Source organism: Cornus florida, unplaced genomic scaffold, assembly GCF_030987335.1.
Source record: "Cornus florida cultivar Cherokee Brave unplaced genomic scaffold, ASM3098733v1 CherokeeBrave_3.0.0_Hap2_Chr08, whole genome shotgun sequence".
NCBI lineage: Eukaryota > Viridiplantae > Streptophyta > Magnoliopsida > Cornales > Cornaceae > Cornus > Cornus florida.
In genome coordinates, this window is record NW_026775578.1 from 6,716,965 (window position 1) to 6,786,912 (window position 69,948).

A 69,948-nucleotide genomic window follows, 5' to 3' on the forward strand; every position below is an offset into this window, starting at 1 on the left:
GATAGAGCACGAGTCAGGCTGCCGTATATGGTGTGTGATGGTAAAAGTCGTGTAAACAACAGGATGTACCTTGACAATTGCTGCAGTAATGATGTTTCAACTGAGAATGTATTATTGATGACGTTTTCAACGAGCCTGTATTATGAATATAAGGACGATAAACATGTGCAGTACACTAGTCAGTAGCGCTTTTGTACGAGAAGTGTAAACAGAGTTGGAATGAATCTCATGTCGTGTTGGGTGTCTCAAATGCATGTGAGCTTGAGCCCATCCGAGCACCATTCCAGTTTTTTTTTTTTTTTTTTTGAAGCACCATTCCAGTTGATTAGGTGTTTTTCCTGTGTCTACCCTATCAAACTTCAAACCATTTAATTATTATATGCTTAGTATTCAAAATCCGTCACCCATTGAGCCTGGATTTCATTGCAATTACCATCTTTAGTGGGATTTCTATTACTCGGTTTCTTTCCACAGGGTTTTCTTTCTAATTTTTTATTGTATGAATGATGGAGATGACCGTGGCGTGTTGAAGTTGAATGACCTTGAATATGCATAATGAACCGATGATATTTCTGGAATTCGAAGCATGAATATAACAAATGTTATGGAAGAGTGATTTAAGACCAAAAATTGGAAGGAAAAAAAAAAATAAAATAAATAAAAAAAAACCTTCTATTCTCGTTGCTTTTCCTAACAGCTAATCTTGTTCACACTCGCAATTATATGGTGATCTCTCAAACTCATTGGAGTCAGTTGGGTAAAAAAATTAGATTAGACGGTTTCTAGTAGCTCTCTCTAGATTGGTCTAAGGGGTTAGACGGTTGAGTTATATTCATATTTATCAAATTTCTAATACATACTTACAACTTTTCGTATACATCATATTTATTATTTAATAAATTTGACTTTTACGTTCACTTGGTTGAAATTTGAATATTTAAAAAAAAAATAATGAAAACTACTCAGGAAACGGACAAAGAACAGAATAAGAACTATATGATACAATACATAATACAAAAAGAACAACTAAAAAAGGAATTCTTATTTTGGTTAAAAGGTAAATTTGTGAATCTTTCTCTTTGATACGAACAATCCTCAGCTTTTGACAAGATTTGGGGCCGAAGAAAAACAAATGATATACCGGGAAGAACAAAATAGCGAAGAAGACTTACGAAAGTTAAAATAATTTTTTTTCTGTTGCAGAAAAGAAGAAGAAGCAAAAAAAGTATTTTAATTTCAGTCAAAATGTAAAGTTGAATTGTACATTAATATACTATGTATAATATATTATATAAAGTATATATTATAGTGTAATGCTAGTATGAGTTCTCCCTCATAAGATTTCTCGTGAACTCTTATCTTTTTTTTTTTCTTTTTTTTCGGTCATGTTTATATATAAATATTGAGACAGTTAAAATTTCATTCAAAAATTCATTAACAATAAATCACACGAGTCGGTCAAAGTTAATAATGTAATTTAGACAAAAAGAAAGAAAAGAAAAAGAATATATAATTCTCGTTTAGTCATTTTTCGAGTACTTGAGTTCATGTGTCAATATTTGTACATAATCGTGACAAAGAAAGAGATTTACTATATATTGTATAATGTAGGTAAGTGGTATTCATACATATGCTGAAACAAAGTGTAACGGAGTAAATTTTTTTCTTGGCTTGCTGATTTGGCGATACTAGATATTGTCAGGGGAGATGATTTGGGGTGGCAATTCGTGTTCGTGGGTATTCTACTAAATAGTAAACTTAAACCCGATCCATTTAATAATCGTGTCAAGAACTCTCAACACTAATCCAATTTGTTTATAAATTAGGTTGACGTGTCTTATTTATCAAAACGAGACATTTAATATTCAATCAAATAATAAATACTAGAAAAAATTTGTCATAATTAACTCAAATATTCAAAATAAGAAGAAAAATTACAAGCTAGTCAAAGTTTTTGTTAAAACAACTTAACTAAATTTAAATATATATCATATTACATATGTCATATTCATAATTATGACATATTAAATTAAATGTGTATAAACACACGCCGACAAATAGTATTATAATTTGCCACCCTAGAGATGACAGTAATTGGAACCCTTAGATGTCCAGGAGAGAGTAACTGGAAATGGGGTTTTTTTTCTTTTTTGAATGGTTAAAAAACTATAGTTCAAAACGTGGCGACGTGTGGTTTGTTAATAATTTGCTGAGGTTTTAGCCCCTCTCTCTCCTCCCTCTGCCAAAAAGGTTTTAGGGTTTTTCTCTCTCTTCCTTTTATTTTAATGTTTTTATTTCTTCTTCTGTTTCGCTCCCTTGACATCAAAAGCAATGGATAGATACCAGAAGGTCGAGAAACCGAAGCCAGAAATACCCATAAACGAGAACGAAATCAGAATCACCTCACAGGGTCTGGTCAGGAACTACATCAGTTATGCTACCAGTCTTCTTCAGGTACTTTTTATTTTTTTGGGTTGTATTTTATTCTTTTATGGGGTTTAGTATTTATTTATTTATGTCGTGATTTGTTTGATTTATTGGGTTGTCGTCATCATTCTCTTTGATTCTATCAATGTATTGTATGATATCTATAGGATGTTCTCTTTGTTGGTTTTTATTAATTTATATAACAATTTTGTGGCATATGTTGAAATTATATAGCATGGATACATTGTATTATACTTTGATTTTTGGGTAACATTTTTTTCTCTCTTTTGTGGGTTTTGATTGATTTATAGGATCATTCTTTGGAAACAGTGATACTGTTGTAAAAGATGATTATACTTCTATTTATGGGATAGGTTGGGTTTAGTATTTATTTATTTATGTCGTGATTTGTTTGATTTCTTGGGTTGTCGTCATCATTCTCTTCGATTCTATCAATGTCTTGTATGACATCCATACGATGTTCTCTTTATTGGTTTTAATTAATTTATATAACAATTTTTTGGCATATGTTGAAATTGTATAGCATAGATACATTGTATTGTACTTTGATTTTTGGGTAACATTTTTTTTCTCTCTTTTGTGGGTTTTGATTGATTTATAGGATCTTTCTTTGGAAACAGTGCTACTGTTGTAAAAGATGATTATACTTCTATTTATGGGATAGGTTTTGCACTTTATTTTGACTTATCTAAAAAAAAAAAAGGTTTTGCACTTTATTTTGATGGGGTTTGGGTGGTGACACCATGAAACTCAATTTAGATTAATTCCGTGTTCAGCTTTGTTAGTTACTGTATTTGGATGACTGATTTATGTGTGTGTGTGATACCAACCAGTTGCCTTGTTTCTTTGTCGAGATTGTTGTTAAATCATTCTCGATTTATCCTCATGTAATTGTTTAGTTTATGGTGTTTCTCTTTTAAGAGGTTTTAGTGAATCTTTTTAGTCATTGATTGACAATTGTGTATATACCATGCACCCTTCTCCCCTTCTGCTTGCTTTTCTATTCTTCTTATATATGCTTTTGTCGTGTTTGTCTTGGTAAATTTTAGAGGTGCAATTCTGAGTAATTGACTCTCTTTGTGGTGTCATTAAGCTTACCATATCTATATATGTGCTAACTAGTTGTCTTAAAATCATTGAGAAAATATATAAGCATGAACAATTCAAAACATGTGAAATAAGACACGCAATTGATCTCTTTTTGACAATCAAAATGAGAAAAGTGATGATGTAGATAAAGATATTATGAAATTAGTACGGATAAGATACTTATTTGTACTGATTCTTTTTCTATTTACTTGTGGGCATTGAGGAGAAACACTACCATGATGTTTGCATTACTTATACCTCACTGATTCCATTTCTATCACAGCCATCACCGGAATCATCAGGACTGAAATGACTTCCTTCACACGACTGCAAAGAGAGAGAGAGTGAAAAAAATGCTACCCAAAAATCAAAGTACTATACAATGTATCTAATATCTATGTTATATAATTTCAACGGATTCCAAGAAATCGTTCTATAAATTAATTAAAAACCATCAAAGAGAAAAGCGTGTAGTACTAAAGAAATTTATAGATGGAATGAAAGGGAAGAGAGGAGGGGAAACCTTTCCCTCACAGCTTGTCATATTATTTCATCCCAAAAGTGAATGGAAAGGAAGAAAGGGCTGTCCCTATTGTTCTTTTTATGTTGTTTTTCCTCAGCATATTTGTAAATTCACTCAAATCCTTTTATTGTCCTTTTCTTTGTGCTCCACCAATCAGAATGGAAGGAAAGGCTCCTTCCTTTCCCTCAGATAGCTCTTCCACCCCTTCTACCCTCCAAACCGAATCTTCAAGCTGGGGGGGGGGGGGGGGGGGGGGGGTTGTGGTGCTTTCAGAATGAATGTGAAAGCACTCCAACATATACAAGTAGACATGATCCAATGATTGGTCTTGTGAATGAAAACTCAATCGTAGCTGATCGATCAATTCCCATGAGCGTGTGAGGCATCAAATCCTATGAAATCATGAACCAAGAATATGGTATGAAAGTGCTTCAACCAAATTGTGAAAGAAGTGGCCCGAAACGTCTAGTAGTTCTAGTTTTGGGGCTACGAAGGCACATCTTGTTGAAGATGCTGGATGGTCGTCTAAGCTGGATGCTGGGGGGGGAGCGCTCACTCCAACATATACAAGTAGACATGATCCAATGATTGGTCTTGCGAATGAAAACTCAATCGTAGCTGATCGATCAATTCCCATGAACGTGTGAGGCATCAAATCCTATGAAATCATGAACCAAGAATATGGTATGAAAGTGCTTCAACCAAATTGTGAAAGAAGTGGCCCGAAACATCCGGTAGTTCTAGTTTTGGGGCTACGAAGGCACATCTTGTTGAAGATGCTGGATGGTCGTGTAAGCTGGATACTAAATATGGCGAGTCTTTTCTCGAAGGCTTCATAAGGGACATTTTGATCATGCCTGAATGGCGGGGGGGGGGGGGGGGGGGGGGGGGGGGGGAGACTGGCAAATTGATCCACATTCCTTCCCTTGTGTGCCAACACGCTCTTGTCAGGTAAACATTCTCTGAGTGGAGCGGGATATAACTGGAACACTTGTGCTCTATCTTACCTGTTCAATCCGTACCAGAGGGAATTGATGGTGGTAAGTCGGGATGGCGTGGCCTAAAGTCAAGGCTCTAAGACCATTTTATTAATATGCTCACCAATAGAATGGAGAATCTTCCAGCGCCAATAACCATTTCATATAAGATCAGCAACTTTAGCATGAAGATGGGCCCCTAATTTTGAATGAAGTCTAACCCTTTCACCATGTCCATAGGCCCACTAGTGTCTTTCTTTGGGAGGAGAATGTTCGAATTCCAAAACGAACTTCGACTTGCGTGTGTTTAAGCATTTAGCTCCTTGAAAAAAGAATACCCATTACGACCGAACTCCACACATGACTCTCATTGATAAACCGTTGGGGGGGAAGGGCCTACGTTTCCAGCTTGGGTGATTTCCCATAGGATAGTTCGCGAACAGTATAAACAGACCCTTTTTGCCCTAATTCAAAGTAAGAAAAGCAATAGCTATTTCATTGTAAATTATCCTTTTCATGCCTAAATTGCCCTCAAGAATATGCATGCTATTCTCTCCCTATCCTAAAAAATTGATTTCACAGATAAGTCACACAATTTTTTTTTCCTATATACTGTTAATGCACCTACCCTCCTTCCAACTAGTAAGGCCTCAACTTGATCATTGATCTAATCATTGAAGCTTCTGCTTAATTTCTATTTTTTTTTTTTGTAGACTGTTGGTAGGCTATTATGTAGAATTATGTGCTTATTATTGAAAATTTGTTTTGTCAACGTTTTGGCTTGATGAGTATAATATGAATTTTTCCAAAATCTGATGAATTTCAACTAGGTTTTTCCCCATATTATTGCTGTGTTCCAGAAACATGTTGATTTGACAATTATTTAAGTTGATTTAAGGAAAGAAGGGAATGAGAATAACCTACACTTGAATCGGTGTTTCCTCAAAGGTGTTTTTACTTAATGAATGATTAAGTTGTCTATAGGAATATAACTTGTAAGATTATTTCAACTTTCTTCTTTACTTGCTTCTTGAGATATGGTTGTTTCTGGCATTGGAACTCTGACATGTGAATGCTTCAACTGATGCTTCCTTGTGTTTTTCTCCTTTCCCATGATTGTATCATTTAGCCTCTACATTTGAAAGTGAGGAAGCAGATGCCTACAGATTCTGAACACTACTTAAATCAAGGAAATAGATTGATCTTGAATTCATAAACTAATGGTTCATTGCTTGTACTAAATGCATATAGTACTTGATTATGAATATTTGCAAAATAATTAAATGTTCAAAATTTACATGATTATGGCTTATAGTCATTGCACAGTTGAAATGGTATTTAATTTTGTTAATTCATGTTTGTACTGAAATGATATGTGGGTATTAATTTACTTTTTTAGTTAATATGCAAAATATTCCATTTTAAAAATATTTTTTTTACTTTTTTTTTTTATTTTTCCTTCAACTGTACATTGAATCATTGATTTACTTTGTTCATAAAAAAATTGAAATGATATATTTACATTGATTTAGCTAATCCGTTGAACTGAGATGTTGAAGAATTCCTGCATTTTATGTTGACTAGTTTTTGTTGAATGTTTTATTTTCACCCATATTTATTATACATTTATATCACATACCTTTAGAAGATCTTGGTAGTTGGTGCTTAATGCCTTGAGCCTTTAACAACTTTGCTAAGGAGTATCACCTGGTGGCAATAGTCGCCTACAAACTGATACGGTTTGTACAATGTGAGTCAGCTCCGGTGATTGTTTCATCAAATGTTACTTCAAGGATCCACTTTAACAACTTTGCTAAGGAGTATCACCTGTTGGCAATGTCACCTACAAACTGATACGGTTTGCACAATGTGAGTCAGCTCCAGTGATTGTTTCATCAAATGTTACTTCAAGGATCCAGCTAAATGAATAGCGCCTTTAGATGTTTTTCCCCCTCTTTTTTAATTTTCTATTTTATTTTTATTTTTTGTATTATCTGAATATTATGCCTAGGTTTATTTTATTTTATTTTAAATTTAGTAAATATATATATGGATTTTTATATGAATATTTTGTGTTTGTGTTTCTGGGGTGTGGCTATATTTTGTTTTGTGTTTCTGTTGTGTTGCTATATTACGTGTTTGTGTTTCTGGTGTGTTGCTATATTTTGTGTTTGTGGTTCTGGTGTGCTGCTTTATATTTGTCAGGAACATATGTTAGATATATATTTATATAATCAAATTTATGATCCTTTTTTTAGGAGAAACTTGGAAGAGAGATAGTCTTGAAAGCAATGGGACAGGCAATAAGCAAGACAGTTGCCATTGCAGAGATTATAAAGGTTGGACATCCTTTTCATTTCCTCCCTTTTTAACTTTTGGATGGTTCATGTGCAAAAGTAGCTCAATGTTTTTATCATGATTTCTGAAACAGAGGAGAATCCCCCAGTTGCATCAAGATACAGCCATTACTTCAGTGAGTATAACTGATGTATGGGAACCCATTGAGGAGGGCCTTTTGCCGTAAGCTTCTAGTCTTGTTTACCACCTCCAACTTAATGCTTATACAGAACTGTCTTCTAATCCTTGGATATTATTGTCTGCTACAGTGTGGAACAGACTCGCCATGTCTCAATGATTTCTATCACCTTGTCGACAGAGGAGCTAAACAAGAACTCACCAGGGTATATTTCCTGTCATCTAAATTGTGTTTTAAGATGCTATTTAGGAAGCCAAGAAATGAGACCATTCGGAGACAAAGTCACTGCTCTATTAATGCAGAAAAGATTGCCTTCAATAAACTTTGGATGTCCCTGAGTAACGACTGCCTTTTGTGAACCTTCAAGTCGATTTCTGTTGTACTCTCCTGCAGAATTATTGTGACTATCGGCCCTAATTCATTGTTTCGCAAGAATCTATGCCAAAAATGTGTTAAATGTCCGACCACCGAGAGTGCTTTTGGGCATGTTCTTTTCGGTCCTAATTGGAATTTTTTCCCATAGGTACCAAGCTCCATCTTATCCGGAGCAAACAAAGCCACAGTACTATTATAAACAACAGCAACAACCAAGACAAGCACGTGCTCCTTATAATGCCGTTAATGAAGGTGATGTCTGCAAGGAGGAAAATGAAACTGATTGTTGAACTTATATTTATTGTTTTTACTAACACATGTTGCGTTTAAACTTAAGATTCATATGGCCGAGGCCATGGCCGTGGCCGGGGCAGAGGGAGAGGACGGGGCTGGAACAGGGGTGGATATAATAACTATCAAGGTGTTAGTTCTAAGACTGCATTTTGTCATGCAAACGATTAATTCCATTTTCATGTATAACTCTAATAGCATCCCTGATTTTTTTCTGTTTCTTTTTTGACAGAAAATAATGGGTATTCTAACTGGGGCCGAGGTGGTGGGCGTGGCAGAGGTTGGGGCTATCGTGGTTAGTATGCTTTGTTATCTAGATACTCAAATAAATTTTCTTGTTTGACATTTACCGTGGGAACCTTGAAGTTTGTCTCAATTTTTAGGATATTTGTGAACTTGGATAATTCAGGAAGTACATATAGATATTCGCACCAGGCATTTCATATGTGCATATTCTTGTTTTTATTGTGTGATTGATTTCGCAATTAGCAATGATGCCACCCGTGCATGTTTAGATAAATATTCGGTTTAATTGAAAATTATGATCACCTACTTTTTTGATAGGTGCTGGATATGGAGGTGACAGAGGTGGAGGCAGAGGTTATAGCCGTGGCCGTGGACGGATGGGTGGCCGTCCAAGGGGTGGTGGCAACCAGGTTTAACAGTGGATTGGTTTTCTTGCCTGCTCTAGCTAAATGATTGCTGCAGATTGGTTTGGTTTTCGTGCCTGCTCTAGCTAAATGATTGTCTTGGCCTACTGGTTTTATAAATTGAAGTCTGTTTTGGAAAGCATGAAATTGTGGGCAAGCTTATGTATAGTTTGTTGCTTTTATTTAGCCGAAGAAGTAGCCAATTTTTTTATTGCCCTGTTATTTGTTTCATTCTTGTGGTCCCAATTACCTTTTATTGTATTTATCCTAAAATTTCAATTTTTGATGTTGTGGGGCCTTTTTTTTTTTTTTTTTTTTTTTCCTCTCTTTAAATAGCTTTCTACATTTTTTTGGATTGCCATTTCTTATGGATTTTCATCTAGTTATGCTGAAATTTTGGATTGTGCAAAACTGCATATGCAATTTCTCCGTCTGTTGTGGAAGCAACCAGACTCGACTTTAATCTAAATCTTTGTCAAACAACGAAAAATAAATAAATAAATAAATATATATATATATATATATATATATATATATATATTTGTACTTTACAGCAGTATTAAAATCCTAATAGTAAATTATTTTTTTCATAAATGAAGAGTTGAGAATTTGAGTAGGTATCAAAATCCTATTGTAGTTAAAAAAAAAAAAATTTAAAATTTATAATATTATTTGATTAATTTTTTTTATTAAAAATGAAATAAAGAATTAAAAAATCTATATGAGTACGTATATGTATTTTTATAAATTTATTGGAACGGGTTTATTGTATCACGCGTCTCGATTTCTATTATTCCTAAACTTGTGGCTAACACAATTAAGATCCATCGAATCGGGTCCCAGTAAGAAAGGGTTGATTTATTTTATTTTTTCGATGTGAAGAGTCTTTTCAAGCTTTTCGTTTATTTAAAGTAAAAAATAAAAATTGGTTGGTTGTAGGCCAATTGACAGGCTTACTGGGTCGGACAAGCTTGGCATGTAAGACCAGGCCTGGCCCATTAATTTTGGGTCATCCTGTGTAAAAGCAAGATGCTGCCAAGCCTAGGCAAAATTGTGGGCATTGTACTTTTTTTTCCCTTGCCCATGCTTAATGTGAGATCTTGAATTTCCAACCTAAAATTTTATTCATGAATTTTCAAAAAAATATTTTTCTATTAATTGATGTGACAATTATTGAGATAAAAATTTAAAATTAGAATTATGTTTTTATTAAAGTCCTTATTGAATTATTTATTGAAATCGCAAAAAAGGAAAACGATTAATTTTTTATAATCACAATCTGGATTTAGTCGCGTGGTATCGGTGTGAGCCTTGTGAGTTGTGAATATGGGCGGCTCTAGCAATTTAGTCATTTGCCTGGCCCCACATGAAAAGAAAGCCCCAATCAAAGTGCATATTGTACTTATAGTTATGGTAGGTTATCTTTGTAATTTAATATTCTCCATATCATTCATGTTTTTTTCAAAAATATATTTTTAATATTTATTCTAAGCAGAAAAAACTATTAAAAATGAAAATTAACTGGTGCAATAGAATGAGGTGTGTATGTGTTTCATGTTAGTTACTTTTTAAGTAGGGAGCTAGTTGTAGACTCCAAGAAAACAAAGTTAGAGATGCATGCATTGTATGAAAGAAGAGAGAATAATTGAAAAGGAAAAGATGTTCCAATAAAAAAAGGTTTTGATATAATTATAAATAGGGGTTGGTTAAGATATATGAAAAGATATGTATATAAAATTAAAATAATAAAAAATAAGGGATAAAATCTAAGGTTTTTGATAAGATTGTGGTTTTGAGTTGGGGTGGTTGTTCCACTAGGACCTTAGTGGTTCTGCCCTGTTTGACGGACCTTATTAGTTTCGCTTTACTTGACATTACCGTCTTTTTTTAATTGACAATATTAAAACATAACTTAAACTAATACCAAACTCAACATTCGTTGCTTGAATTTTTTTTCTAAAATTCTTAGTTATTTCGTCAATAAAATTGTCATATCTTAGAAATTCATTGATAATTTTGGTAAAATACTAAAATTCCCGTCTTAGACATCAAGTTATAATGAGCTAGTCCTGCGAGGAAAGTTATATTGATTTGACTAATTTATATTTTGATTAATTTGACTATGACTCTTACTTTTCAAATCTAATTTTTTCAAAATCAAAAATTATTTTTCCAACTGAACATGACTGCTTTTACATAGCACTTCTTTTACTTTTCCCCCTCTAATTTCTATGACGTTATAGTATACCGGATAGGGGGACCCATTGAATGTAGCCAATTTAACGGCCAAGTTCACTTGTACACATACAAATGTTTTTTTTTTTTTGGAAAGTTTACACATACAAATGTTGTTAAGCATGCACTAATATGTCGGTTTATGTATAATAATGTATACATATGTAACATATGAATAGATTTTTTGCTATGAGCAGCGAAGTGTACCGTGTGCATGCCTGGCTTCTATATTTGGAACCACTCGAAAACTGCGAAACATGTTTGGCTGGAAATAATTATTTACACCTAATTTTTCTTACCTTCCCCTCCCGATGGACTGTATCTGAGGTATATATAACTAAACTACACCAGCTAAATCTCCACCGCCAGTTTCAATCATATCACTCAAAAGTTGTGATATTGGAGATAAAGGTGTTTAAATCAGACGATTCCAAGGTGGTTAGTCAGGTTTTTAGTTGGGACCTACAAAAGCTTAGCTGTGATTGTTACGTAAGACCAATGGGAAGGACACGGTGGACACAAGGAAACAGTCATTCGTTTGGGTATGAGTCGCAGGCCAACACGTGTTCAAAAAGGAACGTGTCAGAGCTTTTGGTTTTGATTTGCGTTAGCGTAAACCAAGATTATGGAATCTGGACGACATGTATGTCCAGATTCAGTTTTTCCACTCTCTCATTCTATATATTAGCCCCATTCTCCGTGTCTCTCTTCCACCCTCAATTCGTGGTAATCCACCTATAGATATAACTTCTCACTGCAGCCTATTGTTATTCTGAACAAAGTGTAAAGAGAGAAGAGAAAGTGTAGAGAGAGAAAAAGTGCACACAGAGAGAGAGAGAGAGAGAGAAAGAGAGAGAGAGAATGGAAGGAATTAGTTCAATGAAGAGTTCTAGGAAAAAGGAAAAAGATCTATTTCACGTAATTCACAAAGTTCCTTCTGGCGATGGTCCTTATGTTCGAGCTAAACATGCTCAGGTGTGCCTCTCTCTCTCCAAAATTATCACTATTAGAGCAATTAATATCTTGTTTTGGTGAATACATATATATAATCATCTCATATATTATGAATTTCACAATTTAAATCTTGAAGTATGTAAAACAATTGATTTATTCAACACCTATTTAAAAACACTGATTTTTTTTTTTTTTGGGAGGCTTTTTTTGAACTTTTTGATGCGTTTCGTCGCATTCCCCTTCCTGTGTCTAGGAATTCCCTTCCCTGTACCATACTCATTTCAACCTTGAAGCTCACTTATTTTTAAGGAGCCTAAAATATTCCTTAATAGAATGATATTATAAATGTTCATAATAATAAATCATGCGTGTACAACTGTCAAATTTAAAAAATTGAGTGCTATAACATAATTTTATGTATAATTTTATAGTGAAGTTCACGAGTTAGAATTTGAAGAACCAACACAAATCACAAAGTAAACCATTAAAACTCAAATCTTCTGGTTGATTCTATCACAAAGGTCAACACGTCTCAGATCTCCATATCTCCATATTGATTCTACCATAAAACTCAACTATAGTAAAAACACCCTGTTGATGAATAAACCATCACACCTCATATCTCCAAATTTATTGATTCTAACATAATGGTTAAATGATATTATAAATGTTCATAATAATAAAACATGCATGTAGAATAGCCAAATTTAAAAATTTGAGTGCTATAACATAATTTTATATCAGTTAAGTTCACGAATTGAAACTTGAAGAACCAACATAAGTCTTAAAGTAAATCATTGAAATTCAAATCTTCAAATTGATTCTATCATAAAAGTCAACATGTCTCAAATCTCTATATTAATTCTATCATAAAGCTCAACTATAACAAAAAAAACACCCTATTGCTGAATAAACCATCACACGCTCCAAATTAATTAATTCTACCATAAGGGTCAAATGATTACCGATTACCCTACTTACAATTTTCATCCTAGAGATCTCCAAAACCAACTCTTTTAAAATTTTCACTAAGTGAAATGAAATTCCATTATTGTAGTTAGAGAAACCGGAAACTTTTCTCTTTTTCGCCATACATTGCTTGTAAGAATGACCAATTGACTTTTACTTATTTGAAAAATAGAATAAAACGATTGATTATAATTTTCTAGTTTATTGACCCTTTTTCGGTCAGCTATTGCAGAGGGTTCAATTTAAATTGTTTAACATAAAATATTAAATACAAACATTATACTCCTATCCATTTTTTGTTGAATTAAGAAGTCATTACCACATAATATATGAAGCAACATCTCGACCTATTAAAGAAATTCTCCATTCATTTGCTTCTGGAAGAATGTTCAAGACGCGGTATGTTCCAGGGTTGTTGACTCACCTTTCTTTTCTTTTTTTTTTTTTTTTTTTTTTTTTATGGATGTATAAATTAAATAAATTATTTTTTTTTGGTAAATAACAAATTATTTTCTATATTATTCTTAAACTCCTTGTTTTTTTTTTTTTCTTTTTTTTTTTTTTTTTTGGAGATTTATGAACTTTAAATAAAAAAGGAATCAAGACCAGATCCTTTCAAAGCAAATCTTTAATATATATATATATACAGCGTCAGGCATATATGCGAATGCTGATACAGTCAACATTTTCTAGTTCAAGAGACCCAGACTTGAAAATAGAGGATATAAATGTAATTTGATTTTTGGGTGGTACTCCATCGTCTACAGAGAATACGGCTGTGAAATCACAAGCTTAATCACCCATTAATCTGCACCTTTCATTTTGTGGTTGCCGTACTATTCCTAACATTATTTTGCTTTATTGTGGGCCCAACTACTCCATCAATTCACGGGACTTATATATATATTTTCTTCTGAGAAATGCATAATTGCCTCTTTCATTCAAAATTTGCGTTATATTTTGGACCTATCCATTATTATCCCATCTTTTTTCTACTGGCTCCCACAATTCTTATCCTATGATTCCCATCTTCTTCTTCTTCTTATACATGCTACTTTTTTTTTATTAAAAAAAGGTGAATTATATGCCAATTTTGGAATCCAAATTGTTATTCATGTAATCGCTCTCCTTATACATGTAACATATCTACTTTAATTAATTTCAATTATGACTTAAATCTTCAACTCTTTTTTAAAAGGTGCAAAAAATGTGACCCGCTATAGTTTAATTAATTAAAAATTCATAAAAATGGGACCAATTACACCTACTTGCAACATATATAACATATACTCGATTTTATTACATCATTGTGATATGCCATTCTCAACCGTTAATATTATATAGACAACTTTAAATGAATGAGGGTATGACACTATTATACTTATTCTTGCAAACAACTCTAGGTCCCTAGGACTATCTTAATTACCCATCAAACCCAAAATGATAGATTGATATATGTTGTACATTTAAAATAATAATAATAATAATAATAATTGATACTAAGGGATTAGCTTAATCTTATGTAATGAAGTATTCTTCAATCTTAAGGGATTGGCTCCAGTGGTGCTAGAACTATTAGAGGCCATGACTGCGGACATAATTTGAGTTTTACCCGATTTGTGTGGAGGGATTACTTTGCATGAGTTCCGTAAATTAGTCGAGGCGAAACCCCCCGACACCCCAGATATCGAAAAAAAATAAGAATATCTCACTAGTAAACATTGAGAAACCATTATATAGCATATAACTTGGTGTTTTTTTTTGTTTTTGTTTTTTTCAACTATAAATAGATTCCAAATAAGTGATTCTAGCACCGCGTACCCTCATATATCAGTTAATATTTTTTCTATTTTTTTAAAATAATAATAAATAAATTGCTTGTGATCATGAATTCAGCTAGTTCAGAAGGATCCAGAAGCAGCAATAGTACTGTTTTGGAAGGCTATAAATGCGGGAGATAGAGTGGATAGTGCCCTAAAGGACATGGCAGTTGTAATGAAGCAATTGGATAGAACTGAAGAGGCCATTGAAGCCATCAAGTCTTTTAGGGTTCTTTGTTCCAAACAAGCCCAGGAATCACTTGATAATGTCCTCATCGACTTATACAAGGTATATATGGACTATACATTCGTATTTCCTTAATTAGCTATACGTAATATCATATGCAAAGATATGTGTGTGTGTGTGTGTGTAGGCATTAATTACACTAACATATAATATTTTAATTTGTAGAAATGCGGCAAAGTAGATGAACAAATAGCATTGCTAAAGCAGAAGCTTAGGTTGATCTACCAAGGAGAGGTCTTCAATGGAAAACCCACAAAAACTGCACGCTCTCATGGCAAGAAGTTTCAAGTTTCCGTCAAACAAGAAACTTCACGAATATTGGTACGTATATATGTATTTGTTTACACAGACCATTTTTATCTTTGTTTATTCTCGTGCACTGAATTTATCATTTTTTATTTATCACAATACAAAATAATAATAATAATGATAATAATTTAGAACTCATTGATGGTAAAATTTTGGGTTAGCACATCATAGGATGTCAACACAATTATTACAACTTTTAAGTTTATAATAATAATCTTACCACATAAGATTTCAACATCTACTCTCAATTTCATTATATGGTCACATGCAAAAAAAAATTTGGGGGAAAAAACGGTCCCAAATGGTCAATTCAACATGAAGATATCATTCAGATGGTATAGATCCTTTATAGACATGACTTTTGCTTCTGATGTACATTTTTTCTCCTTTTTTTTTTTTTTTTTCTTTTTTAACCAACCACAAAACTTTGACCTAATTTCAGAGTTAAGACCTCAAACTATTAGGATAAAGTAAAATCAATAAATATAAATTGAGAATATAATGCATACAACACCCAAGAATATAACACTATAAGAAAGTAATAATATTATATTTATTGCATTCTCAAGTAATAAGATTAGAATGTATTGTATTGTCATGTAAAGAATGTCACATACAACAAAGTTTAGTTAAAACACTTATAAAGGGGAGGACATATCCGAATTTACTTTAGATATCAACGAAAACCAGAGGCACTGATTCTCTTATTTTCACCGAACCTCTCTCATTTTCACCGAATTGAAGTTGGTTTAGATCATCCTAATCTCAGTGGATACATACACACATTTTATAGTTTTTGGATTTATTTATATGAGTTGAAGTTATCAACAGATAGATTCATTAGTTTTTGGACTCATTTATAGATTCATTAGGTTTTGGACTTATTTAAAGATTCATTGATTTTTGGACTTATTTAAAGATTAGTCAATGTCATCACCCGATTGTTTCATTTGTGATCCTAAAATATATATACTAACAATTATTTTATTATATTTTGGTCACATCTATGATAATGGAGTATAAAATTATACATTGCCTACCATACAACGTGTCAAATCGTGATCATCAAAATCATATAATTCCGAATTATATAAAAATTTCTTTACCACGTCAGTTGCTTGAATGTATTGTTATCTCAACAAGTTCGTCTTGTAAACATTGCAGGGGAATTTGGGCTGGGCCTATATGCAAAAAACGAACTACATGGCCGCGGAGGTGGTGTACCGGAAAGCCCAAATGATCGACCCAGATGCCAACAAGGCTTGTAACTTGGGCCTGTGTCTGATAAAGCAAGCCCGGTATGACGAGGGCCGATCAGTTCTTGAAGATGTATTGCAAGGTAGACTTCCAGGTTCTGATGATTTGAAATCCAGAATTCGGGCAGAGGAATTGTTACTAGAAGTTGAATCCCGGCAGCCTCCGAATGAAGTGTCAAATTTTATCGGGCTTAATCTTGAAGATGATTTTGTTGATGGGCTTGAAAAGCTGATGAGTGTATGGGCCCCATTGAGATCCAAAAGGCTTCCAATTTTTGAAGAGCTCTCTCCATTTAGAGATCAGTTGGCCTGTTAGAGTTTTGAATTTTTTTCTTTGTAAAAATAAATAATATAGTATGTAAAATGCTTGTAGTATAAAAATATATTAGGTTGGTTTTTTTTTTTCTTCAGATTGCAATGGTTCAAAACTTAATTTATACCCAGAAGAATCTCAATAAAACAAAATGAAACTTTTACTTTTCATATTTTATTTTTTCAAAATCATATTTTTATTTTTCCAAGTGAACATGCCTTCTACACATATTCACACCGTCGACTGAGTCTCTTGAGCTATCCATAATTCATATCACTTCTCTTACTCTTTCTTTCTCTAATTTGATTTATATGTTCTAATAGTATACCAAGAGCACTGCAACACTCGACAATCATATATATATACATTTTTTTGGCTATTTCAATTACGAGTGCCTAACAAGAATTATTAATTAGGGTGAAATACCTCGACTTCTTCTAAGGTTTATTCAAATATTTTCCCTGAAATTATTGTCAAAGTAACCCTTAACCTCCTTTTGTCCAAATACTCCATATCTCTTGGCTGAAACTATTGTCAAAATAGCCTCCAACCTCTCCTGAGATTTGTCAAGAATAACCCGACACCGCTTGAGGTCTGTCCAAATTTCTCTGAACAACCATAACCTTAATCAATATAATATTTTCTAAATGTCCTTAAACAACTTGAAAGTGAGAGAAAATGACTCAAATGACCGTTTCAACCGAATTTAATTGGACAAAACTACCATTTCTTATATCTTCCCCTTTGGACTGTTTTTGTAGGCAATTGAAGATTTTTTTTTTTTTTTTGATCAAGTGGTTTGTTGATGAACAGTGATGAATTATTATTATTAACCAATGTCTATTTTGTTGAATTATATAAATTATTTATTAAATAATTTGTTTTGACAGTAAATATGTTGAATCATATGCTGAAATGGTTATTTGGTAACAATGTCATTTAAGCTACTTTCTCTTAATTAGTGATAGTTTAAGCATTTATAAAATAAAATAAAAAATTCTATTGATAGACTTGAGTCCGACTAACGTCAGGGTGGTCGATCAGAGAAATTTGGACAAACCTTAAGGGGATATCAAAGGTTATCAGGCTCTTACTTCTTAAAAGAAGATTAATGATTCAAGTCTCAATAGAAACATGTGTGTATGAGTACTAACTAAAAAAAATAAAATTTGGAGGTTGGGGTATTTCACCCTATTAATTAATAATGCATGATATTGATAGTCTTACGTGCCGAAGCTAGCTTGTCCAAGTAAGCATGTCAATGGGCCTGCGACCGGCCAATTTTTATTTTTACTTTAAACAAAGGAAAAGCTTGAAAAGACTTTTCACATTGAATAAAGGAAAACTCCCTCGTCCCAACTTGTTGTAGTGCAAAGGCTACACTTATTTGGGACGGAGGGAGTAGTATCCGTTCCAATAAATTATAAAAATATATATACGTACTTATATACTCCTTCCGTCTTATAAAAAATGTCATGTTTGGAAAATCGTGAATCACAGAGGGAATATATTTTTAAATTTTTTATTTTCCTTTTTATAAAAAAATTAATCAAATTATATTATAAATTTTTAATAAAAAAATTCAGTAACTCTTTGAAATTTTCAACAATAGGATTTTGATACCTCTTGAAATTCTCAACTCTTTATTTGTGAAAAAATAATTGACTATTAGGATTTTAATAACGCTGTTGTTGTATTATTGTTTTATTTACCAAAAAAAAGAAGAAAAAGAAAGAAACTGAATATTGTTTACGTTCCTTTCTTCCCATTGGTCTTACGTAACAATCAAAGCTATGTTACTAGTAATATACATACATTATTACACTAAATTAAGCTAATATTTTGTTTTTGTTAGTATGCGCTCGAATGTATACATTATTGTTATAGTATCTGTTTTTTGTTTTAACCACGGAACATCCCTAAGGCAAGGTCTTTTGGACCCACCTCTAGAAGATAAATCACATGGACACTAGCGAGACATGAACACCAGTCTAAGGTAAGTGGCAATAATTTAGGAAGAGTGTTGTCTTTAATGTGCCTTCGAGAATCAAACTAAGGACAGCATCTTTTAGCGTATCTATCTCACGCCTCTACTCCACTAAACCAATCCGTGCAGGTCAATATTCTCGTTATGTTACTAGCATATTTTTGTTAGTGTATGCATTATTATTGTTATGTTATGTTACTAGCATATTTTTGTTAGTGTATGCATTATTATTGTTATGTTGTTACAACCATATTTTTATAAACTAAAAATGCATGTTGGTTCAGGACTCAGCCGGGAGGGGAGGTAAGAAAAAGTAGGTGCATGTGAATGTGTGTGTGTTTTGCAGTACTTTTGGACTACTTCTAAACTTAGAGCCAAGAGTAAAAATATATTTATCATTTAATGTACTACATATATGTTAATTGTTCCCTGGTTATTAGCATTTGTATTTGTATAAGTAAATCTAGACATTAAATTAACTAAATATTCAATTGGTTCCACTTCCTTAAAAATAAGGAAAATTATAAAAGTTCCAAATTTATATTTTTACATAGTGATGGGTTCATGGTTGATTTAAACACCCTGGCCCATCAATTTTGGGTCATACTGTGTAAAAGGAAGATGCTGCCAAGCCTGGCCCATTACTTTTTTTCCCCTTGCCCATGCTTAATGTGAGATCTTGAATTTCCAACCTAAAATTTTATTAATTGATGGCCCGTTTTTCTATTAATTGATGTGATAATTATTAAAATAAATATTTAAAATTAGAAAGCCTAAGTGCAAAAAACATCCCTCTTATATTCAAATGATTCAAAAAAACCACATAATGTTTTGTTTGGTGCACAAAACCCCCTACTATTTGCTTTGGTGCAAATTGGCCCCTAATAATTCATTTTGACCAACTCTTTTTTATGAAAATCTCAAAACTGCCCTTTCCATCATTGACCACCAAAGAATCACTTCATTGCCGATCACCAACCACCAGTCACTCCACCGACAGCCCACCACAACCACCTAGCTTGTATGTGTGTCTGTGTGTGAAACAAGCAAATGAAATAACAGTAAAATTATTCAGGAACTGCTCATCTCGTCCCTAGTTATGCATTTCACTACTCTTCTGAAATTGTCACGGAATTATTATAATAATTTATTCTCATTTTTTATTCGACACAAGTTCGCTTGCCCACGTATTACATTGTAGATAATTTTCAAAACACAATAAGAACAATACCAAGCCTAGAACAGACATAGAGATTGGATTTAAATTGATAAAAAAGAGATAAAAAATGAGTAGAATTATCCATAAACACTCCAAATCCAGAGAAAAATAGATCAATTTCAGATTGGAAAAAGAAAGGGTGATAAATTCGACGAGTTAGTTGTAATATTTTCGGCGCTGCTCTTCGTGGAACTCCATTTTCACGATTCTGAAGAAACTGAAGCGAATCTCCCAATCACAAAGGCGTAGAGAGAGAGAGAGAGTGTGTGTGTGTTTTTCGAGATTTCTGATGAATTTTTCGCAGTGAAGTTGGAGGGCTTTTCCAAACGGAGAGGGTGTGATGAGTTGCGTGATCTGAGAAGAGATGCAGAAATAAAATAGGCGGGAAAAAGAATGTGAGGTTCTCTGAATCGAAACCAGGGAGTGATCGGTGGTTGGTGATCGGCAACGGGGTGATTCTTTGGTGGTCAATGATGCAAAAGAGCAGTTTTAAGATTTCATAAAAAGAGTTGGTCAAAATGAATTATTAGGGGCCAATTTGCACCAAATTAAACACAAGGTCCGGTTGGTTAGATAGAAATTTTTGATGAAAAGTGAAAGTGAAAGTGAAAGAAAATAAAGGAAATAAAAAGAAAATCAAGTTTTTATTATGTATTTGGTTAGCAAGAAGTTATGAGAAAATATTATTTTGTGAGTTTGGAAAGGATTAAAGTGAAAAGAAAATGATTGTAATTTTCAAAACTACCATTTTAATAAGATTACTTTGTACTTCTTGAGGTACTATCATATTTCCATAATTATGAACAAAATTAAAATTTTAAGTTCAAACATAAATTAATGGACATTATAGTATTTGTATTCATGTTTAATGATTAGATATATGTAATTATAAATACAAGTTTAATTAATAAAAAATTTTGATCTGAAAATTCTTGAGGATAAAAGGTTGAAGTTAATATATATACTTTTAGTCAAAAAAAAAAAAAAAAAAAAAAAAACTTCAGTCTAATAGAAATAAAATACAATATACGTAGAGTTAAAACTAAATTAATTTGGTATATCTAATATAGAGTTAAAATTAAATGAGTTTGATACATTTCACTAATTGAGTCATAAAGTCATGAGAAGTCTATGTATAAAAATATAGATATATATGAATTAAATTATAATAAAAAAAAACTTGTATATGTAAAGACACTGACTTGGTTTTTTTACCCAAAGCTTTGTTACTAAATACTCAGATTCATATATATATATCACTCTCAATCATTATTAATTGTGGAAGGAAAAAAATAAAATAAGATAAAATTTTAATTTTGATATAAAACTATATACAATTAAATTAGTGTTTACATGATTTTATAAGCAATTTACAAAAGAATAAAACTCACTTCACTTGTTATAGAAGTTTGTGGAGGAAGTGAGGGGGGTGACATGGACATAATAAGAAACTAAGATGTGAAGGTAGCACTTTAACGGGAAAGTAAAATTTCCTTGTGTTTTATGTCAAATTTTTTTTTAAGAAAATTAAGCAGTTGCAAGAAAATTACTTTCCTAAAAATTTTCTCTTTCACACTAACCAAACTCCTAAAAAAGTTACATATTTTCCTTTTCTTTTCTTTTCTATCTATTTCATGTTAACCAAACAAAACCTAGATAAGGTTTTGTGCACCAAACAAAACAATAGGTTTTTGTTTTTTGCACTATTTGAATTTAACAGGGGTGTTTTTTTTACTATTAGGCCAAATTAGAATTATGTTTTTATTAAAGTCCTCATTGAATTATTCATTGAAATCGAAAAAAGAAAACAATTAATTTTTTATAATTACAATCACGTGGCATGGTGTGAGCCTTGTGAGATGTGAATAGGGGCGGCTCTAGCAATTTAGTCATTTGCCTAGCCCCACATGAAAAAAAAGGCCCCAGTCAAAGTGCATATTGTACTTATTATAGTTATGGTAGGTTATCTTTGTAATTTAATATTCTCCATATCATTTATGTTTTTTTTTAATATATTTTTAATATTTATTCTAAGCAGAAAAAACTATTAAAAATGAAAAATAACTGGTGCAATACCATGATGTTAGTAACTTACTTTTAAGTAGGGAGCTAGTTGTAGACTCAAAGAAAAGAAAGTTAGAGATGCATGCATTGTGTGAAAGAAAAGATAATAATTGAAAAGGAAAAGGTATTACAATAAAAAGGTTTTGATATAATTATAAATAGGGGTTGGTTAAGATATATGAAAAGATATGTATATAAAATTAAAATAATAAAAAATAAGTGGAATAATCTTAGGTTTTTGATAAGACGGTGGGTTTGAGTCCGAGCGGCTGCTCTAATAAGACCTTAGTTGGTCCGTCCTGTTTGACTGACCTTAATGGCTCCGTCTTGCTTGACATCATTGTCTTTTTTTAATCGACAATATTAAAACATAAAACTAGTACGAAACTCAACATTTGTTGCTTAAAAAATTCATTGTGATTTCGTCAAAAATTTAGTCTGTCTCTTAAAAATTCATTGACAATTTTGTTAAAATACTAAAATTCTCGTCTTAGACATCAAGTTATATTGAGCTAGTCCTACGCATAAATTTATATTGATTTGACTAATTTATATTTTTGATTAATTTGACCACGACTTACTTTTCAAATCTAATTTTTAATTTTCAAAATCAAAAATTATTTTTCCTACTGAACATGACTGCTTTTCACACATACATTGTTGGAGTCACTAGAGCTATATCCATAGCACTTCTTTTACTTTTCCCCCTCTAATTTCTAAGACATTATAGTATTAGGATAGTGGGACCCATTGAATGTAGCGAATTTAACGTCCAAGTTCATTTATACACATACAAATGTTGTTAACCATGCAGCAATATGTCGGTTTACGTATAATAATGTATACATATGTAACATATGAATATAATTTTTTTGAAAGTGGGCTTCGAAATTTTGGAACCACTCGAAAACTGCAAAACATGCTTCGCTGGAAATAGTTATTTACACCTAATTTTTCTTACCTTCCCCTCTCAAGGGAATGTATCTGAGGTATATATAACTAACCTACACCACCAGCTAAATCTCGGCCGCTAGTTCCAATCATATCACTCAAAAGTTGTGATGTTGGAGATAAGGTATTTAAATGAGACGATTCCAAGGTGATTGGTCGGGTAATTAGTTGGGACCCACAAAAGCTTAGCTCTGATTGTTACTTAAGGACACGGTGGACACGAGGAAACAGTCATTCGTTGGGTTTGAGTCGCACGCCAACACGCGCGGGTTCAATAAGGAACGTGTCAGAGCTTTTGGTTCTGATCTGCGTCAGCGTAAACCAAGATTATGGAATGTGGACAACATGTATGTCCAGATTTAGTTTTTCTATATATTAGCCCCCATTCTCTCTCTCTCTTCCTCCCTCAATTCGCAGTGTCCACCTATAGATAACGACTCACTGCAGCCTATTGTTATTCTGAGAAAGTGCATATAGAAGAGAGAGTGCAGAGAGAGAGAGAGAGAGAAAATGGAAGGAATTAGCTCGATGAAGAGTTTTAGGAAAAAGGAAAAAGATCTATTCCATGTAATTCACAAGGTTCCTTTTGGCGATGGTCCTTATGTCCGAGCTAAACATGCTCAGGTGTGCCTCTCTCTCCAAAATTATCACTATTAGAGCAATTAGTATCTTGTTTTTGTGAATACATTTATATAAACATCTCATATATTACGAATTTCACAATTTAAATCTTGAAGTATGTAAAACAATTGATTTATTCAACACCAATTTAAAAATACTTTTTTTTTTTTTTTTTTTTTTTTGGGGGGGGCGGGGGGTTTATTTTCAGTTTTTTGAAACATTTCGTTGCATTCTGCGCCCCTCCTCGTACCTAGTGTCTAGGAAATCCTTGTACCATACTCATTTCATCTTTGAAGTTCACTTATTTTTAAGGATCCTAAAATATTCCTTAATAGAATGATATTATAAACATTCATAATAATAAATCATGCATGTAGAACCACCAAATTTAAAAAATTGAGTGCTATAACATAATTTTATATCAGTTAAGTTCAAGAGTTGGAACTTGAAGAACTAACATAAATCGCAACGTAAATCATTGAAATTCAAATCTTCAGATTAATTTTATCATAAAGGTCAACGCGTCTCAGATCTCCATATTGGTTCTATCATAAAGGTCAACGCATCTCAGATCTCCATATTGATTCTACCATAAAGTTCAACTATAGTAAAAATACCCTCTTGCTGAATAAATTATCACACCCCAAATCTCCAAATTAATTGATTCTGCCATAAAGGTCAAATGATAACCAATAACTCTACTTACAATTTTCATCCCACTATGAGATCTCCAAAAGCAACTCTTTTAAAATTTTCACTAAGTGAAATGAAATTCAATTCTAACTATAAATTTTTTTACATTGATCTAGTTAGAGAAGCGGGAACTTTTTTCTTTTTCGCCATACATTACTTCTAAGAATGACCAATTGATTTTTACGGTTTTTTTTTTCTTTCCTAAATGAAGACTTTTACGTATTTGAAAAACAAAACAAAACAAAACGAGTTCAAGATGCGGTAAGCATATATTCGAGGGTTGAAAAACAAAACGAGTTCAAGACGCGGTGCCGGTTCCAAATAACTGATTCTAGCATAGAGTACCCTCATATTTAATATTTTTTCTATTTTTTTAAAAAATAATAAACAAATTGCTTGTGATCATGAATTCAGTTAGTTCAGAAGGATCCAGAAGTAGCAATAGTACTATTTTGGAAGGCTATAAATGCGGGAGATAGAGTGGATAGTGCCCTAAAAGACATGGCAGTGGTAATGAAGCAATTGGATAGAAGTGAAGAGGCTATTGAAGCCATCAAGTCTTTTAGGGTTCTTTGCTCCAAACAAGCCCAGGAATCACTTGATAATGTTCTCATCGACTTATACAAGGTATATATGGACTAAACATTCATATTTCCGTAATTAGCTATATATAATATCATATGTGAATATCTATATCTTTACTATTATTAAATGTGCAAAGAGTTTCAGTATTTTAGTATTTATTTATTAATTAAAAAAATATTTATTAAATAATATAAAACTTTAAAAATTACTTAATAAAATTCAAATTACCTAAATCTATATTATTATTAAAAGATTTTCTATAAAACTATAACACAAAATCTATATATATATATATATATATATTATTATTATAGAAGATAATGACATTCATCCGATCCGGCCAGTTATGATTATATCATTATCAGGAGAGGATACATGTCATCATTCTATTAATTCAAGAAGTTTATAAATAGAGGTATGGAGGAAGGATGAATGGTAAAGTGGGAATTCTAGAAATCCAAGGGTGCAAAATTTTAGAATAAAATACAGAAGTCAATATTCATCCCAACACCCAAGCCTTAAAGAACTGTTCTTCGTTCTTTTCTCCGTGATTCAACAAAATTGACCAAATTCAACTTCAACAAAAAACAAGCAGCAATAATAATATAAAAAATATTTATTAATTGATATAAAAAGAGTTTCAATATTTCAGTATATATATATATATATATATATATATATATATATATATATATATAATATTTATTAATTGATATAAAAAGAGTTTTTCACAAATTAGTTTTTATTATGAATTTTTTAATAAAAGAAAATCTAATTAGATAAGAATTATTAATATAAAAAATATTTATTAATTGATATATAAAATAAAATAATTTTTCTGAAACTCTACCACAAATTACGTTTTATTACGAGTTTCTTAATAAAATTAAATCTAATTAGACAAGAATATATTTAAAGAAAATAAAATAATTTTTATAAAACTCTATCACAAATTACTTATTTTATTTTCAATAAAACTCTATCACACTAGACAAATATATATTTAAAGAATTTCTATAAAATTCTAGCACAAATTACCTATTTATTTATTTATTATGAGTTTTTTAATAAAAGAAAATATAATTATACGAGTATTATTAATATAAAAAATTATTTACTAATTGATATAAAAAAGAGTTTCTATAAAACTCTAACATAATTTACCTACTTATCTATTTATTATGAGTTTTTTTAATAAAAGAAAATCTAATTAGACAAAATTATTAATATCAAAAATATTTATTAATTAATTTAAAAAGAGATTTTAAAAGAGTTTCAATATAAAACTCTAACACAAATTACCTATCACATTAGACAAGAAAATATTTTAAAAAATATATAACAATATAATAATACTTATAAATGAAATATAAAAGTATAAAGAGTTTTAACATTTCAGTACTCCATTCATCCCATAATAGTTGTTTATATTTCTTTTTTGGGTTTTCTCAAAATACTTGTCCACTTACCAAGTTTAAACAACATATTTCACATCTTTTCATAAAATACCCTTAAAATTTTAAAAATTTCAAACTTGATTGTATATATATATTTAAACTTGAAAGGGTAACTTCGTAATTTTTAAAGGGGACAATATAATAATTGCATGTTCCCTTAAAAAATTCTATTCTTTATAAGGGACATCTATTATGGGATGGAGGGAGTATTTATTTTTTAATATAAAAAGAAAACTATATCACATATAACCTCTGTATTTATTTATTTATTATGAATTTTTTAATAAAAGAAAATATAATTAGATAAGGATATTTTTAAATAAAATAAAATAATTTCTATAAAATAGTTAAAAAACATATAAAAAGAAAAATTCGACCAGTTACAAAACATTCATGCCTTTTCCTAAAATATATATGTGTGTGTGTGTGTGTGGGGTATCCATATGTATGTAGGCATTAATTACACTAACATATAATAAATTTAATTTGTAGAAGTGTGGTAAAGTAGATGAACAAATAGCATTATTAAAGCAGAAGCTTAGGTTGATCTACCAAGGAGAGGTCTTCAATGGAAAACCCACAAAAACTGCACACTCTCATGGCAAGAAATTTCAAGTTTCCGTCAAACAAGAAACTTCACGAATATTGGTACGTATGTACATATATGTTTACACGGATCATTTTTATTTTTGTTTATTCCCAAATTTATCTTTTTTTATTTATCACAATTCAAAATAGTAATAATGATGATGATAATTTAGAACTCATTGATGGTAAAAGTTTGGGTTAGCACATCATAGGATGTCAACACTATTAGCACATCATAAGCTTAGGAATTAACCGGTATACTTGCAACTTTTAAGTTTATAATAATCTTACTACATAAGATTTCGACATCTACTCCCAATTTCATTCTATGGTCACATGCAAAAAATTTTGGGGGAAAAAAAAGTCCCAAATGGTCCATTCAACTTGAAGAAATCTTTTAGATGGTATAAATCCTTTATAAACATGACTTTTTTCCTCTCTTTTTTTACCAGCCTCAAAACTTTGACCTAACTTCAGAGTTAAGACTAAAACTACTAGGATAAGGTAAAACCAGTAACATAAATTGAGAATATAAAGCATTCAAGACCGAAGAATATAACACTTTAAGAAATTAATAATGTTATATTTATTACATTCTCAAATAATGAGATTATAATGTATTGTATTGTCATGTAAAGAATGTCACATACAATAAAGTTTAGTTAAAACACTTATAATGGGGAGGACATATCCGAATTTACTTTAGATGTCAACGAAAACATGAGGCACTGCTTCTCTTATTTTCACCGAACCTCTCTCATTTTCACGAATTGAAGTGGTTTAGATGATCCTAATCTCAATCTCAGTGGATACATACATACATACTGCAATTTACTGGTAATAGTTTTTTGATTTATTTATATGAGTTGAAGTTATCAACAGATAGCGATTCATTAGTTTTTGGACTCATTTATAGATTCATTAGGTTTTGGACTTATTTAAAGATTCATTGATTTTTGGACTACTATACGTGGCCTGTTAGTCAATTTGTGATCCTAAAATATATATACTAACAATTATTTTATTATATTTTGGTGACATCTATGCTAACGAGTATAAGATTATACAGTGCCTACCGTACCACAACATGTTTCTTTATAAAATTTTAAATAAAATTATTTACGTTCCAAATTATAATCATCAGAATTATATAATTCCAAGTCATATAAAAATTTCTTTACCACTTCAATTGCTTGAATGTATTGTTATCCCAGCAAGTCCGACTTGTAAACATTGCAGGGGAATTTGGGCTGGGCCTATATACAGAAAATGAACTACATGGCTGCGGAGGTGGTGTACCGGAAAGCCCAAATGATCGACCCCGATGCCAACAAGGCGTGTAACTTGGGCCTGTGTCTGATAAAGCAAGCCCGGTACGATGAGGGCCGGTCAGTTCTTGAAGATGTATTGCAAGGTAGACTTCCAGGTTCTGATGATTTGAAATCGAGAAATCGAGCAGATGATTTGTTACTGGAAGTTGAATCCCGGCAGCCTCCGGATGAAGTGTCAAAATTTATGGGGCTTAATCTTGAAGATGATTTTGTTGATGGGCTTGAAAAGTTGATGAGTGAATGGGGCCCATTGAGATCCAAAAGGCTTCCCATTTTTGAAGAGCTCTCTCCATTTAGAGATCAGTTGGCCTCTTAAGTTTTGTATATTTTCTTTGTAATGTAAAATGCTTGTAGTATAAAAATATATTAGGTGTTTTTTTTTTTTTTTTTTTTTTTTTTTTTTTTTTTTTTTTTCCAGATTGCAATGGTTCAAAACTTAATTTATACCCAGAAGAATCTCAGTAAAACAAAATGACACTTTTACTTTCATATTTTATTTTTTCCAAATCATATTTTTATTTTTCCAAGTGAACATGCCTTTTACACATATTCACACCGTGGACGGAGTCCCTTGAGCTATCCATAATTCGTATCACTTCTCTTACTCTTTCTTTCTCTAATTTGATTTATATGTTCTAATAGTACATCAAGAGCACTGCAACACTTGACAATCAAATTATTATTTTTAGCTATTTCAATTACGAGTGTCTAACGAGAATTATTAAATTATTAATTAGGGTGAAATACCTCGACCTTCCCTAAGATTTGTCCAAATGTCTCCCAGCTAAAAATATCATCAAAGTAACCCTTAACGTTTGTCTAAATATCTCTTTGCTGAAATTATTGTCAAGATAGCATGCACCCTCCCCTAAGATTTGTCAAAAATAACCCGACACCGCTTAAGGTTTGTCCAAATTTCTCTGAACACCCATAACATTAATCAATATAATATTTTCTAAATGTCCAAATTAAACAACTTGAAAGTGAGAGAAAATAACTCAAATGACCGTTTCAACCAAATGTAATTGGACAAAACTACCATTTCTTATATCTCCCCTTTAGACTGTTTTTGTAGTCAATTGAAGAATTTTTTTTTTTTTTTGAACAAGTGGTTTGTTGATGAATCAAATAATGAATTATTATTAACCAATGTCTATTTTGTTGAATTATATAAATTATTTATTGAATAATTTGTTTTGACAACAAATATGTTGAATTATATGCTGAAATGGTTATTTGGTAACAAGGTCATTTAAGTCATTTTCTCTTAATTAGTGTTAGTATAAGCATTTATAAAATAAACAAAAAAATTCTATTTATCGACTTAAGTCCGACTTGGACATGTCAAGGGGTATCAAAGATTATTAGACTCTTACTTCCCAAAGGGAGGTCAATACTCAAGTCTCAATGGAGACGTGTGTGTACCAACTAAGGAAAAAAAAATAATAAATAAATAAAAAATGTTATTTTGATAATAGTTAGGTTTTTGAACAAACTTCAGGAGAGGTTGGGAGGTTAAGGTATTTCACCCTATTAATTAATAATGCATGATATTGATATCTCTCTTTTTAAAGTGTTTAAATCAACCATGAACCCATTGCTATGTAAAAATATAAATTTGGGACTTTTATAATTTTCCTTATATTAAAGGAAGTGGAACCAATTGAATATGTAGCTAATTTAACGTCTAGGTTTACTTGTCCAAATACAAATGCCAATAACCTGGCAACAATTAACATATACGTAGTACATTAAGTGGAATAGATTTTTATTCTTTGGCTCCAAGTTTAAAAGTAGTCCAAAAGTACTGCAAAACACACACACACATTCACATGCACCTAATTTTTCTTACCTCCCCTCCCCGCCGAGTCCTGAACCCGCATGCATTTTTAGTTTATAAAAATATGGTTGTAACAACGTAACAATAATAATGCGTTCACTAACAAAAAAAAAATGCTAGTAACATAACGATAATATTGATCCACACGGGTTGGTCTAGTGGAGTAAAGGCGTGAGATAGATACACTAGAATATGTTGTCCTTATATAGTTTGATACTGAAAGGTACATTAAAAACTAATACTCTTCCTAAATTGCTCGTTACTTATCCAGGAATAGTGTTCGGGTCTCACTAATGTCCCTGTGATTTATTTTTTAGAGGTGGGTCCAAAAAACCTTGCCTTAGGGAGGTTCCACGGTTAACAAAAAAAAACAGAGACATAACAATAATGTATACAAGCGAGCACAGACTAACAAAAACAAAATATTAACTTAATTTAGTTATGTAAATTACTAGTAACATAGCTTTGATTGTTACGTAAGACCAATGGGAAGAAAGGAACGTAAACAATATTTAGTTTCTTTCTTCTTCTTCTTTTTTCTGGTAACTAAAACAATAATACAACAATATTCAGTTTCTCCCTCACTCCTATATATTAGTTCAACATATTCTCTAGGTCTCTCTATGAATTCATATATATATATATACACACACACACACACACACATATACAGAGAGAGAGAGAGACAGCGAGAATGGAAGGAATTATGTCAATGAAGAAAGGCTCTAGAAAGGATAAAGAAGCATTCCACGTACTTCATATATATATATATATATATATATAGATATCATGAACATCTCGTGTATATCTTATGACTTTTTCACAATTTAAAGCTTCAAGTATGTAGTAAAAAAATTGATTTATTGAGCACCTATTTGAAAACTCTTGATTAATTTTGGCCTACTTTCAAATTTTTTAAAGCATTTCGTCGCCTTGTAGGCACCTCTGATACTTCCAGGAATTCCTAGTAATCCTATGCTCATTTTAACCTCAAAATTCACTTATTTATAAGGCCATTCTTAAACTCAATGATCTTATAAATGTTCTTAAATAATAAATCATGCATAGAACCGCTAAATTAGAAAGTTTGAGTGCTATAACATAATTTTTTATCACTTAAGTTCACGAGTTGGAGTTATAAATGAATTTGAATGACGAACATTTAGTATTGCATCTCAAATCTTCATACTGATCTACCGTAAAGGTCAACAATAGTCAATAACTCCGTCTTAGAGTAAATCACAACATTTGAATCTCTTCAAATTGATTATACCATAATGGTCAATGATAACCAATAATGCCGTCACAAAGTAAATCACTGCACCCCATGATATCTCCAGATGGATTCTACCATGAAGGTCAATTATAGCCAATAACTCTATTTACAATTTTCATGAGAAACTCTTCTCAAATTTTCACTCAAAATGTGTTGAGTTAATAAAATTCCATTCTAACTTTAATAATTCGTGTGGTTCAACATAGTCTAGTTACACGATAGAGTTCCCCCTCACCCCTTCCTTTTTTTTGGTCCCAATTACTCATTAACTGAAGATATACATATATAGGTGCATAATTGCCTCTTTTATTAAAAAATTCCATTATATATTGCGCCTACCCATTCTTATATATTTTATCTTTATTCTAATGACATCTACCATTCTTATCCTATCTATAAGGAAACGTGCAAGTTTTAAAAACTTTCTGAGGAATTTTCTTATATAAATCTTGATTCATCACATAAAGACAAGTTTTATGCAAAAATAAAATATGATGTATCATTCAATTAATAGATTGAATACTTACATCAATGTTTGAGTAAACCTTAGATCTCTCCTCTAAAGTGAATGTTCTCACCTATTGTAGATCCCTTTTCTAGATGCCTTCTCCTTGAATCTCCATCTTCTTAGGAATGGTTTTGCCTTTAGGAATCACCCATAAGCCTCCATGAATGATTTTGGAAAACTAGGCTTGTGTGAGCCTTCATTAGATAAAAACACTAACCCTAAAATTCTAGAGAGAAAAAATATTCTTTTTTCTTCCAAAAGTCACACCTAAAATATACATGAACCATGTATATATATAGGCAACATAAAGATAAGGAAAGGAAATAATAAATCATTCTCAATCTTTAATTACCATATCTCAAATCTAATAGGATTCCAATATTAAGTTGGGCTATGAGTAAGAATCCTTTAGGCTTTTTTATTTTCTTGGCTACAATAAATTAATAATTGGCCCGATCCATGAACCCAATTCAATTAATTCATAAATTAATTTCTACTCCACTAAAAAAAATTAATTGAACTCCAATTAAATAATAAATAATTTCTAAGTTAATGTTGCATTTTGACCACTCTATGCATAATTAGTTATCGGATAAATAAAGCCATCAATCCGACTACTTAATTAATATATTTATTTTAGTATCTTTGATTATTTCCGGCTTGATCACAATAAAACATTTGTTTGACAAAAATAATAATTTAAATCAATATATATATAATAAATTATTTTGTCTAAAAACACACGAAGACTTTCGAATTTACTTTCTGATCAACCATAATCAATACAAAACAAATACAAGTAGTAATGATGCAAACATTGAAAATATAACCCTCTAATTATTAATTACATAATTACCCAAAGTGCCGGTCTAAGGATTCCGAAGATTCCGCCGAACAAATCAAAGTAATTACTAATTAATAAAAGAGTCTATATTTCTCTTATGCTTAAGAGTCAAATGTCATGATGGTGATAGGGAGCAATTGCATTCGACGGCTCTCGCAATATATCTCAACCTAACATGGATCTAGTTCAAGTCTTAGTTAATAATGAGTCCATCCATTATTACCGACTATGAACAATTTATAATTACTATTTATATTCATGTATTAATCATCATCACATACATATATAAATATCTCTTGTAATCAAATGGACACAATCAATTCCATAATGAATCGAAACACAATACAATGAATTCACCAATTATATAAATCATAAATATTTCAGATATGTCAGGAACATATGTTACCACAATCCAAATAGAAATTTGCTATGCTAGGGCATATAAATTCCAACACTGTCTTTTTCTTATATGCCACTTTTACGGTTGTAATACCCCAAATTTCAAAAGGATTGTCCTGATATTTCATTTATTATTTAAATTGTATTTTATTTGTTTAATTGATTTAATTGCATTTTTTTATTTAATTAATTGTTTAACTGTGTGTGTTATTTGTTTTGTTTTCATTAGTTGATTTATTTGAACTTTATTTGCTTGTTGTTTATATTGGTTTGTTAATTAATTGTGTTGTTAATTATTTGTTTTATTGAATTTAATTAAATTAATGTTTATTGTAGGGTTTTATTTCTTTTAGTGTTTCACGTATTTTACTGATGTAGAGAATAACAGTATTTGTGTTTTCCTTCTTGGATAGAAATTTTGGATTAGGGTTTTAGTTTAAAACCTATAAATATATCATTAAGACAACTAGGGTTTTAAAAAGTCTTTATACCACTCAACACAGAGAGAAAACAGAGACGTGAGAGAAACGGAGCAAGGCTTGAGGGAAATTTTACAGAAAGACCAAGGAGGTTGATTGAGGTTAGATTCGGAGCAATAGAAGGTTTACCGGTGTTCAGTAGTTGCCGAAAACTTAGAGACGACGCCGAGATTTCATAACTGAAATCACAGGCAAGTTCTTCTCTTTCTCCTTCTCTTTGGCTGTTATGTGCACCTAGATAATCTTTAGGGTTTAATCAATCAGTAACTGGAATTTACCTGTTTAACTTATGCTATATTGATGATCTGTGGTGTTGAAAATAAATCTATTACAGTGCATACAAGTTTCGTTCCAGTTTTTTGTCCTTTAAGCATGTTGTTTCTGTTATAACTTTAGTCTCTGTATTTGATTGCAACTATTGTAAACAAAATATAGGAACAATACTGGGGTTATATAAAACTCATAGGGTTGTTATTATTCTATTTTAAATATGTGTTGCAATTCGTTTCGTTTCAATTCGTGCAAATAGTTTCAGATTTATTCCTAACGCATGTTAGTTCGGTAGCAAATTTAATCTCTGTGATTGGTTCTAATGGTTGTTATCAAACCTTTGGGATGTTCTTGGGTGTTAATAAGATGCTTAAGATCAGTTTAAGAAACAAACGGAAGGGTTGTAGTTGGCCGGAGTTGGAACAGAGGTCAGAACAAGGCTGAAACGGAGAGGAAGCTCACAGGGGGAGAGAGAGCCGGCTCTGGAATGCCAAGAGCCGGCTCCCACCTGCTAGAGCTGGCTCCAAGGTGTGGTAGAGCCGGCTCTATGTCACATTGAGCCTGCTCCACTTTTCTAGAGCAGGCTCTTCCTTTGTTTTGTGCGTACAAGTGACTTTCAGCCACTGTTTGGACATTCTGGGTTATTGAACAGTTTTAAAAACTTAATTGGGTTTTTAAATAATTAACTTGTAACTAAGGTCTTGAATTGCATAAATTTACCTCTTAGTTTTAATAGAATTAACAGTACGCTATTTGACAACTTTGCGTACAGTTAACGGCTGAAAGGAGATTTGTTGATTAATTTTAATCTGACGGTTTAGGGTGCTATAAAATGATTTTAAATTTATTTTAGATGCACGATGAAGTCTTTTAAAGTAATATATTGGACTTGTGGCATAGTGGGGGCTCTGTGCTAAATGATACAACAGAATATAAGTATATGACTTAGTACTCTGTTACCGGATGGAGGGAACTAAATCGCTTAAATTAATTTAGCGATTTATTGAACTATAATATTATTATAGAACTAATTTTAAATACATGATATGGTCATTGCTTTATTAAATTTGAACTATGCATGTTTTGGATGTTAATTGTTAGAATATTTAATTCTTCGATACAATTACATGGATTAATACTGGATTTTAATTGCTAGATTGTTAATCTTCCTCCTGCAATTATTTGGATATTAATTTTGGATTGTAAATTACTAAACTGTTATATATATGATGTAATTTACAAGGATATAGAGGATTGTATGCACCAGTATGGGACGGTGACATACTGGTGACGGTTTAGCTCAAAACGCCTAAACCTAACCTAACGGATTAAAGGAATGGATATATAAATATTGAATCCTAACTTTGGTTTAAGGCATATCAACTGTAACTAAGTTGAGTGACTTCCTGGATTAATGGATGGTAGTTAAGTCACATCAACTGAATAAGTTGAGTGACTAACTAGTTGGTTTGTTGTATATCAGTTTATTCAATATTTGAACTACATACCCTGGATTTGGACGGACTTTATATATATGTTTATGGTACCACAAACTGAGCTTGAGTCTTAGACTCGTTGGTTAGGGTGCGTATATGCGGTGGATGCGTAACTGGTTATAATAGGTTGAGGTGTACCCTGTTAGGTCTAGGTACTTATGCCCACCTTTGGGTGCATATTCGCATGTTGCCTTCTATTCAGGTTGAGAACCCTATTATAGACTAGTGAATGTCCCTTAGTGTGGATATATTTATACGCATGGACTAGATAGATATTGTGAGGTGTTTACGGTGTATCTGCGTATCAGGTCACGGTATGGATTGCAGTTAGATTAGAACTTGCTCGTGGGTCTGACCCACTCCTTTATTATTCTTTTCAGGTATAGGACGGTTCCAGCCTTAGAGCTTGATCGTGCTTGTCGAGAACAGTCTCACATTCATCTGATTACATAGGACTTCTCTCGATGTTTCTAACATTATCTATTTTCAGTTTTCAGTTTCTGTTGAACTTTTGGTTAGGGGTCCACCAGTGGATTCCCAAGTTGTAACCTTGAAGTTTTGGAGGATTGGAGTTTCATTTTTCAGTTATACATGGAGGGTTTTATTATTATTATTATTATTTCTTTCAGTTTTATTCTATCTTTATTATTTCTTTTTGTCATCTGTGTTCGCTTTAAAATACTTAAATTGTTTGATATTCCCTCGGGTTTGAGCCTGGACCTGATCAACACGTGTCTCAGATCCGAGGGGTATCACAGTTGATATCAGAGCACTTCAGGTTCAAGTGTCTCTAGAATATTTCGTATTAAGTCTTCCGCATAGCGTTTTTTTTTATAGAGCTTATGTTTAGGATTTGTTGAATTCTTTTACGATTTGTTTAAACTCGTACTGATGTCTGTCTTTTTATGTTAACAGCATGATTAACACTGGAAGAGGACAGAACATGAACAGTCGACAGAGGAGAGCGGCACGTAAATAGCAGGAACGTCTACAACGTCGGCAAATGAAAGAAGAGCAACAAATGCCAGGGTTTCAGGAAGAGTAGGAGGAAGTTCAACAGGCTGAGGGTCGGGTCAGAGATCTAGAGATTCCTCCATACCTCAATGACCTTGTTGCTCAGGCTATAGAGGCTGGGGTAACAACTGCACTCCGGAACCAACCACAGGTTCAGCAGGCACCTGTACTAGCACCAGTGGTTCAAACGGATTCTTGGGGAAAGGCTAGGAGCTCTTTCACAAAGGGGAGTCCATCTGTGTTCTCAGGCTCCACCAATGCGAATGCAGCTCACCAGTGGAAACAGGACATTGAGCGTCATCTTCGTTTGGTTCAGTGCACGGAGGTGCAGAAGCAGATGCTTGCTACCTTCAAGCTAGTTGGGGATGCACTACAGTGGTGGGAGTCAGTTACCACCCAGAGGAGAGGATGACATTGACTTATGATGAGTTCAATGCTCGCTTTGACGAGAAATATTTTCCCTATGCAGTCAGGGAAGTTATGAAGACCGAGGTTCTAAATCTGCAGCAGGGGAACATGACAGTGGCGGAGTATGAGCAGCAGTTCACGCGCTTATCACTTTTTGCTCCGGAGGAGGTGGATACAGAGGAAAAGAAGCGGAATAGTTTCGTCAAAGGACTGATGTGGTCTATTAAGCGAACTATCACAGGGAGTCCAGCTTATACTACATATGCTCAGATGGTAAACGCCGCTCTACAGCAATATCAGTTGACCGTGGACATCAGACAGGCTAAAGGTGAGAAGTAGGGTGACAAAGACTCTGCTAATCAGTCAGGGGAAAAAGGGAATGGTAATAGACACCGGCAAAATGACAAGGGCAAGTTCCAGGGACAACAGCCTTGGAAGAAGCACAAGGGTGGTTCAGATGCTCACCGGAATGGGGCACCTATTCAGAGGCAACAGAATGGGGGACCACAGGCAGGATAGGGTCAGCCACAGGCTAACCGACAGAGGAGGCCATTTGGTACTTTTCAGGGTAGTTGTTACACTTGTGGAGAGTATGGTCATACCACCAGGCAGTGTCCTAAAGCAGGACAGGGACAAGGATAGTATGTGTAGCAGGGACAGAGGGCGCCAGTGCCTCTACCAACTCCACAGGTTCCACGGATTCAGGGACAGACACATCTGGCTTTACCGGCACCGCCGCAGCCTCAGGGACAAGCACTGCAGCAGTTACATTATGGCAAGGTGTACAACCCTAAGCCACAGGATATGCAGGCACCTCAGACTGTTAAGGGTAAGTTTCCTATACATGGTTTTCATAGACGTGTTTTATTTGATACAGGTGCTACACACTCCTTTGTAGTTAGGACTTTTGTTGTTTTATCTGGGATGAGGACGAGGGTATGCACTAGACCTCAGGGTATTTCTACACCATTGGGCAATACAACTATTATACATGAGAGTGATGGGCCTGTGACACTAGATATTGGCAGACTTAGATTTCTAGCCAACTTATTGGTCCTGGACATGCACACTTATGATGTGATACTTGGGATGGATTGGTTGTCTCATTACCATGCCCAAGTTAATTGTTTTGATAGGTTTATTATGCTTACCATACCTGGTCAGGACATATATGTTGTCGCTATGCCGCGTTTTAGCAGAGGCATTATCACCTATTTGTTCCATGTGGAGGAGGAAATGGAGGAGGGGATTACTGTATCATTGGATAACATACCAATTGTACAGGATTTCCCAGATGTATTTAAGGAGATTCCAGGGTTGCCACCTAGTCGCAAGATTGATTTTGTGATAGACTTAGCTCCAAGCACTACGCCTATTGCTAGGGCACCTTATAGGATGGCACCGGTGGAGATGCGCGAGCTGAGGGATCAGATTCAGCAGCTACTCAGCCAGGATTTCATTCGCAGGAGTACTTCACCCTGGGGAGCACCAGTGTTATTTGTGAAGAAGAAGGATGGTTCGCTCCGCTTGTGTATAGATTACAGGGAGTTGAACAAGGTTACGATTCGTAACAAGTATCCTTTGCCCAAGATTGATGACTTGTTTGATCAGTTAAGGGGAGCCACATACTTCTCCAAGATTGATCTGCGTTCTGGGTATCATCAACTGAGGGTTAGGGAGCAGGATGTTCCTAAGACAGCGTTTCTCACGAGATATGGTTCTTATGAGTTTCGTGTCATGCCGTTTAGGACGACTAACGCACCAGCAGTGTTCATGGACTTAATGAACAGAGTCTTCCGGGCTTATTTGGATCAGTTTGTTATTGTCTTTATTGATGACATCTTGATCTATTCTCAGTCGGAGGACGATTATGCTAGGCATCTACGGATAGTGTTGCAGACGCTTCGTGAGCACCAGCTGTATGCCAAGTTCGAGAAGTGTGAATTTTGGCAGCGGGAAGTGAAGTTTTTGGGTCACGTGGTGTTAGAACGGGGGATAGCGGTTGATACAGCCAAGGTTTCAGCTGTGGTAGAGTGGGGACAGCCTACTTCACCTACCGAGATTCGGAGTTTTCTCGGTTTGGCAGGATATTATCGTCGGTTCATCCAGGGGTTCTCCAAGATCGCCGGACCACTCACTCATCTGACCAAGAAGGGGGTACAGTTCGTGTGGGATGAGCACTGTCAGCGAGCTTTTGATGAGCTGAAAAGGAAGTTGACTTCTGCACCAGTTCTGGCTACTCCTCAGAGCGGGATCAAGTATCTTTTTTACACGGATGCTTCATTGCAGGGTTTTGGATGTGTTTTGATGCAGGAGGAGCGACCGATTTCTTATGGATCTCGGAAGCTTAAGCCCACGAGCTTAATTATCCAACGCATGATTTGGAGTTGGCAGCTGTGGTCTTAGCCTTACGCATTTGGCGGCATTATCTGTTAGGTGAGTCCTTTAGGTTATTTAATGATCACAAGAGTCTGCAGTACTTATTCGCTCAGCGGGAGCTGAATATGAGGTAACGCAGATGGTTGGAGTTTGTGAAAGATTATCACTTTTCTATACAGTATCATCCAGGAAAAGTGAATGTGGTGGTGGATGCACTCAATCGCCGACCTGTTGGTAGTCTTTCTGCTTTATTCACCACTGAGTGGAATGCTTTGAAGAATGTGGATGAGTTATCGGATGCTTTTATGGCTTGTACGGTGGTTACACCTTCCATTATTCGCAAGGTTTTACAAGCACAACTCACGGATCAGCAGTGCATTGACAAGGTTGCAGAGATAGCTTCTGGAGAGGTTCCATTTTACTATGTTGGGGCTGACGGAGGTTTGAGGTACAAGGGACGGTTAGTGGTACCTTTTACTGATGATTTGAGGAAGGATGTGATGACTGAGAGTCACCACTCTGAGTTTTCTGTTCATCCAGGAGGCGACAAGATGTATCAGGATATAAAGCGGCAGTTTTGGTGGGCAGGTATGAAGAGGGACATTGCTCTTTTTGTTTCTCAGTGTAGTACTTGTCAAATGGTTAAGATTGATCATTAGAGGCCGCCAAGAGCTCTACAGCCACTACCGATTCCGGAGTGGAAATGAGAGAGCATATCTATGGATTTTATGGAGGGATTGCCGAATTCTTTCAAGGGTCATAACTCCATTTGGGTCATTGTGGATAGGTTGACCAAATCAGCGCATTTCTTACCTATTTGCACTGACTACACCTCGAAGCAGTTAGCAAGGCTTTACATTTTAGAGATTGTGAAGCTGCAAGGTATTCCATTGTCTATTATATCAGACAGGGATTTGAGCTTTGTGTCTGGTTTTTTGAAGAGTTTTCAGCAGGCTTTGGGTACGGAATTGTACCTTAGCATTGCCTATTATCCTCAAACTGATGGACAGACTGAAAGGGTTAATCAGATCATGGAAGATATGCTACGGTCGTGTGTTCTGGACTTCAAGGGACAGTGGGAGGATTATTTGTCACTTGTGGAGTTTGCTTATAACAATAGTTTCCAGAAGACTATTGGGATGGCACCTTTTGAGGCGTTATACAGTCGACCGTGTCGATCGCCGCCCGTTTGTTGGATGGAGGTTGGCGAGAACAGATTATTGGGTCCTGAGTTTATCAAGGATACTTCTGAGAAGATCGCTCTTATTCGAGATCGCATGCGTACTGCCCAAAGTAGGCAGAAGAGCTATGCTGATCGTCGTACCCGGGCATTGGAGTTTCAAATTGGGGATCAGGTTCTACTCAAAGTGTCTCCTATGAAGGGTGTTATGCACTTTAGGAAGAAAGGGAAGTTGTCTCCGCGGTTTGTCGCTCCATTTATGATTACGGATCGAGTTGGAGCTGTTACTTATCGGTTGGCACTGCCGGATAATTTGGACCGCGTACACAACGTATTCCATGTGTCCATGTTAGCGAGATGAGGATCGGTATCAGCATATTGATGTTGGGGAGATTGAGTTGCAGCCGGATGCAACTTATCTGGAGCCACCGTGTCGTATTGTCGATCGTCGGGATCAGATCTTTTGTAATAAAGTGATTCCTTTGGTGCGTGTTCAGTGGAGTCATCAGAATGAGGCTGAGTCCACTGGGGAACGGGAGGATGTCATTCGCTCGCAGTTTCCTAGAATATTGGATGAAGGTAAGAGCGAATTCTGAGGACGGAATTCCTTTTGTTAGGGGGGAAGAATGTAATACCCCAAATTTCAAAAGGATAGTTCTGGTATTTCATTTATTGTTTAAATTGCATTTTATTTGTTTAATTGATTTAATTGCATTTTTTTTATTTAATTAATTGTTTAACTATGTGTGTTATTTGTTTTGTTTTCATTAGTTGATTTATTTGAACTTTATTTGCTTGTTGTTTATATTGGTTTGTTAATTAATTGTGTTGTTAATTATTTGTTTTATTGAATTTAATTAAATTAATGTTTATCGTAGGGTTTTATTTCTTTTAGGGTTTCACATATTTGACTGAGGTAGAGAATAACAGTATTTGTGTTTTCCTTCTTGGATAGAAATTTTGGATTAGGGTTTTAGTTTAAAACCTATAAATATATCATTAAGACAACTTAGGGTTTTAAAAAGTCTTTATACCACTCCTATTTACGTATCAAAGACAAGAAAGAAACACAGAGAGAAAACAGAGACGTGAGAGAAACAGAGCAAGGCTTGAGGGGAATTTTACAGAAAGGACCAAGGAGGTTGATTGAGGTTAGATTCGGAGCAATAGAAGGTTTACCGGTGTTCAGTAGTTGCCGGAAACTTAGAGACGACGCCGAGATTTCATAACTGAAATCACAAGCAAGTTCTTCTCTTTCTCCTTCTCTTTGGCTCGTGTTCTGTGCACCTAGATAATCTTTAGGGTTTAATCAATCAGAAACTAGAATTTACCTGTTTAACTTATGCTATATTGATGATCTGTGGTGTTGAAAATAAATCTATTACAGTGCATAAAGGTTTCGTTCCAGTTTTCTGTCCTTTAAGCATGTTGTTTCTGTTGTAACTTTAGTCTCTGTATTTGATTGCAACTACTGTAAACAAAATATAGGAACAATACTGGGGTTATATAAAACTCATAGGGTTGTTATTATTCTGTTTTAAATATGTGTTGCAATTCGTTTCGTTTCAATTCGTGCAAATAGTTTCAGATTTATTCCTAACGCATGTTAGTTCGGTAGCAAATTTAATCTCTGTGATTGGTTCTAATGGTTGTTATCAAACCTTTGGGATGTTCTTGGGTGTTAATAAGATGCTTAAGATCAGTTTAAGAAACAAACGGAAGGGTTGTAGTTGGCCGGAGTTGGAACAGAGGTCAGAACAAGGCTGAAACAAAGAGGAAGCTCATAGGGGGAGAAAGAGCCGGCTCTGGAATGCCAAGAGCCAGCTCCCACCTGCTAGAGCCGGCTCCAAGGTATGGTAGAGCCGGCTCTATGTCACATTGAGCCTGCTCCACTTTTCTAGAGCAGGCTCTTCCTTTGTTTTGTGCGTACAAGTGACTTTCAGTCACTGTTTGGACATTTTGGGTTATTGAACAGTTTTAAAAACTTAATTGGGTTTTTAAATAATTAACATGTAACTAAGGTCTTGAATTGCATAAATTTACCCCTTAGTTTTAATAGAATTAACAATACGTTATTTGACAACTTTGCGTACAGTTAACGGCTGAAAGGAGATTTGTTGATTAATTTTAATCTGACGGTTTAGGGTGCTATAAAATGAGTTTAAATTTATTTTAGATGCACGATGAAGTCTTTTAAAGTAATATATTGGACTTGTGGCATAGTGGGGGCTCTGTGCTAAAGGATACAACAGAATATAAGTATATGACTTAGTACTCTGTTACCGGATGGAGGGAATTAAATCGCTTAAATTAATTTAGCAATTTATTGGACTATAATATTATTATAGAACTAATTTTAAATACATGATAGGGTCATTGTTTTATTAAATTTGAACTATGCATGTTTTGGATGTTAATTGTTAGAATATTTAATTCTTCGATGCAATTACATGGATTAATACTGGATTTTAATTGCTAGATTGTTAATCTTCCTTCTGCAATTATTTGGATATTAATTTTGGATTGTAAATTACTAAACTGTTATATATATGATGTAATTTACAAAGATATAGAGGATTGTATGCACTGATATGGGACGATGACATACTGGTGACGGTTTAGCTCAAAACGCCTAAACTAACCTAACGGATTAAAGGAATGGATATATAAATATTGAATCCTAATTTTGGTTTAAGGCATATCAACTGTAACTAAGTTGAGTAGCTTCCTGGATTAATGGATGGTAGTTAAGTTACATTAACTGAATAAGTTGAGTGACTAACTAGTTGGTTTGTTGTATGTCAGTTTATTAAATATTTGAACTACATACCTTGGATTTGGACGGACTTTATATATATGTTTATGGTACCACAAGCTGAGCTTGAGTCTCAGACTCGTTGGTTAGGGTGCGTATATACTGTGGATGCGTAACTGGTTATAATAGGTTGAGGTGTACCCTGTTAGGTTTAGGTACTTATGCCCACCTTTGGGTGTGTATTCGCATGTTGCCTTCTATTCAGGTTGAGACCCCTATTATAGACTAGTGAATGTCCCTTAGTGTTAATATATTTGTACGTATGGACTAGATAGATATTGTGTGGTGTGTACGGTGTATCAGCATATCGAGTCACTGTATGGATTGCAGTTAGATTAGAACTTGCTCGTGGGTTTGACCCACTCCTTTATTATTCTTTTCAGGTACAGGACGGTTCCAGCCTTAGAGCTTGATCGTGCTTATCGAGGACAGTCTCACATTCATCTGATTACGTAGGACTTCTCTCGATGTTTCTACCATTATCTATTTTCAGTTTTCAGTTTTAGTTGAACTTTTGGTTAGGAGTCCACCAGTGGATTCCCAAGTTGTAACCTTGAAGTTTTGGAGGATTGGAGTTTCATTTTTCAATTATACTTGGAGGGTTTTATTATTATTATTTCTTTCAGCTTTATTCTATCTTTATTATTTCTTTTTGTCATCTGTGTTCGCTTTAAAATACTTAAATTGTTTGATATTTCCTCGGGTTTGGGCCTGGGCCTGATCAACCCGTGTCTCAGATCCGAGGGGTATCACAACGGTTCCAATACCCTTTTATCTTATTTATGGAATCTCTCTTGTGAGATATACATATGATCCATTTTATTTTAATTGCAACTTAAATCTTTAACTTTACTTTAAAAGGTGGAGAAAATGTGATCACATTGACCTAAAGATTAGTGACAACTGACAAAACTCTCTTTTATTTTGTGGCGGTTACGATTTGATTTGCAAACTTCTCAATTTTTTGGAATTAATTAAGAATTGCAAATGAAATTCGGAACCACTTACACCTTCTTGCAACATGTTTTTTCAATATGAGTACGTCTCTCACCGTAGTAATGAAGTACATGAGTAACAAAAGAATATAATGATAAATTTTGTGTAATCATGAAATAGACTTGAGCACGCATTGGAATACTCTCTTAAATGATTATATAACATATGTATAGGGTAATTCACTAATTCTATATTTGTACAATTATATAAGCTCTTGTTAAAGGGCACTTATTTTATAATTTTTTCATTGTTTCATGTATTAGTCAATCTTATTATTTTTGTTTTCATAATAATAATAATAAATAAATTGCTCGTGATCATGAATTCAGCTAGTTCATAAGGATACAGAAGCAACAATAGTATTGTTTTGAAAGGCTATAAATGCAGCAGATAGAGTGGATAGTGCCCTTAAGGACATGACAGTGGTAATGAAACAATTCGATAGAACTGAAGAGGCCATTGAAACCATCAAGTCTTTTAGGGTTCTTTGCTCCAAACAAGCCCAGGAATCAATTGATAATATCCTCATCAACTTATACAAGGTGTGTGTGTGTGTGTAGGTGTGTGGATACATACACATCTTCAAGACGTGTGTACATAATACATGAGCCTATATCTCCCACTGCAGTAGTGATGGTACATTTTTCAAACATTACACCTGTTTTTAACACAACGATCTTTAATACATTATATATGGCTTTCAACACATTAAATTTAGTCGATGTAAATTATTATAATGGTGTCAAAAAAGTATACATCACCACAGCAGCACCAAGAATTACAACAAAGGATCTGGGCGCATGTTTACATATGTATGCACACATTACACTAACAATATATATATATATATATATATATATATATATATATAATGGATTAATTTGTAGAAATGCGGCAAAGTAGATAAACAAATAGCATTGTTAAAGCAGAAGCTTAGGTTGATCTACCATAGAAAAGTCTTCAATGGAAAATTCACAAAAACTGCACGTTCTAATGGCAAGAAAGTTCAGGTTTCCGTTGGATGTGAAACTTCACGGATACTGATATGTTACATTAAGACCTTATGTCTTTGTTAATTCGGAGTTTGTTTTTTATTTTTAATTCAATATATGAAAATATATAATAATAATGATAATAATTTAGGACTCATTCTTTAGTATATATATATCTACAATGGTAAAAGTTCACATTAGTATTTACTGAAAAAAAAAAAAAAAAAAAAAAAAAAAAAAAAAAAAAAAATAGTTCGAATTAGCACATCATAAGAATCATAAGATGTCAACACTATTAATTAGGACATCATTAGCTTAGGAATTTACCACTGTTAAGTTTGTAGTAATCTTTTTCAACATCTATTCCCAACTTCATTGGATGCTTTTTTTTTTTGGGAAAAAAAAAATCCAAATTGTCCATTCAACTCAAAATACTCTATTGATCCTTTTATGCATGACTCTCAGTTTAGATGAAAATCGACTCTCCACTACAAACATTCTCCTTTTTTTTTTATTTTTTAACTTGCATGTTTTTCTTTTGTTCTCTCTTTTTAATTGGTCTCAAACCTTGACTAAAGATTTGAAAGTCTTTGTTTTTTTTTTTTTTTTTGAAAGGAAAGGTTTGAGAGTTAAAGACTCCTCCTAATCATTAGGGACAAAGGAAAATCAGTAACATTTACTAAATTGAGAATGCCAGCATGAAAATTATGAATTTGAGAATAACACTTTGTGAAAGTATTGTATTGTCATGTGATGACTGATGAGTGTCACATATAGTATAACTAGTTTAGTGAAACTAATGATAGAGAGGATCCGAATTCACTTTAGATATTAAAAATAAAAATTAGAGTCACTGCTTCTCTCATTTTCAACGAATTAAGGTGGTCATAACCTAATCTTAGTAAATGCATACATATTGCAATTTTATAGTTTTTGGACTTATTTATCTACATCATCAACGGATTTAGTATTCATTAGCTTTTAGACTTATTTATATGAGACGAAGTCATCAACATCGATTCATTTGTTACCCTAGTATAACAAATTTTATTATTATTATATTACTAGTTGCAAGGATTAGTAGAGCCTTGAGTCAATTGTAAAAGTTGATGAGTGAATGGGTTCCATAAAATTTTATGGGGCTTAATCTTGAAGATGATTTTGTTGATGGGCTTGAAAAGTTGATGAGTGAATGGGTTCCATTTAGATCCAAAAGGCTTCCCATTTTCGAAGAGCTCTCTCCATTTAGAGTTCAGTTGGCGTGTTAGAGTTTTGTATTTTTTGTTTGAAAAAATAAATAATATGTAAAATGCTTGTAGTATAAAAATATATTAGGTTTTTTCTTTTTTTAGTGTGTGTTAATTATATACGGTGTAGATTGTTGTATTACTAAAAGTTTTGGTTAATCAAAATTAGTAGTGCATCTCCACTGAGATTGCAATGGTTCAAAACTTAATTTATACTCTACTAAGCAAGAAGAACCTCAGTAAAAAAAAAAAAAATATGGCACTTTTACTTTTCATATTTCATTTTTTCAAAATTAGAAGTTGATACCTTTTACACATATTGACATCGTAACAGAGTCTCTTGAGCTATCCATAATTCATATCACTTCTCTTACTTTTTCTTCCTCTAATTTGATTTATATGTTACTATATCAAGAGCACTGCCACACCTGATAATTGTTTTTTTTTTTTTTTTTTTTTTGCTATTCCAATCACAAGTGTCTAATAAGAATTATTAATTAGGATGAAATATCCCAACCTCCCCTGAGGCTTGTCCAAATATCTCCCAACTAAAACTATTTACAAAGAAGTAGCCCCTAACCTCATTTTGTCCAAAAATCTCTCAGTTGAAACTATTGTCAAAATAGTCCCTAACCTCCCATGAAACTGTCAAAAATAACCCAACACCACTTGAGGTTTGTCCAAATTTCTCTGAACACCAGTAACATTAATCAATGTATTTTTTTCTAAATGTCCAAACTACTCAAAAGTGAGGAAAAATGACTCAAATGACCATTTCAACCAAATTTAATTGGACAAAACTACCATTTCTTATATCTTCCTTTTTTGGATTGTTTTTGTGGAGTTGAAAACAATTTTTTGAGGGCAGTTGAAGAAAAAAAAAATGAACAAGTGGTTTGTTGATGAATCAAATGATGATTTATTATTAACCAATGTCTATTTTGTTAGATGATATGAATTATTTATTGAATAATTTATTTTGATAGCAAATATGTTAAATTATATGCTAAAATGGTTATTTGGTAACAAGGTTATTTAAGTCATTTTCTCTTAGTTAGGGTGGTCAAAGAAATTTAGACAAACCTCAAGGGGTATCAAGGGTTATTTTGATAATAGTTTCAGTTAGGAAATTTTTAGACAAACTTCAGGAAAGATTGGAGTATTTCACGATATTAATTAATAATGAATGATATTGGTATCTATCCTTTTAAAGTGCTTAAATCAACCACGAACCCATCACCATGTAAAAAATCACCATGTAAAAATATAAATTCGGTACTTTTATAATTTTCCTTATATTAAAGGAAGTGGAACCAATTGAACATGTAGTTAATTTAACATCTAGGTTCACTTATACAAACAGAAATGTCAATAACCATGCAGCAATTAACATATACATTAAGTGGAATTAAACTTTTATAATTTTCCTTATATTAAAGGAAGTGGAACCAATAGAACATGTAGTTAATTTAACGTTTAGGTTCACTTATACAAATAGAAACACCCATAACATATACATTAAGTGGAATTAATTTTTACACTTGGCTCTAAGTTTAGAAGTACTCCAAAAGTACTGCAAAAAAAAAAAAAAAAAAAAAAAAAAAAAAAAAAAAAAAACACACACACATATATATTAGTTATTAACATGCACCAAAATTTTCTTACCTCCCCTCCCGGCCAAGCCTTGAACCGACATGCATTTTTAGTTTCTAAAAATATGGTTGTAACAATATAGCAATAATAATGCATACACTAACAAAAATATGCTAGTAACTTAACGATCCCGCACAAGTAGGTCTAGTGGAGTAGAGACGCAAAATAGAAACTCTAGAAGAGGAGGTCTTTAGTTTGATACTCGAAGGCGCAATAAAGACAACACTTTTCTTGAATTGTTCGTGACTAACTCAGGGTTGGTGTTCGGATCTCGCTAGTGTCCGTGTGATTTATCTTCTAGAGATGAGTCCAAAAAACCTTGCCTTGGGGAGGTTCCACAGTTAAAACCAACCAAAAAAAAAAAAAAAACAAAAAAACAAAAAAACAAAAAATAGGTATAACAATAATGTATACATGCAAGCAAGGACTAACAAAAACAAAATATTAACTTAATTTAGTGTAATAATGTATGTATATTACTACTAAGGTTCTTAGTTAGGAGTTAGGAGTACAACAGCATAACTGTGATTGTTACGTAAGACCAATGAGAAGGAGGCAACGTAAACAATATTCAGTTTTTGTCTTCTTCCTTTTTTTCTGGTAAATAAAACAAGAATACAACAATATTCAGTTTCTCCCTCACTCCTATATATTAGTTCAATCTCTCTCTCTCTCTCTCTCTCTGAATTCATATATACATATATATACATCAAGATACAGAGAGAGAGAAAAAAAAAATGGAAGGAATTATTGTGAGTTGTACGCAGCGAAAAATACTTTGAAAGTTTTGATTATTTTATAAATAGATCTTGTGTTTCTCTAACTTATTTTATTTTAACAATTAATAAATTAATATCATGCAATCTAAAATAAAGCAAAATAAAGTTAGAGATGACACTAGAATTTTAGCGAGGAAACCCCAATTGATAAAATATGTCAACTGTTTGCGTGGGAAAAATCTCGTGGATTGTGCATTCCAAAGTAAACCGAACCACTATGCTTAAAACAAAGTGCACTGAACTTTGACTCTGGTTTACAGCCTATCGTTCTACCAAACACCAACTACTGACAATCCTCTGGCTTTGCGACTCTGTGAGGTTATGAATTCTCACAAATCCGGATAGTCAATGTGACCGGTAAGTTGACCTTACAATGGATCCGGAATGCGAAAGTGGAAAAAAAATAAAATAAATAACAAATGCGGAAACAAAAAGGTGAAAATAGACCAAGTATGTTCTAGAGGGCAAAATAGTCATTTCACATTCAAACAAAGTCTCAAGTGATATACGTCATCCCTAAGACACAAACATGGTTTCCTATGAAGTCACGGAATATTAAAGAAACAAAATGCGGAAGCGAATTTTTTTAAAAAAATGGACAAGTTTAGCCTTAGGGGCAAAATCATAATTTTAATAAATTTATGGGTGCTACCGAGTATATCATTGGATAGACAATAAAAAATTAACGAAGATAGACTCAAGAATCACTTGATTCGGAGCCCGGACGAAAGAGAAAAGTCGAAACAAAGTTTCGACGTCGTTGCGGCCGTGAACAGTGTTTTCACAGCAGTGAACAGTGCTGGGCAAAAAAAAAATTTGCTGAAACATTGTGCCGTTTTGAGGCACTAAACGACGTTTTTTCGGAAAAATACGAAGAAGAAACCCCCCTTAAAATAATTTTTTCAAACTGACCATGTCAAAAGAAAAATTTATTTTTGATAAGTGCTTAAATGTTGCACATTTCAACACCTAAACTAGGGTATTTTAGTCATTGCATCTATCTTATTTTCATATTTTAGTTCTAATTTATATTTTTGTCAATTTCAGGTCAATAAGGTTCAAACGGACTAATTTTGGTTCACTAAAACCTTTTTGGAGTCAAGTAAAGACATTCAGAAAAAGTTCAGAAAATGGCAAAAAGAGGTCGCAGCCCATTGCTCGTATAGTGTGTTTATTCTTCAAAAGCGGTCAATCTCGGACCTTTGATGATGTTCCCAAAAATGAAGAAGCAAATCAATTAGTCCGAGGCCAAAATAGAGCTAAATAAGGTTTAAAGGAAATGACCAACTCTGGGGGATCAATCCCCCAGGGTGGTAAGGGATCGATCCCCCACTATTCACAGAACTAAAAATGTCCTTGGGGGATCGATCCCCAAGGCTGTGGGATGGATCTCCCAGCCCTTGGCAGCATTGAGGGATTTAGCTTTTACTTGGCTACGGGATTTTCTTGTTAGGGCTTATTTTGTGAACTATGGGCCTCCAATAATGTGGGTATTAAAGGAAAAACAAAGACCCATTGTAGAGAGTTTTTTTATGATTATTTTTTATATAGTTTTTAGTTTTTCTGTAAGATAGAACGTTCTCTCTAGAGAAAAGGGAGGAGGCTAGGGTTTCAAGAAATTTTACAGGCTCTCTGTCTATAATTGAAGGAAGAAGAAGAAGGAGCCAAAAGATGGGGATGGAGCTTGTTGACACCATGATCATCTCCTCCATGAGCTAGTTCTTTACTAAGGGCTTGGATGAGTCCTAAGTTCATGTAACCTAAACCTTTGTATTTCTTTTCTTGGGGAATTAATATATTGTAATTAATTGTATGGCCTTATGATTTATTTATATATACATGCTTGATTTGACAAATTAGGGCTTGTATTGATGAATTCTTTCATTGAAATCTCCAGTTGATTATATGTCTATGTATGATTAATTAGGGATTTTGTTCTTCATTAGATGATTTAAAATTAATTCTTTCATTAATTCTATATGTAATTTGCATGTCTATGTGTGATTACTTTAGAATTATATTCTATACTAGATACTTCTTGTAGTTGTGTTTAGTGATAGAAAATAGCATGATACTTATGTGATACAATTGTCAATTAATTTGATGGATAAATGCTTAATCTTGATGAGTTGTTTTACAAATTAGCTTACTTGTCATTAGTTAATTGTAGTTAAGTAGGCAATTTGTGTTTGATTATGTTAATTCATACTTCTAATTACAATTAGTATTATCCTCTTAATTGATGTGTGCTCTTATCAGATATATTTGTGAATGTGTGTGGTTGGTTATGACGTAGTCTTGAATGGGTTCTCCACTTTAGTTTAATTGTCATTAGGTAGACAATACATTCTTGATGTTGATAATCTATGCTTACAATTGTGATTTGTGATGATAATGTAACCACATCTATGATTACACTAATAAATTTCCCATTAATTGAAAGCATATGGTATATTGCATAAGCTTAGTGGTGAATCCTAACCCTAAGACTCTCTCCCTATCTCTTTAATTCTTAGTTTAATTTACTTGCATTGCCATTTCTATTTCCATACTTTTAATTGAACTCTAGTTTAATCACTTCACCAAAAATCTTTTTCTCTCTCTCTCTTGTGCAATCTCATTAGCACTAAAATCAAGTTTAATCCCAACACATGTTCAATCCTTTAGGAACGATCCCTTCTCACTTCATACTTGACGGTATAAGTGTCAAACGGCTTTTATATAAATTTAAAGTATGATGCATGTTTGATACCATTTCCAAAACCAAAGTGTTGTGCATTATTTTGTACTTGACATGAAATTCCCAAAATACCCTTGAGATCAGACCTTTTTTTTTAAAAAGAGTGTACGCATCAGGAAATCAGATTTAACGCGGGGTTTTCAAGGCTGAGACAACATTTTTTGGAAAAATGCTGTGAAGAAACCCCCCCCTCCCCCCCTAAAATCACATTTTCTAAGTGACCATGTCAATACTGGAATTTATTTTCGAAGGAAAATTCCCAAAATGCGCTTAAACCACATAAAAAATGTAAAAACGAGAGCAACCAAGTGTTTAAATGACTAAATATGAAGTTGTGGGCTAAAACGATTGTGCACGCAAATGTAATAAGTGTTTTAAAGTATGTGGGAATGGTCCATGACCTCCAATTATGCCCAATGCAAAATCCGACGTATTAAACCTCAAAAATACCTTAAAATGGGAAATTTGAAGCATACCATCAACCACAACATACAACTATGATATTTTGTACCAAGTAAACATTCTCGCAAACGTAATATACATAATAAAATGCGTCCCAATGGCCCATGGCCTCAAAATACACCATATGCAAAATACTATTTGTCCAAGCCCTAAAATCATGAAAAATTGCCTTTTTAAGCGAAATTTGAAATCAATCATCATTGATGCATTCAAAGAATTGTTTGGTGTAATACCCTTAATTTTAAAAAGATAGTCCCAGTATTTTAAAACTTATTTTCTGGCATTTTTGTTGCATTTTTGGTTGTTTATTTGTTTAATAATTATTTTTCTGTCATTTATTTGTTTATGTGCCTTTGTTTTTTAATTAACTGATTAATTGTTATTTACTTGAATTGTTTGATTTATTTACTTTAATTGTTTGATTAATTGGTCGGTTAAATGTAATTTTTAAGTTAGAGTTTTATTTTTTAATTAAATGGAATTAATTAGTTTACATTAGTGTTATTTATTGTAATTTTAAGTTAGGGTTTTTGAAGTCACGTATTGGGTAGCCGACATAGGTTGTAAATTAAATCGGTTTCTGTTCCTTTTCGGTTCATAATTAGGATTAGGGTTATGTATACCTAAGCTTATAAATACAACAGTACGTGTATCTAGGGTTGGACAAACTCTATTCACGTACCAGAGATTGTGAGAGAAACAAAGAGAGATTTTGAGAACAATAGAGCAAGTTCGGTGAGGATTTCGTCCATGGCTTAAAGGTCGGACCTAGGAGGAGGGAAGGTAGAATAGTAGGAGGTTGAGTTGACATTAAACGGACGTCGTCGGAAAGCTTAGGAAGACGACGACAAGGTTTTGATTTCCAAAACTGCACAGGTAAGTTCTAATTCTATCTCCTTCCCTTTGATCTGTGTTCTGTGCATGTCTAGGAAAACTCCAGGAACTTTAAGTTATTAAAATCAACCATGTATACATGCTAAAACTTGAATTACAGTATGTTAATTGTATGTGTATATGTTTGAATTCTGCTTAAAGTATGTTGCATACTTTGTGATTTTAACTTGCTTAAATTATGCATAAAGGACTAGAATAATGTTTAGGGTTGATTGGGACATAAAACTGTACCAATAGGAACCTTAACGGAGGAGAACGAAGTCACCGGAGTCGGAGAAGAGACAGACAACGAGGCTTCACGTTGACATCTGGAATTTTACATCGATTGGTTTATGTAAACCAGTCGACACTTGCAAACCTTACATCAACCGGTTTGTGTAAACCGGTTGACACTTGCAAACTTTACATCAACCGGTTTGGGTAAACCGGTTGACACTTACTAACTTTACATCAACCGGTTTGGGTAAACCGGTTGACACCTTGAGAAAACACGTCGGCTAATTCCTGTAACCGTCACCTGTGTTGTCCAATGTAGGATTTTGGCACATGGGTTTGTATCTAGGAATGGTTAGGTCTGTGTTAAATGATTTTAATGAATTTTTGGAACTCGACAATTAACTAAAATGCATAATATACAATAATATGCTAGGTTGGAAATAAAATTAACATAATGGTTAATTTAGGGATATTATTTTAAACTGTTTTAAATCAATCAACTGAATTGAAACAAGTAAGCAATTAGTCTTTATGCTAATTTATACCTTTATGATAATGGATTTAACTGTATGAAAGTTTAAACAACTTTGCATGCTGTTTACGGATGGAAATGATTTAATTGCCTAATTTTAATTTAGCGATTTAACGAATTATAGCATAATGTTAAATCTTGTTATGGATGCACAATATGGTCATTTATTTATCAGACTTGATCTATATATATTCGGGATTTTAATTGTTGAAATATTAATCTCTTTTCTGCAATTAATTACTTTGATTAAGGCTTGGGTTTTAATTGTTGATATATTAAACACTATTTTGCAATTTCTTGGATTATGGTTTTGGATTTCAATTGTTGAACTGTTATTTATATTCTGTAATTTACATGGTTTTGGACATTAACCGCTGAACGGTTACTTATGTTTTGTAATTTGCATGAGTGTCGTGGATTGTATGTACCGGTATGGGACGGTGGCATACTAGGGTTAGTTTAGCTCAGAACGCTAAGACCCACCCTATTGGAATAAGGGAATTGATTGTAAAAATTGAATCCTACTTATATTTAGGTCAGATCAACTGAGTAAGTTGAGTGACTACATGGATTAATTGTGGTTTGGAGATATGTCAGATCAACTGATTAAGTTGAGTGACTAATTGGAATATAAATCTTATGTCAAATCAATATATAGTTGAATGACATATTATGGTTGTGAACGGACTTTAAATATATGATTATGGTACCACGACATGAGCTTGAGTCTCAGAGTCGTTGGTTAGGGTGCATATATGCAGTGGATGCGTAGCTGACTACGATAGGTTGAGGTGTACCCTGTTAGGTCTAGGTATTCATGCCCACCTTTGGGTGCGTTTTTGCATGTTGCCTTCTATTCAAGTTGAGACCCCTTTGTAGTTCAGTGAATGTCCCTTAGTGTGGTTATATATATATATATTTATGGACTAGATAGATATTGTGAGATATCTAGGATGTATCTGCGTATCGGGTCACTGTATGGATTGCAGTTAGATTAGAACTTGTTCGTGGGCCTGATCTACTCTTATATTTTTTTCAAGTACCGGATGGTTCCAGCCTTAGAGCTTGATCATGCTTATCGGAGACAGTCACTCATTCATCAGTTTACGTAGGACTTCTATCTATGTTTTAGTTTGGGATGTTATTTTCAGTTTTCAGTTTTAGTTGGACTTTTGTTTAGGGGTCTACTAGATGGATTCCTGAGTTGTACTCTTGGAGGTTTTGGAGAGTTGAATTATTTTGATCTTTATTATTTGATGACTTTATATTTAGAATTCCTTCAGCTTTAATATTTATTTCTTAAATCTTTTATATTCTGTGTTCGTTTATATATTAATTGTTTGATATTCTCTTGGATTTGGGCTTGCGCTTGATCAACCCATGTCTCGGATTCGAGGAGTATCACATTTGGTCCATAGCCACACGTCATATATGATATAAGAACACTATAAAAAAAATGATAAAACACATTTCCCACCATCCTAACTGAAATTGTCATGCTAAAGTTTCGCATTTTTTAATCTTTTCTCATTTTTAAGCATAATGTCAAATTGCATAAAAGTAAAACATGTGGTTCTTGGCCCTTGGCCTCATCACATATATGTCAAATAGGTCTCAAATGATGCATTTAGGTACTTATTACATATCCCAAATAGAAGTTACAAATTTTGACATATTTAATAAAAAATAAGGCAAAATCATGCTAGTAAGTGCATGTAAAGAAATATGTCAACTCATTAAGTCACAAGCAAGTTTCAAGGATGTTGTGCATCCCTAAAGCACGGTTCCTTACTTGAAAAATGTCCCAATCAACGAGGGTGAGTAAACAAGTTATTCGTAGGAAATGAACATGCGTATAACCTAAAGTTTTGCAAATCTTTATAAGTTGATATAAATCAATCCATGTGGTTCATGCTACCTCACATTTATGTCCAATGTGAGACTAAGGGACCATCCTAAGTTACATTAGAACATCTATATCATAAACCACAATATATAAGCAACTAAACAACATTGAAACATCAAATGCCAAATAACAAAATATAAATTCACAAAGTAAACATCTTGAAATTTGAAATGCGAAATCGAACAAGTGGAATCTTGGATGTCATACCGAAATAAAATCGACACCAAGTATCATTTGGGTTACTAGGCCGTGGGTGCTTACCCTTAAGTACGCTCTAAAATAGAGGGCTCTCAAATCCCTTATACTAGAGCTGAGCCTTAGTCATAGTCAAACTTACGACATCCCCAAACTTCCAAAATTGTCAAAAAGTGCACAACAAGTATATACACATATACTAAATGCACATAATCAAATATCACACACAATCAAATTGTGAAAACACACAAGACATGCCCTAGGTCCTCAACTACCATGGCATGTAACATAATAGGCCTTGAAAATATCAAAGGTGCAAATAAATCATACTTTTATTAAATTGAAGCTAATAAAATAAAAATTAATTAATTCCTCTAAATCACAAAACATCACTAAATGACATGAAATTAACACATAATAAGCAACATATCATGAAGAACTCAAATATCAAATCAAAAGTTTAATTAAGCCACTAAAACACTTAATTAATTTTTAATTAACTTAATTAATTAAAAATCTCTAAATTTCAAAAGTTATCCAAAAATTTTAAAAATAATATATGATGAATTACAAGTCATGGGCTCCCCAAATATCATATTATTAATTAAATCTAAGCATGCTTCAATTATAAAATTAAATCATCATTTAATTAAAATAAAAATAATTTGTAGATCTAAGCTTTAAACATGCATATAAGTTATATAAACCTCAAAAACATGTAAAACACTAAGATTATAAACATGAAATACCCCCTACCTCACTTGAGATGAAAATCTCAAATCCCACCAAAATCAAACTCCACAAAATACGATGAAACTTCGGGGTTTTGGCGGGGACAACAAAAAGAGCAAGAAACCTTCAAGAAACAAGACCCAAATCCAAGCTTGAACTCTCAGCCCAAAAATCAAAGTGCTGTAAATCGAAAACCGATCAGATAGAAATGACCGCGTCGTCGAGGAGATAAAAAAAGTATAAACCACGAAGATGAAATTCAAAAAGGAAATAGATGAAAAGAAGAGAGAGAAAGGGCAGCTCTAAGGTTCTTCAATGGAGGCTAGTGACTACTACTTTAGAAAATAAAAAGTTAGAGATGTTTTCTCTCTCATCCACTAACCCTAAATGGTCAAAAAGGTGTCCTGAACAGTCTGAACGGGCCCCGTTCGGGGTCCAAAAAGTGAAATCAGTGAAGACGCGCTCAAATGCAGATGGTACATGAACAAAAAAATTTTGAGATGGAATTCTAAGATCAACGGAAAAAATGAGGCGGAAAATCAAGTCCAGAGCGAGGAGATATGCCCCAGACAAGATTGACAACTAACGGGGTTCGAAAATTTAAAATAAATGAAATAAAAATCAAAAAAATATTTTGGAAGTACCAAAGTTCATAAAAACTGAAAATAAACCCCTCATGAAAGTTTGAACCCAAAACGAGAAACTTTTCTGAAAACTTTTCATAATTACACAAATGCCCCTCACTAAATAACTCAAAAAGTAAATTTCCCAAAAAGCCCAAAATGATATGTCATTCAAAAGATACATTTAAAAGAACCTTAAATACAAAAAGTAAACATCTAGCGTACTTTTCTACAAAAGTAAAAATGTGAGTCACATAGAAATCAAGTAAAATGAATGCATACAAGGTAGGAATCAAATCCGAGCATGACCCGATTGGTTACGCAAAATGAAAAGGTAGTGAAAAATGACAGAAAAAGAAAACTCGAAAAAAGCAATTAGAGGAAAAAAAAAAATCCGTAAATTTTGAGAGAATGGAAAAAAAGGAAAATGGCCGAATCATTACAGACTCCCCGTCCAACAGTAACTTGACTTTAGTCTTATGCTTGATCTTTGTAGAAGAGTAACAAGTAGATCAAACAACACTCTTCAAATGCTCCAACCCTTTCAAAGTGTGATCACTTTTACTTATATTCTTCTATCGTCTGAATTCGATATAGAAGTAGATCTGTTTTTGTCTGATCGATATAGATGTAACTATATGATCACGATCAGGATTTGAACAACACAATTCTAAACTCACTAAGTGTTTATGTGTATATGTTCTAGAAAGACAAACAGAAAATTCTCTAAGAATTTCTGAGATAAAAATCTTCATAAGGCTTTTAAGAATAATAAACTGATAATGTAAAAGTCGTGAATAAATCAATGTATATGACAAGGTTTATATAGAGTATAGAATGACCTAATCCCTCTAAAAATAAGAAAAAATTCATGCATATGATTTGGTATAATTCTAGACCAACTGGAAAACAAATCAGGAAAGGAAACTAAAAGTTGTATTCTGATCAGGACACCTTGAACCGGTTCAGAGGGGCTGAATCAATTCAAGTATGGCAGAAACTTATTTCGAGGCCAACTAAAGACCTTGAATTGGTTCAGATGGGCTAAACCAGTTCAAGTATGCCAGACTTGAAATTCCTGGTTCACTTACCAAGTGTAGAGTGTGTCCTAACCTTTTAAAATTCATTCCTAATGTGTTGTTCTTACCTTTTTTTTCAAAAGATCTTCAATCATGGTAAGTCTGAATAAACTTCCTAGTTCTGTAGTCGCTGTTGAACTTGATAACTTGTAGCTAAGTAACTTGAATTACAACTTAACTTGGACTTGTTTTGTTTATGATAATTACCAAAAATAAAACAATATCTCACAATTATGTTAATGAAGAAGGGCTTTAAGAAGGATAAAGAAGCATTCCATGTACTTCAGAAGGTTCCTTCTTGACGAGGCCGCTTGTGAACGCCAAAATAATGTAGTGAATGTGCGGTTCAGGAAAAGCCTTTTGGGTCAAGTTTAAATTTATAAAAATCATTACCAACACTACTACTAAAGTAGCAAGAGTGAGTAGGGATCGTCCCAAGGGATTATACGTGTTGGAATTTAACTTCAACTCCAGCGTATCACAAGATTACAAAAGATAGAGATTGGTTGATTAAACTAGAAAACAATTAATTAAAATGAAAGTGAAATAAAACTAATTAGAGATAGGGATTTAAAAGATATGAAGAGAGGACTTACGGTGTTGGAATCACCACTAAGCTCGTGTAATTAACCACTTGCTTTCCATTAATGGGGAATACATTGTTGTGAACAAAATGCGACTACCAATTGCAATATTAAGCATGAACCATCTAATTAATGTATGAATTGTCTACCTAAACTAAGTGTAGCACAACCCATCAATTTTAAGCATGACCCATCTAAGTAGCAACAATTGTAGCATACATCAATCTAGAGAATCATAAAATTTGCAATAATAAGCCATGGAATATCTAAGCAAGCATAGATTGTCTACCTACCTACAAGTATGAATTAAATTGTAGAACAACCCATCAAGCATAAGTATAAACCATCAAATTAATTGACAAACCCATTCAATGAAAACACATGCTTAACCATCACTAGATTTTCAATCAACCACACATAGACATGCAATTAATATAGAAAAACTAGTGTAGAGATTAATTCCCAAATAATCACACATAAGACAACATGTAATCAAATAGAGAATCAATAGAAAGAATTAATCCATATGAATCATGTAAGAAATAATTCATAATTTAATCACACATAGACATGTAAATAAACTAGAGAATTAATGGGAAGAATTAAAGCATAGAAATCATAAAAATATACCAAGATTCATGAAATCCACAAGACTAGAACACTAATCACAACAATATATATAAATCCCTAAAAATAGAAATACAAAAGTTTAGATTACACAAGACTTAGGGCTCATCCAAGCCCGAAGTGTAGATCTAGCCAATCATGGAGGAGGTGGATGTGGTCATGGAATCAAGCTCCAAATATGGCTCCATCTTCTTCTTCCTCTTCTTCTTTGAAGCTCTAGAGATTGTGAGAGAGAGTGGTCTAGAGATAGATCTTGAGATGTGCCTCCACTTCCCTCTTTTCATCTAACCCTAATCTCTAACTTTCTAGAGAGATAAATTAAAATTACAATATAGAAATAAAATGATAAAAGCCCCTTTACAAATGGGTCACTTCCCTTTATATAGAAGGTCCTTTTCTTAGTCATTAAGTCAGGGATATAGGCCCAAAAATATCTAATCCCGTACTATGTGATAGGTAGACTTTTGGGCGCGCACGGAATAAGACAGCTCGCTGCTAGCAAAAGTTCGATCGATCCAACTTTGATTTTCGATCGATCCAACTTTTTGAGAAAAGTTGGATGGATCCAACTTGGCAGATTTTCAGCATCAGCCTCTTTTTGCTCCAAATCATCCTCTTTTTGCTCCGGATCATCACTAAGACTTAATTTGACTCCAAAAAGGCCTTAAGAAACCATTTTTAGCCCATTTTAATATTATTGACCTGAAATAGACAAAAACACAAATAAGTACTAAAACGAGAAAATAAGATAGATAAAGGTCCTAAAACACTCAAGCTTAAGGGGTTTAAAAGTGTACTTTTCAGCGCTAATCACTTCTGGTGATAGTCCATACGTCCGAGCTAAACTTGCTCAGGTGTGCCCCTGATCTCCCTCTCTCTTTCTCCAAAATTATCACTCTTAATTATAATTATTTCTTTAATTTCTTTCCTAGTTTTGGTGAATACATATATATCATCAACATCTCGTGTATCTCTTATGACTATTCACAATTTAAAGCTTCAAGTATATAGTAAAAAAATTGATTTATTCAACACCTATTTGAAAACTCTGGATTTTTGCTTACTTTCAACTTTTTAAAAGCATTCCGTCGCCTTGTAGGTACCTCCTGTACGTCTAGGAATTCTTCATAATCCTATGCTCATTTTAACATTACCCTTCACTTATGTATAACGCCATTCTTAAACTGAATGATCTTATAAACGTTCTTAAATAATAAATTATGCATAGAACTGCTAAATTAGAAAATTTGAGTGCACTATAACATAGTTTTTTATCAATTAAGTTCAGAAGTTGGAATTATAAATGAATTTGAATGACCAACATGTATTACTGCATCTCAAATCTTCAGACTGATCTACCCTAAAGGTCAACAATAGTCAATAACTCCGTCGTAGAGTAAATCACGACATTTGAAAATTTTCAGATTGATTCTACTATAAAGGTCAAGAATAGCCAATAATGCAGTCACAAAGTAAATCACTGCACCTCATGATGTCTCCAGATGGATTATACCATAAATGTCAATTATTGCCAATAAATCTATTTACAACTTTCATAGTACTTGCTCTCCAAAGAGAAACTCTAATCAAATTTTCACTCAAAATTTGCTGAGTTAATAAAATATCACTTTAACTATAATAATTATTGTGGTTCAACAAAGTCTAGTTACATGAGAATTAGGAACAAAGAGTTTTCTCCCTTATTATTATTAATTTTTTGGGTCCTAATTACTCATTAACCGAAGATATATAGGTGCATAATTGCATCTTTTATTAAAATTTTCATTATATATTGCGCCTACCCATATTTTATCTTCATTCTCAAGGCGCCTACCATTCTTATCCTATCATCTTATATGCCACTTTTGCAATCCCTTTACCTTTTAGCTTATTCATGGAATCTCTCCCGGTGAGACATACATATGATCCATTTTATTTTAATTGTAGATTGTTGTATAAAAAGTTTTGGTTAATCAAAATTAGTAGCGCATCTCCACTTAGATTGCAATGGTTCAAAACTTAATTTATACTAAGCCAGAAGAATCTAAGTAAAAAATATATATATGACACTTCTACTTTTCATATTTTAATTTTTCAAAATCAGAAGTTTAATTTTCCAAGTGAACAAGACTACCTTTTACCCATATTGATACCGTGGACAGGAGTCTCTTGAGCTATCTATAATCCATATCACTTCTCTTACTTTTTTTCCCTCTAATTTGATTTATATGTTTTAGTAGTATATTAAGAGTACTGTTATACTTAACAATCAATATTTTTTTTCTATTCTAATCACGAGTGTCTAACAAGAATTATTAATTAGGGTGAAATATCCTGACCTCCCCCAAAGTTTGTCCAAATATCTCCCTATTGACCCTGGCCTCCATTTATCCAAATATCTCTTAGCTGAAACTATTGTCAAAATAGCTCCTAACCTCCCTTAAGATTTGTTAAAAATAACCCGACACCGCTTGAGGTCTGTCCAAATTTCTCTGGACACCCGTAACATTAATTAATGTAATATTTTCTAAATGTCCAAACTACTCAAATGTGAGAGAAATTGACTCAAATGACAATTTCAATCAAATTTAATTGGACAAAAGTACCATTTCTTATATCTTCCCTTTTGGATTGTGTTTTGTGGAGTTGAAAACAAATTTTTGTGGGTAATTGAAGGGAAAAAAAAAAAAAAAAATTGAACAAGTGGTTTGTTGATGAATCAAATGATGAATTATTATTAACCAATGTCTATTTTGTTGAATTATATGAATTATTTATTGAATAATTTATTTTGACAGCAAATATATTGAATTATATGCTGAAATGGTTATTTGGTAATAAGGTCATTTAAGTCATTTTCTTTTACTTAGTGGTAGTTTCAGCATTTATAAAATATGTATTTTATTGACAGACTTAAGTCTGATTAACGTCAGGGTGGTCATTGAAATTTGGACAAACCTCAAGGGGTATCAAGGATTATTTTGATAATAGTTTATGATAGGAGATTTTTGAAAAAACTTCAGGGGAAGTTAGAGTATTTAACCCTATAAATTAATAATGGATAATACTGGTATCTCTCTTTTTAAAGTGTTTAAATCAACCATGAACCCATTACTATGTAAAAATATAAATTCGAAACTTTTATAATTTTCCTTATATTAAAGGAAGTGGAACCAATTGACTATGTAGCTAATTTAACGTCTAGGTTCACTTGTACAAATAGAAATGCCGATAACCAAGCAGTAATTAACATATACATTAAGTGGAATAGAGTTTTACAATTGGCTATAAGTTTAGAAGTACTACTGCAAAACACACACATATATTTTAGTTATTTACATGCACCTAATTTTCCGAACCTCCCTCAGGCCGAGTCCTGAACCGACATGCATTTTTAGTTTATAAAAATTTGGTTGTAACAACATAGCAATAGTAATACATACGCTAATAAAAATATGCTAGTAACATAATGATAATATTAACCCGCACGGGTTGGTGTTGGAGTAAAGGTGTGAGATAAATGATCTAAAAGAGGAGGTCCTTCGTTTGATACTTGAAGACGCATTAAAGACATCACTATTCCTAAATTATTCGTGACTTACTCGAGGCTGATGTTTGGGTCTCGCTAGTGCCCATGTGATTTATCTTCTAAAAGTGGTTCCAAAAGACCTTGCCTTACGGAGGTTCCACAGTTAAAACAAACAAACAGACAGACATAACAATAATGTATAAATGCAAGCACCAACTAACAAAAACAAAATATTAACTTAATTTAGTGTAATAATGTACGTATATTACTAGTAAGGTTCTTAGTTAGAGTTAAGACTACAACAACATAGCTTGTTACGTAAGACCAATGGAAAAGAAGGAACGTAAACAATATTTGGTTTCTTTCTTTTTCTTCTTTTTTTGGTAAATAAAACTATAATACAACAATATTCAGTTTCTCCCTCACTCCTATATATTAATTCAACCTCTTCTCTCTCTGTATGAATTCATATATACACACTCACACACACACATATATATACATCAAGAGAGAGAGAGAATGGAAGGAATTATGTCAATGAAGAAGGGCTCTAGGAAGGATAAAGAAGCATTCCATGTACTTCACAAGGTTCCTTCTGGTGATGGTCCTTACGTCCGAGCTAAACTCGCTCAGGTGCATGTGCCCCTCATCTTTCTCTCACTCTCTCCAAAATTATCACCCTTAATTACAGTTATGAAATTCGGGACCAATTACACCTACTTGCAACATGTTTTTTCAATATGAGTACGTATCTCACTGGTAATAAAGTAGATGAGTAACAAAAAGAATATAATGATAAATTTTATGTAATCATGAAATAGACTTGAGCACGCATAAACCATTATATATCAGTATGAAATTCTCTCTGAAATAATTGTATAACATATGCATTGGGTACTTCTATGTATGTACAATTATATAATCTCTTGTTAAAGGGGACTTATTTTATATTTTTTTCCATTGTCTCATTTATCTGTCAATCTTATTATTAATTTATTTTTTCAAAATAATAATAACAAATAAATTGTTGTGATCATGAATTCAGCTAGTTCAAAAGGATCCAGAAGAAGCAATAGTATTGTTTTGGAAGGCTATAAATGCACGAGATAGAGTGGATAGTGCCCTTAAGGACATGGTAATGGTAATGAAGCAATTGGATAGAACTGAAGATGCCATTGAAGCTATCAAGTCTTTTAGAGTTCTTTGCTTCAAGTATGCCCAGGAATCACTTGATAATGTCCTCATTGACTTATACAAGGTATATATATATATATATATATATATATACACACACACACACACACACACACACAGACATGTGTATGCATAATACATGAGCCCAGATCTCCACCTGCTGTAGTGATGGTGTACATTTTTCAACGCATCACACCTGTTTTTAACACAACGATTTTTAATACATTATATTTGTCTTTCAACACCTTAAATTTAGTCGATGTAAAATTTTTAAAATAGATATAATTAATGGTGTCAAAAAAGTGTACATTGCCACAGCAGCACCAAGAAGCATGTTTACATATGTATGCACGCATTACACTAACAATATATATAATGGATAAATTTGTAGAAATGTGGCAAAGTAGATGAACAAATAGCATTGCTAAAGCAGAAGCTCAAGTTGATCTACCAAGGAAAGGTCTTCAATGGAAAATCTACAAAAAGTGCACGTTCTCATGGCAAGAAATTTCAGGCATCAGTTGGACAAGAAACTTCACGGATATTGGTATGTTATATTAACACCTTCCGTCATTGTTAATCCAAGATTTAAAATGTTCACGGATACTGGTATATTAGATTAATACCAAGGAAGGGTCTTAAATGGACCCACCACTACAAACATTCTTATTGTATGTTTCTTTGTGCATACATATTTTCTTTTCGTCTCTTTTTAATCTTTGTGGAGCCTTGACTTAGGATTTGAGAGTTTTTTTTTTTGAAAGGATGGATTTGAGAGTTAAGACTCCTAATCAATAGGGACAAAGGAAGATCATTAACATTTACTAAATTGAGAATGCCAGCTTGGAAAATAATGAATTTGAGAATCCTACACTTTGCGAATGCATTAATAATGTTACATTGTTGCAAACTAATAGTAAATCTCGAATGTATTGTATCGTCATGTAATGAGTTTCACATGTAGTATAGCTAATTTAGTGAAAAAATACTAATAATGGAGAGGATCTTAATTCATTTTAGATATATATCAACGAAAATCAGAGTCACTGTTTCTCTCATTTTCAATTAATTAAAGTAGCCAAGACCAAATATATTACAATTTTATAATTTTTGGACATATTTATCTTCGTCATCAACAGATTAAATATTCATTAGTTTTTAGACTTATAGTATAAACGGATTGATTCATTTGTGACCCTAATTATAGTATAACAATTATTATTATTATTATTCTATTACTAGTTGCTAGGATTAATGGAGCCTTGAGTCAATTGTAAAACTGTAAATATTGCAGGGATATTTGGGCTGGGCCTATATGCAAAAAACAAACTACATGGATGCAGAGGTGGTGTACAGGGAAGCCCAAATGATCCAACCCAATGCCAACAAGGCATGTAACTTGGGGCTTTGTCTGATCAAGCAAGCCCGGTACGATGAAGCCCGGTTAGTTCTTGAAGATGTATTGCTGGGTAGACTCCAAGGTTCTGATGATTTGAAATCCAGAAATCGGGCAAAGGAATTGTTACTAGAAGTTGAATCCCAGCAGCCTCCGGATGAATTGTCAAAATTTATGGGGCTTAATCTTGAAGATGATTTTGTTGATGGGCTTGAAAAGTTGATGAGTGAATGGGCCCCATTCAGATCCAAAAGGCTTCCCATTTTTGAAGAGCTCTCTCTATTTAGAGATCAGTTGGCCTGTTAGAGTTTCGTATTTTTTGTTTGTAAAAATAAATAATACACTATGTAAAATGCTCGTAGTATAAAAATATATTAGAAGCTTTTATTTTATTTTATTTTTTATTTTTTTATAGTGTGTGTTTATAATGTTTATTATATGTATGGTATAGATTGTTGCATTACTAGAAAGTTTTAAATTAGTGGTGCAACCTTCGTTGAGGTTTTAATGGTTCAAAACTTAATTTATTCACTTCTAAGCCAGAAGAACCTATATTAGTAAATAAAATGACACTTTTACTTTGCATATTTTATTTTTTCAAAATCAGTAGTTCATTTTTCAAAGTGAATATTTTACTGTGGGAGGAGTCTCTTGAGTTAACCATGTCACTTCTCTTACTTTTTCTTCCTCTAATTTGATTTATATATATTTTCTAACAGTACAATATTAAGGGCTTGTTTACTATCAGGAAGTGATTCCAACTTTCTTCAAAAGTAAAATCATAATTTTGATTTCTTAGGCTGAAATAAAAAGTAGATGTTTTCAATATCTTGTTTTATTGAAAACAAGATAATAGAAAACAATTTCAATTTGATTTTGTTTTCTAATCCATAGTATGTGTGTGTGTGTGTATAAGGGAAAGCTAACATCCTCACTAAGGAGAAGATATTCAATATGTCTAGTGCATTTTGCACGGGCTATTACAACCATCCATATCAGTGCATGTTGTGTACGCACCCGCACATGATGTGTAGTTTTTTAGACAAAAATGTATGCTATTAGAATCTTTTAAGAACATCAATACCAGGGAATTGGTGATATCAACGTATCTACACCCTAAAAATCTCTAGTTCTTTAACGAATCCTCGTCTTTCTCTCCGCCTATGCGGGGATCGTGCGTGGATCCTCAGCATCGTCTATCTCTCTATATAATCTATGCGCTGATGCCGGAAGCCATGGAAACCAGAGCCTCGATCTGCCAACTTCAATCATCTCCTCTCTTTCTCTTTCTATGTATATAGATCATGTTGATCGGAGTAGCCAGGGACGGACCTAGAAACTCAAGGGAGGGGGGCAATACCCTTTTTTAAAAATAATTTTACGGGAGGCAAATGTAATATTTCATTAGTATATATGTCAGAAGATTCAGAATGACAAAAATAGTGGGGCATTAGTAAAAAAAATCAGGGGAGCAATTGCCCAGTCCAACATAGGTCCGTCCCTGGAAGTACTAGTGCTCCGACAATCCGATTAAACCTAACTTCCTCCACCAGACTGATTCACCCTCCTTGTAGTCATCGTGGTCTCTTTCGGCTGACTGGTTGTCATCGTCAGATCATGATTGCTGCTAAAACAGATGGATTGGAACTAGGATCGACATGAGATATATAGAGGGAGATAGATGATTCCTATAGAGAATTCGCATACCAACGCAGTAGGTTTCATGGATTCAACAGAGATGAAGAGATAATTCTGGTAAAGGATTTGCGGATCAAAAGGCTAGGTTCCATGATTTTGGTAATGGCACAGACAGGGAACTGGTTTCTACAGTGCTGACTTGGCATAGTGTTATAAACGAAAGAGTTCAACAGTCAATTTCTACCGTGATAGAAAGTAATTCTCTTCAACAGTGGAGAAAGTAAGAAAGTAATAAAATCTCACTTTCTTTTCCCTCTTTAAATGTGAAAGTATTTTTTAAAAGATAAAATCTCTTTTTCTTTTGTATTTTTTAAAAGACGGAAAGTAAACTTATATTACTAATAAATATGATTTGCACTTTTTTATTACTTTGGCCTCGGTGATTAACCCCCTTCTACTTTTAAAAAGTTGTACAATACCCTTCTTTTTCTTTTTCTTTTTTTAGGGGAGGAGGCAACAACTTATCTAATGGGGAATCAATTGTTGCTAAGGGATGAAACAAAATTACATGAATACCCCTAATAAAAAAATTGAATTATATAAAAATAAATAAACAAATAAATATTTTAGGGAAAAAAAACATAGCTAAACCAACTATGTATAACAAAACTAGCGGACACACAAAAAGTAGGTTTGGCCACCATGTATAATGCCTTGAAAGTATAAGTCTCTTTTACTTGCCTTTCAATTCCCTAGTGGACAATCTACGGAGGGAGATTGGAATTGCTTAATATCACTATGAAGATTGTGGATTTTATCATTTTTTTAAATATGGAACTATTATGAATAATAGAGAAATTTTATAAAATATCTATATTTAAAAATTTTAATATTACAACTAAAATTACCGCTTACAATGATATATATATATGTGTGTGTGTGTGTGTGTGTGTGTCAGTCAGGAAACTCGTTTTCCATTCCACAAATCATAAGGAAAGTCATACTGGAGTATCAGAATCTTCAAATGGAGTTGCTGACGTCATCATGTTGCCATTATAGCTACGGGAATGCATTCGAACCTGCTGACGGGAGCTCCAGTAGGGGGGAAAAGGGCACTGACGAAGGTGGTCAAGTACGTGTTAGCTAGCCCAACTCTCGCCATCAATTACCATAAAAAGAAACTTGACAGCAGCATCGAGGGAAGCGACGACTTTGGCTGCCGGGATCATACGGACGAGGGAGGACGAAGAAATGCCTCCAGCTTAATCATCATAGTGTGCGTGTGTGTGTGTGTGTGTAGATATATATTGTAGAGAAACTACAGGAAATATCATCTACCAAAGAGAAAAACAAACTTATATATAATATTTATCTATATTGAATCAGTCCATAATATATATTGCCCTACATGAATAATGGAGAAACTCGTGAAATATCATCATCTGTCAAGGATATTTTTTTTGGTAAATCAATTAGAAAGGGTATATATTGAGCATTTGTAAGGGTGATTCTGTCAAAAATAATTAATTAATGTGTTATGTGTAATGCACATTAATAGTTTAAAGGCAAAAGGCAAAAGTGGAACATACATTAGCGTTGCAACCCTCTGTAAATAAAGGTTGTTTGTTGCCTAAAAAAAACGAGAGGGAATATTATGAAATTTATTTAAACTAGAGGGGGGTTTAACAGGCCCAAGACTGCTTGCTATTCCAATCACTAGTGTCTAATAAGAACTATTAATTAATGAGGGATTATGTCTCTTTCTAAAGTGTTTAAATCAACCATGCATGAACCGATAGTTATTTAAAAATATGAATTTAGAACTTTTTTTATTTTCTTTATATTAAAAGAAGTGGAACCACCAACAGTGGCCTAATAGTATTAAACTTTTACTTCTTAAAAGGAAGTTAAGAGTTCGAACAGACATGTGTGTGTGAATATCAATTACAAAAAAAAATTGGAACCAATTGAATAATAGCTAATTTAACATCTAGTTTCACTTGTACAAATACAAATGCCAATAACCATGCAGCAATTAACATATACATTAAGTGGAATAGATTTTTACTCTCGGCTGTAAGTTTAGAAGTACTGCAAATCACACATATAAATTATACATATATTTTTTAGTTATTCACACCTAATTTTTCTTAACTCCCCTCCCCGCCGAGTCCTGAACAAACATATTTAGTTTATAAAAATATGCTAGTAACAACATAGGAATATTGTATACACTAACAAAAATATGCTAGTAACATAACAATAATGTATACAGGCATACACAGACTAACAAAAACAAAAATATTAACTTAATTTAGTGTAATAATGTGCGTATACTACTAGTAAGGTTCTTATTTAGGAGTTAGGACTACCATAGCATAGCTGTGATTGTTACGATATGACCAATGGGAAGGACACTCTGTAGACATTTAAGGAAATATATATATATATATATATATATATATATATATATAGTCATCCGTTAATTGGTTTCAGTTGTAGGCCAACATGTGTCCAACAAGGAGCTGTTGGTTGATCTGTCTTAGCTAAACCAATATTAAGGAACTTAAACAATATTCAGTTTCTTTCTTCTTCTTC

The 69,948-nt window shown here is 33.1% G+C and overlaps 5 protein-coding genes across 5 annotated transcripts in view; all 5 read left to right on the forward strand.

The window, feature by feature from the left end:
* Positions 1 to 414, forward strand: part of LOC132269116 (F-box/kelch-repeat protein At3g24760) — a 4,000-nt gene extending 3,586 nt beyond the window's left edge. The window contains exon 2 of the mRNA XM_059770156.1: positions 1 to 414. This exon is cut by the window's left edge and continues 183 nt beyond it. The gene's annotated coding sequence lies outside the window, so the exon portion shown is untranslated.
* A 1,780-nt stretch (positions 415 to 2,194) lies between these two features.
* LOC132269117 (uncharacterized) lies at positions 2,195 to 9,115 on the forward strand. Its single transcript, XM_059770157.1, has 8 exons — positions 2,195 to 2,454; positions 7,296 to 7,376; positions 7,469 to 7,557; positions 7,644 to 7,718; positions 8,037 to 8,140; positions 8,226 to 8,309; positions 8,412 to 8,474; positions 8,744 to 9,115. The coding sequence occupies exons 1-8, from the start codon at positions 2,332 to 2,334 to the stop codon at positions 8,839 to 8,841; spliced, it is 717 nt and encodes a 238-aa protein (XP_059626140.1). The 5' UTR covers positions 2,195 to 2,331; the 3' UTR covers positions 8,842 to 9,115.
* Positions 9,116 to 11,706: 2,591 nt separating this feature from the next.
* LOC132269118 (protein SULFUR DEFICIENCY-INDUCED 1-like) lies at positions 11,707 to 17,027 on the forward strand. The gene is made up of 4 exons (XM_059770158.1): positions 11,707 to 12,039; positions 14,884 to 15,096; positions 15,220 to 15,375; positions 16,528 to 17,027. Exons 1-4 carry the CDS (start codon positions 11,926 to 11,928, stop codon positions 16,933 to 16,935), a joined length of 891 nt encoding a protein of 296 aa, XP_059626141.1. The 5' UTR covers positions 11,707 to 11,925; the 3' UTR covers positions 16,936 to 17,027.
* A 6,539-nt stretch (positions 17,028 to 23,566) lies between these two features.
* LOC132268368 (protein SULFUR DEFICIENCY-INDUCED 1-like) lies at positions 23,567 to 29,035 on the forward strand. The gene is made up of 4 exons (XM_059769222.1): positions 23,567 to 23,777; positions 24,882 to 25,094; positions 27,002 to 27,157; positions 28,337 to 29,035. The coding sequence occupies exons 1-4, from the start codon at positions 23,664 to 23,666 to the stop codon at positions 28,742 to 28,744; spliced, it is 891 nt and encodes a 296-aa protein (XP_059625205.1). The 5' UTR covers positions 23,567 to 23,663; the 3' UTR covers positions 28,745 to 29,035.
* Positions 29,036 to 63,659: 34,624 nt separating this feature from the next.
* Positions 63,660 to 66,398, forward strand: LOC132269637 (protein SULFUR DEFICIENCY-INDUCED 1-like). The gene is made up of 4 exons (XM_059770887.1): positions 63,660 to 63,755; positions 64,168 to 64,380; positions 64,708 to 64,863; positions 65,611 to 66,398. Exons 1-4 carry the CDS (start codon positions 63,660 to 63,662, stop codon positions 66,016 to 66,018), a joined length of 873 nt encoding a protein of 290 aa, XP_059626870.1. The 3' UTR covers positions 66,019 to 66,398.
* The last annotated feature ends 3,550 nt before the right edge of the window (positions 66,399 to 69,948 follow it).

What these genes read in the sequence shown, in the direction of transcription:
- LOC132269118 (XM_059770158.1), top strand. Translation starts at nt 11,926, where the DNA reads ATGGAAGGAATTAGTTCAATGAAGAGTTCTAGGAAAAAGGAAAAAGAT. An exon ending in TCCTCATCGACTTATACAAG is followed by an intron (nt 15,097 to 15,219) that starts GTATATATGGAC and finishes TTTAATTTGTAG; the next exon opens with AAATGCGGCAAAGTAGATGA. An exon ending in AAGAAACTTCACGAATATTG is followed by an intron (nt 15,376 to 16,527) that starts GTACGTATATAT and finishes TAAACATTGCAG; the next exon opens with GGGAATTTGGGCTGGGCCTA.
- LOC132269117 (XM_059770157.1), top strand. Translation starts at nt 2,332, where the DNA reads ATGGATAGATACCAGAAGGTCGAGAAACCGAAGCCAGAAATACCCATA. An exon ending in CTAAACAAGAACTCACCAGG is followed by an intron (nt 7,719 to 8,036) that starts GTATATTTCCTG and finishes TTTTTCCCATAG; the next exon opens with GTACCAAGCTCCATCTTATC. An exon ending in TTATAATGCCGTTAATGAAG is followed by an intron (nt 8,141 to 8,225) that starts GTGATGTCTGCA and finishes TTTAAACTTAAG; the next exon opens with ATTCATATGGCCGAGGCCAT.
- LOC132268368 (XM_059769222.1), top strand. Translation starts at nt 23,664, where the DNA reads ATGGAAGGAATTAGCTCGATGAAGAGTTTTAGGAAAAAGGAAAAAGAT. An exon ending in TTCTCATCGACTTATACAAG is followed by an intron (nt 25,095 to 27,001) that starts GTATATATGGAC and finishes TTTAATTTGTAG; the next exon opens with AAGTGTGGTAAAGTAGATGA. An exon ending in AAGAAACTTCACGAATATTG is followed by an intron (nt 27,158 to 28,336) that starts GTACGTATGTAC and finishes TAAACATTGCAG; the next exon opens with GGGAATTTGGGCTGGGCCTA.
- LOC132269637 (XM_059770887.1), top strand. Translation starts at nt 63,660, where the DNA reads ATGAAGAAGGGCTCTAGGAAGGATAAAGAAGCATTCCATGTACTTCAC. An exon ending in TCCGAGCTAAACTCGCTCAG is followed by an intron (nt 63,756 to 64,167) that starts GTGCATGTGCCC and finishes TCATGAATTCAG; the next exon opens with CTAGTTCAAAAGGATCCAGA. An exon ending in AAGAAACTTCACGGATATTG is followed by an intron (nt 64,864 to 65,610) that starts GTATGTTATATT and finishes TAAATATTGCAG; the next exon opens with GGATATTTGGGCTGGGCCTA.